Raw genomic sequence first — 72,089 nt, forward strand, 5'->3', positions numbered from 1 at the left:
GGCTTCTAACTCACAGTGTGAAAAGATCCATTATGATCAACATTTTTTAAAGGTATTCAGGCTTTAAGAAATCCAAACAGGCACCTTGTGATTTTTTAGAGATGTCCAAATATTAATATATTTTACCAAGCAATCATGGCTAGGCTTCGTGAACGAAGATCTGGGAACCAAGCAATAGGTGTTTTCAAATCCCCTATTGGTATTCTCAGATTTCTAAATGCCCTTGAGGAGCTAAGTATACTGTCCAAGGTCACAGAGAAAATCTATGTCAAAGCAAAGAATAGAACCTGCATCTTCAAAGAAAAGTATCCTAAATAGTGGACTGTATTCTCTGTACAGCATATCCTGCTGTCCCTTAGCCATTGTGCGAATATATAAAAGAAAGTTTTCCTTTCATCACTTTTGAACCAGTTTGTCACATTTAAAGTAGGATAGTGGTTTTAAAAATAATTAAGACCTAATCAGTTGTATGTAAATGTGGTTTTTTCCCCTGAAAATCAGTGGAGGATGACTTAGCATGGACAAAAAAGCAGGTAAAAGTCAATATTACATCTTTGTCTGATGCAGATAACTCATCAGCCAGAATATACCCATCTTTGCACAATGGAGGATGTTTCCTCTTGTAAGACATTGTGAGAAAAGTGAAGGGGTTTTTCAGAACAAAAGACAAATTCTTACAGAAGTAGACTTCGTTAAACAACTTCTGTAGGCAAGGCAAATGACAAGGATGGCCAGGATTGGCCTGAATTATCTGTTTATTTTGCTGAACTGATACTGGAATGCTGAAGAATGATGGAAACCGGAGGAATTTTCTACAAATTTTTGCAACATGTTTCACTATAACTCCACTGGCTCATTTCTTAGGGAAATCAGACCTATAGCAGTCATACTAGAAAGAAACAAAATCTACAGCATTACTAAGCCTGATAATTTAATCAGAATTTTAATAAGCTCAGAATAAATCGCTCTCTGTGACATGAATGACAAGAAAGCAAGACGGCTCTCTTACTTTCAATGTAAGACTCTTACTGGAATCTGCAATTATTCAGTAATGGGCAGCATATTCACATAAATACATGGCCTTTCACTGATTGCAATGAGCTTCCAGGGCAGTTCCCACTAATCTCTTTTAAGAAATGTTCCCATTTATATATTTCAAAGGAGAACTGAGCCTCAAATTACTCACACCAAATATTAATAGAAATCTTCACTGAAGTTTTTTTCCCCAAATATCCCACATACATATATAAAGAGACTTAACCATCATACAAAAAAGAGGAAACAAACTCAAAAAGATAGACAATTCCGGAGTAAGACAAATCCTGAAGTCATCTTCCTTGTTTCTTCTTTTTCCAGTTGTCTTAATCCTCTGCATGTTATTCAGCTCTTCAGATTTTCTGTGATATATGCACTTTAATGGCAAAAATTATAATATTGAACCTCTGTTATCCCAAGTCAGTACAGACTACTGGACTTGAATAACCCAAAAACTTTTACACAGATTATATAAGATCATGCCATCACATAAATGATATAGGTTTTATATAACCAAGAAATATTGGCAATCCTGGAAAACTAAGGAAAAGCCCGCAGATAAGCCTATTTATATCTAGTCTAGATTGCTTTTCCATCAAAATGACTACTGTGCCTGTGGGAACTTAGGACAGAAAGGCCAAAATGACAATTCATTTCTGAGAGTCAAGTCTGGAAAGATCATCATTGGGCAGCTTACTGCTGAAGAAGTTCAGCATCACCTCTATGTGTGTATCCTTATCAGGAAGATCCCAAGAAAGAGTTCAGAGTCAGAAACTTAATCAGGTTTTGAATCAGGTTCTCACAGGTTCACATATGAAACATGTACTGCAAGTAAGAGCTGTGAATAGAAGTCTATGGGACTTTGATGAGATGCATCCCAGAATCCTGAGGGAATTGCCTGGTGCAGTTCCCAAGCCACTCTCCATGATATTTGAAAACTCAAGTGAAGTCCCTGGTGACTGGAAAAAGGAAAACATCACTCCTATTTTTAAAAAGGGTGGAAAGTAGGACTCTGGGAACTACCGACCCATCAGCCTCACCTCTATGCCGGGGAAGACCATGGAACAGATCGTCCCAGAAGCTATGGTAAGGCACATGGAGAACAGGGAGGTGATTGGAGACAGGCAGCAGGGCTTCACCAAGGGCGGGTCCTGCCTGACCAACCTTCTACAATGCAGTAACTGCATCAGTGGTTGCCTCAGAAGATTTAGAGACAATCCCATAAACTGCCTTTGTTGGTAATTATACATTATAGTTTTTAGATCTGCATCAAGTAAGGGCATTAATTCACTGTGTGCCCTACTTTACTGTTTACCCTAAAGAATTTTGCTGTGGCAAAATTGGTTAAATGTGCAAGTGTTTTTACATAGAGTATCTTTTACACCATGTAAAATGTGGCAGGCACGAGCTTGGTCAAAGTTCACCTTAGCAAAGATCTTAATGAACAGCATTGCAAGAATAACAAAGAATATTCTGAATAAACTAGAGCCAAAATCTCTCAGCACTCCTACACATGGGAAAAGTTTTAGGAATGAGAAGCAAAAATTCACCTGCAGTTGTAATTACAATGAGCCAAACTCTGAGAAGAGTATAAACTACATTCTGCTGTGAACAGCCAGGCTTGTGTGGGGTTACAAGTCTGGGGTCAAAAAAATTAATTATCTAAATAGTTGTGGAAGTTCATCGGTGTGTAATTTGGTATCTGATCATAAGAGATACTTATGTTTCTCCCTGTACTCCTGGAATTCACACATTGCTGAGGCTGTCTTAATTTCTCAATGCTATTTTCTTTATAAATATTTTCTATTCTGAATACTGTGTTGCAGGGCCCTCTGGCTGAGAAATACAGAACTGGACAGGGTTCCCTTCAGAGCATTTCAAGATCATTCCTTAATTAGCTGGTAGATGCAATTTGATTTGAGAGACACAAAGTACTGGCTCTTTTTCAGGAGCCGTATGCCTTGTTCCTTTTCATAAGTCAAGATACCAAGCCCTGGCACCCCACCTGGCACTGATAAGTTTTATAGCTCAGGCACATGTCTGCATGTAAACACAATCTCTTACACAGAATCTCCTGGAAATTGTGATGGCTGTTTCACAAGGACTTAGGACACACTTGGGAAAGAACATGGGCCAACCAGCCAAAGGAGCAGTCTTATGACTGTAACAGGAACAGTAACAGTAACTGGTAACAATAACTTGAATCCTGAAAGATTCCTGAAGAGATTTGGAAAAAGAGAAAAGCACTTTTCTTCTATTAGTCTTGCCCAGTACCTGCAGGTACACAAATTCTGGGTATTTTCCCTCTCTTGCCTTTTAACCAATAAATTTATCTGTTGTATGTGCAAGATATTCAAAACTGAGCTTTCTTATGTAATATTTTTCTTTCAGTATGATTTTAAAAAAACAGTACCAGGTGGTTTAATTTAGCCATGCAATTTTTTTTTTAAGTCCACTTTTGAATCTGTTTGAGCTTAGGGCTGATGCTAATTCTCCACAACATTCAGTTGTTTATTCCCCAGCAAGTCATGCTGATAGAGATGCCAGCAGATGACTGAATTCCCAAGTTGAGCACATCACTGGAGTAAAACACGGCGTCGGGCTGCCCTCTGTGGGCCGGGATCGGGCTCTGGGAGGAGTTGTTTTGCAACAGCTCATGGAGACCGATTAATGTCAGTCCAAGATTTCTACATCTGAACATAGAATTTTGACTTATGCTATACATGCAATGGCAGTATCACAACTGGGGCTCTGCTGCGGAAGAGGAAGCAGGAAATGCAGACTGCTGCAGACTGCAGTGTCTGATGCAACAGTCAGGCACTCTGGGTACTAATCACAGCTCAATATACAGCACCTGGGAATTCCTGGGAGACCCAGACACTGGGGGTAACAGCTCCTGAACATAAAACCAGAGAAACTAAATCGCTAGAAATACTTCGCTTGGCACATGAGCTGCCAGGCAGGAATCAAGTACAGCATATTACAGCACTACTCCAAGATCTAATCAGGAACAGGTTCCATTATATTAGGCATATTACAAACACAGGTCTGCTTACTTCAGCATTGCACAACATGAGGACTTAGTGTCAAACTAGTCCAAATCAGCCTGAGGCAAAAGAACAGGGATGAGCAACAGAAATATTCCTGCATGACACTGGGTCTACTGCAGACCTCATTTTCTTTGCTCAGTCAGTAGTGCCTCCAGCTCAGTTCCTTAAAGGCTTTATCCAAGTACAGACGTTTGCTCCTATAGGGCTGATGACTCAGAAAAAATTACAAAGGATCAAGCTGCACATACTTTTTCTGGAAATGCAGTTTGGCTCAGAGTATACCTTCTGAACATGAAATTCTATGAGAAAGTGGAGAGGTAGAGGTGGCTCCCTCTACCCTCACCTGCAGATAAAATAATGCAATGGAGATGTACATGGTCACTCTCACCTCTGTGGAAACCACATGGGAATTCAATTAGTTGTCAAGAAGAGCCAGTCTCTGAATACAAGACTCTTCCTAAATTCATTGGGGTTTAGTTGTTGCAAAGGTGATGTAAAGATGCAAATATCATGTGGCATGAGACAGCCACAGGGGTACGTCAATGTCTTTATAAACTCAAATCAGTCCCGTAGCTTCAAATAACATAATTTGAGAACCAAGCAGGACAAGTGAACTGCTAATGATGGGCTGTCATGTGTAGCAAGCAAAGCTCTTACAAGCCAAGTAATACACAGCAGTTAAGCCCAGAGGCAATATTACTAGCTGACATACTAGTTCATTCTACACGGGATACACAGGGTTATTTTTTTCCCTAAAAACTTTCTATGAAGGAATCTCTCTAAATCCTGCTGCTTTGTGTCCCAGAGGTTAAGCCAGGTCAGCTGCGCTCTCTGCTGGTGAGAGCTGGAACTCTCGGGATTCAGTGGCCACCTTCCCGATAAACAACAGATGGAGAACATCGCTGGAATTTTGTCACTCAACTTTATGGGTAGTGAACGCTGGAGAGCGTTGTGACACTAGTATTTGGGCCCTTCTAGATAACTGTGCTATCAATAATTTAAAATTAATCATGAAGCCACTATCGAGTGCCTTGCAACATAAATATTTTAGACACTTGCTTCAAAATTAAGACATTTTACTATGCCAAAATTTCACGTAAGACTCCCTAAGAGATTTCAATTATGCCTCAGGACAGAGATATGTGAATTGAAACTCTAACAAAATCTTACTTTTAATTGTGGACTAATGAGAAAGAGAACTCTGATGAAAGCTTCTATACTTGCATGGTACTAGTGTGCCTGGATTAATTTGCATAACTCATACAGACTATCAAGATCAGCTTTTGCTTATGATTAAACAGATTATCTGATGACATTTTAGGGATCAACAGATTATAGCCCTTAATCTAAAGATGTAAGTAACAATGAAATCTTATTATGCATTAGAAAACAAACAATGCAGTCAGAGCTTATCTGAACATTAGTTGGAAATCTCTCAGTAGGGTCAAGGCTAAGCACCTGAATTCTCCCCAGAAACACAAACAGATTCTGGTTGCCAGACTTCTCTCTCTGCAAACTCTCAGATGAAATACTGAGGGAACCAATTTATAGCAGACAAACAGTCAATTATTTTGTTTCCAGTATTTCAGGGCAACATCCAGTTTTATGTCTATTTATAACATAGACTTTTGCAGTCATTAGTGTTGCAATACAGCATAAACTCAGTAGTCTATCTTTAATCTCTTTGCTTCAGCTTCCACTACCACAAGAACAAGTAAACTTGTGCTCCTGCTAACCTGCAGACTTCAGTGAAATTGGCTAAGGTCTAACTGGTCACATTCAAGTGTATTTTATTTGGTTTCAGTAATTTATTATACGCTACCATTTGCAGACACCCTGTTGCAGAACATTCATATATTTACTTATGGAGGAAAACCTGGATTATAATGCTTCCAGTGGAATAGAAACATTTCAGGAAAACATGATGTGTTTGGAAAATAAATGTCTCATTTCACTGATAACATGTACTTCTGACCTCCTCGTGGTCTCCTTTACAAGCCATTATATAAGATAAATCAGGGTACAGACAGTGTAACTGAAGCACAAACATAAGCAATAGCTACTGGGCAGGCAATATTTGCCTGGTGTTGAGTCTTCCACAGTATCGGTGAATGTTGGTGTCAGAAGACACTTGCAGATGTGACAGGTAAGCAGTAAGAAAAAAGATTAATCACTAAGAAGTTTGTAACCTATCAGAAGACAAATGAATATCTGCACATAAGGAGCAGATGTGCAGATGTGGAGCAGGATACACATGCCAGGAAATGCCTGAAAATGGGATTTATGAAATACTGCATGAGCTGATTACATGGTGCTGCCAGCAAATCAGCAAGGAGGGAGCCAATGCACACAGATGAGAGCACAGACAACCAGAAATTCATGGTAGAAAATGACCTGAGTTTCACTGCTTGCTCTTCAGTATGTAATGCACAACATGCTTGCTTTCTGTAATAAAGTCCAGAATCAGACAGGTATGAAGATGAAGTTAACAATCCCTTTAGCCCTCCTAAAAAGCAGAGATCATGCTGAGCCACTAAAACTTCATTCTTTATTTCATCCAAGTAGTCACTGAAAACATAGATGTCAATCTGATTATTATAAACACAATAAAATCCAGAATATCAACAGATACTGGGCACAGCTCTACTTGCAAGTTTTCATCCTAGGATACAAAAATGCACCTTCCAAATTTTCAGCTTCTCTGAAGTGAAAGTCCAGACTGCAGGAAGTTCTTCTGTAATGTAGACAAATGCATCCATTAGACACTGGCTTGATGCCATCAATCCAAATAGCAGAGAAATTTTCAGATAGAAAGGCTAGCCAATTATCTCACTCTCTCACTCCATCTAAATTGATTTAATCTAGACAATTTCATTAATTTGTAAGAAGGAGAAAAGTTCCCAAAAGCTCTATCAATTAGAATAGCCTCACTTTAACACTGTCTTCTCACATTGAAGCAAAACACTAACTCACTGCATGTATTGCCCCAAAAAAAGAACTACCTTGCCAAAAAAACCCCAACACCCTCAAACCATCAGAACTCTGCTCTCAAGGGTGCTAAAATAGGTAGTAATACTTGTGTTTATTTCAGTGGAAACATTATAAAGCATGAGCAGGTGAAGATGTATTGTTGCATGTGATATGACACTGGTAGCTCGTCCATAACTGCATCATCTCCAATTAAATCATCTCCAGTGAGAACAAGAAGTATCCAAACAAAATGTAACCTTTGCTAAGTTCTTCTGCACTGACACTGGTGAAATAATTTTTCCCTTAGTTTCCAGTGATTTGCATTATTACTGGTCTGTGAATATTTATCCAATATTCCCAGCAGTGAGAAATACATACATACACTTGAGAAACTAAGAGACTACTTTAAAAAACATTCAAAAAGTATATCTATAATTTGCAATAGATATAAGCACTACAGGCTGGATTCTGCATGTATGGCTACACATTCAAGCTCAATCTATTGGTAAATAAATGCAGGCTTATGTGCAGAGACTCAATTTGTTTAATAAGCTTAGGAATAATCATTTAACTGTGGTATTTTCTTTGTTTCCTCTACTGAAAGGCATTTCACATTGAGAAGTCCTAATAAGAAGTCACTTTTACAATCAAAATCTTAATTTCAACAGCTATGAAATGTTCTGTTTAAATAATAATGAATTTATATACATAAGGCTTTACCTCACCATCTGTAATTCTGTGACTTATGATTTTCTAAATTGTTAAGCACGCTTAGGAATACTCTCAGAGTTATAAAACTGTCTCTTTTTATATCTTCATGATATCTTACTGTTTCTTTATTCATTCTGCTGCTCAGAAATGGGAAGGCCCAGGCACATTCAAAAGACATTTTTTCAGAAACAAACAGATTGCAAAGAGCATCTTAAATTACCATGTTCTCTTAGACACCCTAATCAAGTACGTGTGCCTTATATCCACATTTTCTTCTGAAATGATGCAGGCTCCAAAACGGTATCTACGGTGAGAAAAGGGGAAGGTGCTCATTAACATGGTAAATGGCATCACACTGATGGGAGGAAAGCTGTACCACTACTGTGGTTGTGCTGACAAAATTTGCATTACAACTCATCTTTAACTTTTTAATGAAAGCAATTTTCAAATAAAAACCATACAAGCAGGCTGAAAGTAACACTTGAACTATACTTATATAAAAATAATAATATAAATAAAATAAATAGCTAAGTATTACATATTAAAATATACATAAACATTAATAATAATCTGGATTATTGCGAAACTATAGTCGATGACACTTAAATTCATCTGAAGACAGGTTTGTCTCCTAGAGTACACTTAAAAAGTCTAACAGAACTTTTAATGTTAAATGATAGAAGATAGGCACCTTCCAAATGCAGCATCTATCCAGTTAATAATTACCTAAACACAGAGATGGTACATGTGTTTCACCATGTGACTATCCACACAGAAAATTTACATTTCTATATGAACATCTATAGAATAGAACTTGACAAACCACGAGTAAGCAGATTTTAAAAACCCAAGAAGTAACACCTTTTAAATTCTTGTTATTTTATATATATGGATTTTGAGAAGGAAATAGCTAGCCCTGCAGCAGAGGTGTCCACATACAACTACTGTTTACTTCCATAGAGTACCTGGACTGTAGCTCTGTGCCTGCAAAGTGCAGAGGTAGTAACAGCAACCAGTACAGCAGAATCATGGTAAGACTTTATCACAGGGTCAACAGTCATAGTCTGACTTCCCAGGTGACACAATTTAAAGAACAGAAGTTAAAGAGTAGTTTTGTCATGTCTTTGGATTCATCTCTCTCTGCTTTCTCTTAGCATATGAGGAAGTTGGTGTTCATTCATCTTAAAAAATTAATGAGGCAGCTTTTCTTCATTTGGTACTACAGGTTCTCTTCCTTTTCCCCTACTAGTCTTTCACCTTCCCAACATTTCACTCTTTGCCGTGCCAAAGCAATCTTGTTCTCCTAGTGCCCAAATATTATCCCATGAATTGCAGCTGTTCCCAAAACATCACACCACTTGCTAGCTACATCCATTAACCTCTGCTCACCCCACCTTACCTCTGCTTTTTGCATGGCACTGGAAAATGGCAGGGATGATCTTTTTCTTTGAAGTATTTGGTTTGGAGGTGAAATAAACCCATCTTTGTCTCTTTCTCTCTGGAAAACAAATAAACAAACAAACAAAATAAACAAAAAACCCCCAGTGAAATGGGTAATGTGCTCATTGCCATAAGCCCTCTTAGATGTGGTTCTCTGCAAGCCCCAGGCTAACCACAGTCAGACAGGACCATGCCACCCATTCAACCTGCCTTTCACCCAGCAGCAAGATTGAATCATTAAGGTTGGAAAAGACCTCCAAGATCCTCAGGTCCAACGTTTGACCTCACACCACCATGACCACTAAATCATATGGCAAAGCGCCACATCCACTCATTTGGTGGTGACTCTACCACTTGTCACTGACTTTCTGAGCTTACCACCCTTGTGCTGCTTTGTGGACAGCTGGGCATGTCATCGTATCCTTGAGGATCTCACCGTCCCTGTGGACAGTGACAGACCCAAAATGTTCCAGTAGACGGCAATCTGGGCCTTTGGCCATCCATGCCAGGGCTGTTCCGCATCTGTACCATGCTGGTAGGCGGGTGGAGGTGGCGGTCTCCCCACTCCCATGATTGCGAGAGGCACATGTAGCCCCAGAGACCTTTGTGGGAGCCTGATGGCAGCGTCTGGGCACAGGGACAGCAGAGATGGGTGCCCCTTCCCCTCACCTGAGCCAGTGTATACCCAGGCGGCCAAGAAGACAATGGCATCCTGGCTGGGATCAGGAATAGCGTGGCCAGCAGGACCAGGGAAAGGCTTATCTCTCTGTACTTGGCACTGGGGAGGGCACACCTCAAGTGCTGTATCCCTGGGCCCCTCAATTCAGGAAGGCCATTGAGGTACTGGAGTTTGTCCAGAGAAAGCAATGGAGCTGAGGAAGGGTCTCGAGCGCAAGTCCTATGAGGAGTGGCTTAGGCAGCTGGGAGTATTGAGTCTGAAGAAAAGGAGGCTCAGGGGTGACTTTATCACTCTCTACAACTACCTGAAAGGAGGTTGTGGTGGGTTGGGTATCATTCTCTTCTCCCAAGCAATGAGCAACAGGACAAGAGAATATAGTCTTAAGCTGTGTGAGGGGAGGTTTAGGTTGAACATTAGGAAGAACTTCTTCACAGAAAGGAGTATTAGATATTGAAATGGGCTGCCCAGGGAAGCAGTGGAGTCACCTTCCCTGGAGGTTTCAAGGAAAGAGTGGACGTGGCACGTGGTGCCATGGTCTGGTTGACCTGGTGGTGTTCGGTCATAGGCTGGACTCGATGATCTCAGAGGTCTTTTCCAATCTAATCGATTCTGTGATTCACCTCCCTGCCCGGGAATTGCCCGCAGAGGCGGGGGCTGGCTCGGGGCTCCCGGGGCTCGGTGCCCGCTGCCAATCTGGGACAGGCGGCCCGGGCGGAACGCGGCTGCTCCGGGCGGAGCGGATGCGGGCGGGCAAAGGCACGGCAGGGCCGGGCGGCGTGCGGGGTGTGGCGGCCCCTGCAGGCACCCGGAGCCTCGGCAGCCGCCGCCGCCGCGCCGCGGTGTCCAAGTGCCACGGTTGTCCCGCCGGGGAGCGAAAGCAGCGCCCGGGCCGCCCGCCCGCCCGTATCCCTCGCGGCGAAGGCCCCGCACGCAGCCCCTCCACCGCTGGAATGCGGCGGCGGCGGCCGCAATCGAGGAGCTCTTCGCGGTCTCCCGGCAAGCGGCTGCTGCTAGTCGCGGGACAGGATGTTCTCCAAAGTTCACCTCTCATCCTGCAGCACGCCGTGGTAAGGCCGGTAAGGCCGCCGGCGGGCCCCGGCCACGACGCGCCGGGGCTGCGAGCCGGGCCTACCGCCCGAGAAGCGGGGCAGCGGGAATCGGAACGGGCCCGGAGCCCCTTCACCGCCCGCCCCCCGGGCTGGCCGCCGGCCGGGACACGCGGGGCGCGGTTCCGACCCGCTTCGCCCTGCCGCGTGGGCCCGGGGAAGGTGGAGGCCGAGGGGAAGGCTCCTGCGGGGAGCGCGGGAGGAAGCGATCGCCCAGCGCACGGCCCACTGCAGAGCCGGGGGTGCCGGGGGAGGACGGAGCGGCGCGCTGCCCGGTGCGGCCCCGGCTGCCAGCTTTCCGCTGTCAACCGCCGGGCGAACTGCCTGGGCCCCTGAGGGCAGCCCCGGTGCCCGCCCTACACCGGCCGTGCCTTTCGGCGAGACAAACAATAATAACGGAGGTGAAATCAGGAAGCTCCTCAGAGGATCTTTCCATATTGTAGCGGCCAGCAGACAATAGCCGCCGTCTCCGGTGCTTCTGCGGGACTGTGTCACTTTCCCAGTGACGTTTTTCACCTCCGGTTTATTGTCCCGCTGGCCGGGGGCACCCGGGGCTGTGTTTGTGCCCCGAGCTGTGCTGGGCCTGTTTGTGAGCTGCCATTGCTGCAGGCCGCGTTCGGCTCTGCCTGTCCATACCGCTTATTTTTGTTTGCTTTTTGCTGAGGCGGGGTCCTGGTGGTGATTCCCTGCCTTTCAGCACCTCTCCCAGTAAGCCAACACACCTCCGAGACTTGAATGTGAAGAGATGCTAAAAGCTGGCGGTGAAATATTGCTGGGAGTGAAGGTGGAAAGTGTTGGAGGAAAATTGTTGAAATGGTTGCAAAAAGAGCTTGCAGGCTAAATCCTGATGGTTGTAAGAAGAGCCTGCATGCCAAATGCTGCCTCATGTGAGGGGCAGCCTTTGTGCATTAATGTATGCTTTGTGCATTAATGTATGCTTCGATACTGCACTGGAGCACATCCTTGGCTTTATGTGTGCCTGTGGATCTGTAGGAGTATTCAGTTTTAAAAGTTAGGCATGTATTAATTAATTGCAGTTTGCTCTTTTAGTGGTGAAGTGGCATTTGGAAAGAAATGTTTTAAATAATGACAAAATATCTTATTTGAAAACACTCTGACCACATGAGAATGCCCTCAATAGACAGTGCTTTCTTTGGAGGGGAAACAGAAATTAGTGCCTGCCTGACTAAAGAAAGCTTGTTATGGTGAGCTGTGCCACATATTGAGTGAGACCGGATGACTGAGAGATGCAGGAGTGAAGGAGAATTTACTGTTTCAGGCCTACCAATTCAAGAGATCTAATAGAAGTTATTCCTAGAGGAATGTTTACATTATTGATGTGTGCAAAAATTAACAAAAAAACCTGCATTTATTTGAGATCCATAAAAAGAAAAATAGGAAAAACGAATGAGCTAAATGGAAAAGGAGAAAAGTAGAAATAGTAGGGACTAGACAATCTTTTGATAAAAAAAGAAAAACAAAATACAGAAACAGATTGATACTATCATTTTGCAAGTTAGTGCAGTCGAACAACATGCTATTTGTCCTTACTCGACTCTGGTGTCCCTTTTGGAATTGCCTCATTCTGCTACCACCAACGTGATGGATCTCCTGATAACAAATACTGCACTAAATTGCATTTACAGAGTTGTGACAAATACTGAGCACCACACACTGGGAATGAGACATGGACTCACAAAAGCAAGAGGATATTAAGAATGTTTCTTACTGGATCTAGAAAGTTTAACTCACCAATTCAAGACTGAACTGAGAAATAGAAATTTTTCACCAGTTTGGGGGCTGTATGTGACTTAAAGTGGTTTCATTCTGTCTGTAATGAAAGTATGTGGGCTGCTTGGCTTTGCTATGCTGAAAATGAAAACTAGTGAATCCCAAATATTAGATAAGTCCACTTTGATGCTGCCTGCTGTTTTCAGAACCTAGAGAATTGCTGTTATTACTGTGGAGCAAATGTAGCTTGTGCAGCCCCAAGTGGACTCTGAACCCTGAATATCAGCAGTGGAACTCGTTACTAAGATATCAATTCTCGAAGGTTTTGGGTACCTGCCTCCCATAGGAATTCAGTTGCAGCTGAACAATTTTCAGCTGAGCTGGACACTTCAATACACTTGAAGAGCCTGGGCTTAGATGTCATGGGTGGGACTACTTTAAATCAAAATGGTTGGTGAAGCCCTTCTCCCCTGTCCTTTCTCCTGCACATCACTTACATAATGCTCCTGCCCTGCCTCAGGGCCCACAGGCCTACAGACTTTAGAGAGATGCATTTAAACAGTGCATTACTATGCTGTTAGATAATCATTGCTGTCTTACCCTCAGTGTACCATCCCTCTGAACTCTTGACAAGGAGTTCCAAAGGTTGACATTCTGATAGACATGGCAGTATTTGCCTTTTACTTGTTGTGAATGTATCACTCTTCAGCTGACTACCTTTGTGACAGGACTGTGCTGAGGCAAACATAAGGGATCAGCTGCTTTTTATTAAGACCTTTTCATACCAGGACTTTTTCCCGGAATGGTTATGGTGGTGTTCAAGGCCAGGCTGGATGGGGCTTTAAACAACCTGGTGTAGTGGAAGGTTCCCTGCCCATGGCAGGGGGATATGAACTAGATGGTCTTTAAGGTCCCTTCCTACCCAAACCAGTCTATGATTCTATGATTCTACATTGAATAACCCAAAACTTTCATTTTTTTTCTACCTAAGTTGCCCAAGTGTTTGAAATCATATTCACGATTTTCATTACAATTGAATTCTAGTTTTTGTCACCTCTTCTGTCAACCCTGCCAGTATTTTAGGTATTTTTTCACTTTCTGGATTTCTCTGCAGCATCCAGATGAGCAAGCGCTACTGTGTTACTGTGCTGACAGAGCACCCTTAAATTGGGTTGGGTGAGTTGGTAAGAATGGTGGACAGGACTGCAATCCTTGTTCTGTTACCTTACTTCAGGGCAAAACAGAAATGCTGTTGCTTCATGGGGTTAATATTATTGAATCTATGACAGTTTATGTATGGCTTGTCCTCGAGATGTTTTCTGTTTGCTGTGCATTTCTGATATGCTTTTATCCCAAAGGGCTATCCATGAGCGCTACATTCTCAGTAACAACAGAATGTAGTGTACAGTAACAAAGCAGCAAGTTAGACTTCTTTTTCTCTTATCTTGTGCTCTTCACTCATCTTTCCCTGGACAAAATATTTTGTCTGTAAAGTGGCCAGTCACTGTTCAAAGGGTTTTTGTTTGTATTTGATTTTGGCTTTAGATGTTTCATCTTAATAGTCAACTCAAAGGGAGGTTTTTGAGCTGTGTACCTTGAGCAGGAAAAATATTATTTTGGTTGTTTTGAATTTTGCAGTTTGCTGTCAGACAAATATATTTGCATCTCTCTGTTGGTACCAGGGAGTGAATTAAGACTTTGGTGTCTGCTGCACATTCTTGAGACCCCCTTTCTACCAGCCTGTTATTTCACTATATCTCTTACACTGGGAGCTTAACATAATTTTATGTAGCTTCTTTTCATATTTTTGAGGTGGAACTAAGGTTTGAAAGAAACCGAGTCACTTGGTGTAGGCATTGCTCCAAAATCATGAGCTGCATAACTGATCAGAACAAAATTTATTCTTCTTGAACCCACTTTATTTAATGTAATGACCTCACATTACTCAATGTTTTAATGTTGTGTTGCTTTAACAAATTATGATGACAAAATTTAATGCATGGCTTGTAAGCATCTGCAGCCTTAATTTTATATGTGAAAGCAGTGGCCATTAGAAACTCTGTGCATCCATCAGTTGAAGATCAAATAAACCTTCAAACATTAGTCCTTTTACACATTTTCTGTCAGCCCAGACATTCACACTAGTGCAGTGGTAAGACTGAAGAAAAACATCAAGTGACTGCTGTAGTTTTCCTTGTTTCACTCAGGGCAGTGTGTACACTTCCCCTTCCTTTCTCTTTGACCCAGTTTCTGCTTTCTTTTTTACTGTGACATCTGACCAGAAAGTACCTGTTATTTTTTTATACAGTGTTCTCTTTAGTTTTTGTCCAAAAGATACTGATACTGAGCTTGTCCAAAAGATATCACTAGCTTCTGATGTTTCTGTTCTTTTCAGTATTGAATTGCACTTCTGAAAAGCTTACATGAAAAATACATACACAAAAGAATTTCTGTTAAATACTGAATATTTCAAAATGTCTTTGCCCTTGATGTTACTTTTTTCCTGCCTAAACACAAATTTTATATACTTTTAAAAACTACGTGGAATTGTATTTTGGACAGGTTTTGTAATGAGCAGACTGTAGTTCTGGTCAAAGATCTCTAGTTCTCCTGAGAATAACACTTTTCCTGGAAGGAGTGGGGTTTGATCTTTGTTTACATATTGTCACCAGAATGATAAGGCAGCATGTGGTAAGTTTAGCTAGCTCACTCCTAGGAAGCCAAACTGCTGGAGTTGGGCACCAGATGGAAGAGCTAATCAGTATCTGCTCCAATGGGCTGGTTTTTAGTGGTGTTCACTGAGTTTTGGCTATTTGATATACCAACACCTGCACTGCAGTCTTGAAGATGTTGGGTTTTTTCCCCAAAGGAAGAGAACTTCAGTTTGAGAGTAGGAATCAATAGCTCAAAATTAGTAAGAACATAGGTAATAACATTAAGATTAATAAAATGATGAGAAATAACTGTACTTCTAAGGTAATTCCTTCAAATTAGACAAATAGCAGGAATTAATGGCCTTCACAATGAATTTTGGTTTGCTACAGAATCTGTAGACAAGTCTGAGTACTTATACAATAGAGTGGTTATTCATGATGACGACTGTGACATGTATTTCATCTCAGCTGCTAGCTAATAATTCATCCTAAAATAGAAACTACAACTTCATCCTAGAATTACCTGTCCCGGTAGGGTATGTCAACCAAGTGTTTAGGAGCTGACATTTTTCTAATGCCTTCCAGTGCTTGGCTTTGTTTACATGTAAGGTGGTATCTTGGTCTTGGTCTTTACCTTGATTTTGTGTCTGTGGGGGTTTTTGGGTGTGTCCTTTGGTGTTTTTTTTTTCAATTGGTGGAACACTTATTTCAGAATAATGCTGCTGGAGTTACATCTCAGTTGATGGCAAGGCTGATCATGTGTTCCCAATAGGATACCTGTACACATCTACAGGTGCACACACCTGCTAATGGTATCTCTATGTGGTATGTCTGGCTTGCAGTCCTCAGTTAGAGGAGACTGTGGAATCACTGAGTGTTTTAATTTAAAAGGGCAGGACCTGTCCCTGAATTACTTTTTCACCTCTGAGAAGAATCCCTGGAGGCATTTGTTGGGAGGGAGAGTGTCTGTATCCCCTGTTCTCTCCCATAGTAGATAAATTATTGACAGTGCTGAGAAGTGAAATCCTTTTCCTGGCACTGCTCAGAAGCACTTAATTCATCTTAAGGCAGATGAGGCTAGAAGAAGTGGAGAGGAAAATCACATCAGCCAAGGATAAATCTTTAACATTATCTATCATGTGTTACTTTGGAAATAGAGTGGTCTGAAAGGCCTTTATTCCTCAAAAGTTGTCTCTGCTATTTGTCAGCCAGCGTTGAGGTTTTGGTATATTTTTTTTACAGAAAGATGCTAAATGATCATTACATTGCTTGAAATACACATTTACAGCAGCAAGTGCGACATGTGAAGTATGATACAAAATAATCACATGCTCAGTCTTCAGTTTGCTCAGTTATTCTTCTGAATTTCAATAACCTCATAAACATCGTAGTAAAATAAACTAGTTTTGTCCAGTGTGTGCTGCCCTGATATTTCTTCTGTGGTAGATGGTGTGCTAAAGTGCTGCTCCCAGTGCCCAGCCATGGAAATGTGGAAGACTTTGTGGGTGCACACTGTCAGGGAGAGGATAAGCACTGTCAGTTTGATTTCCTAGTTGCCATTTTCGAGGGCACATTTCCACCCAGGATGCAGGCAGAGATAGTTGCCCAGCCCCACTACTTTTTCAGAGTCTTGCATGTCAAAGTCCTGTGTGCAAAGGGCCATTAACAATTAGCATTCCACTTACCTCACATGGCATGCTGTTCATATACTGGGCTCTACAGCCTTACTAAGATAATTTTAAGTGTCATTAAATTCAAGGCAAAGAAGAGACTGACGTGGAAAATGTCCAGAGCTTTTGCAAAGAGACCAGCACTACCTAGGGAAGACTATACAGACACCCGGGCCCTGTGCATGTGTTTGCCCAAGAACAGGGACAACTCAGCACTTTTTAGACCCTACAAGGAGTCACCAGAAGAATTCAGAGTTACTAGTCTCAAATGTGGTATCTGTAGTTTTTTCGGGGAGAAAACTTTCCCACTGTGAGGTTGACTGAACCCTGGCACAGATTCCTGGAGAAGTTGTGGAATCTCCATTCTTTGATATATTCAAAAGGCGTCTGGACATAGTCCTGGGCAGTTGGCTCTAGGTGACCATGCTGGAGCAGGGGGACTCCAGAGATATCTCCAGAGACCCCTTCCAATCTCAGCCCTTCTGAGATTCTGTAAAGTGGTGGGGGTTTTCCCTATAGAATTGCTGATTTTACCAGCTCAGAACATTTTATATTGTGGTCACAAATTCAGTGTTTGCCTCAACTCTTTCTTTGGAGAACAGAGAGGGGAAATGGTTGTGGTCCTTTTCACATGCTGCCTATGGTGTAATGGGCTACAGGGTGCCAGGTCTCCAGCTGAGTTGGGAAGGAGCAGTGCTGATGGTGACTAAGTGGGAGGCTGTGTTTTATTCTTGCAGCATGTTATTCCTGGATGCTGGTCACACCCAACCAGCCATCCCAGATTCCTCCAAAAAAGAAGAAACTTTCTTTTCTCTCAGAAATGAAATAAAAAATGTGCTTGTTTAAAAAAACAAACAAACAAACAAACAAACTGCCAAGTTCTGGGGATGGGCCTGCTGTGGGGGAAAAAAAAAACAAAACAAAAAACACAAAACCAAAAACCATCACCAAAAACTGAACAAAGATTTTTTGAAAGAACTTGTGGTTAACAGGAAAAAATGCACAGTAAAGACTGTATGAAGCAACTAATTGGTATTTTTAAGGGAATAGAGGAGGAGAGGAGAACAGAGTGTACAAAAAAGGAAAATGGCATCAAGAGCAGATGTAAAAGAACATGATTTTTTCTACAGGACAAAACTGTGATCTAAACTAGAAACATAGGTTCCTAGTGTTGCTTTGCTGTATGAGCAATTGCTTTTGTTGCTTCAAATAGATTGTCTGGTCATAGAGACATCACAGAGATTATTACTGATATTCACAAGCCAGGCAGCATGACATGGGGCTCAGCCATGAATAATGTATGTAGGCCTTGTTAAAGGTAAAAGACCAGAGACTTAATTGTAGCACTAGTCTGAAGCAGTTCAGTTCCAAGTATAAGATAAAATTCAGTGTAATCTCTGAGGAAACATGTTAATTTCATTTGTAAATGGTTTTTGTTTGTTGTTTTTTTTTCCCCATAGCTTGCACCTTCTCTTCCATTACAAGAAGATTTTGTTTACCACTGGAAAGCCATCACCCATTACTACATAGAGACCTCAGGTAAAAGAAAAAAACACTTTGGGTTTGTCTCTTTTGTGAAAACTAAAATTATCAATTTCAGTGTTTTTAAAAAGAAAAGATTAAGAAATACTAAAATTAGTCATGTCTTTTACCAAAATGCCAAGAATAATAGTTAGTAATCAAAAGTATTGTGTACCTCCACCCCTTAAAAAGTAGGCATGAAAAAGGATTGAAGGAGAGTTCCTAAGTACCACATATAGAACTGTACCTTTTCATGTCTGACCTAATTTCTGTCTTTGCATATTTTGTTTAATCTAAACAGACAGCTACAGAAATTTAGTCCCTGCTGCTTACATTTTATTGGTTTGCATCAGGGATTTTTTTTTCTTACCAAGATTTTAATAGAAGTTATTTTGTGGTCATAGATTTTATTAGACATATATGAATTCCATGTGCTCTGTATTAGTTTTTTTTGCTTTAGTGTCTTGTGTCAGTGAAAGGTATTTTGATAAAATAGCTCTGAAAAGTGAATTTGTGAGCAGATTAGAACACGTTTTGTTAAACCTTTTCCAGGTGTTATTTTGCTCTTCTAAAAAATGCATATTCTGATGAAATATGACTGTAGTTGCTTTTTCTTAAACTTTTTCATGGGTTTTCCTTTTTTTTTTTTTTGCAAATTATGCAACTTGTAAATTTTTTATTTTGTTATTAAACTACTGTGTTTTAAAAATGGATGTTGCCATGCTTTCCTCAAGTGTATTAATTGTGCATTTCTGCTGGAAGAGCTGTTGAATCTGTGTTTGTGTCTGGACTGATGATCTTGTTTATATCAACATTTACTCATACAAGCTACAACTTGACCCTCGGTTCTAAATACCCGTCTTTTGGAACACTATGTGATGTTTCCTAAGGTGGAAAGGACAGGGTGGTGGGGGAAAAGTGATACCTGCAATGACGTGGTGCAGAATAAAAGCTGACCTCTCTCCCAGACTGTCACAAGTCATTTGAAAAACAAGTTTCCACTGAGTGAATATATTTCTGTCCTCTGCAGTAGGAGCAGAATTATGCCTAGGAAATTCAAGCAAAACACTCCAGGCTACTGGAGGTTGTGGCAGAGACCAAAATCACTCTGACATGGCAGTTTTCCTGTGTGGTCTCATTGCCATGTGCATGCAAGTGACAGTTATTTTTAGGTTATTGCATAAGAAGTAGTAGCCATTTCCCTAGCTAGTGGGATAGCTGTTCAAGTAGAATTTTGCTGAAAAAAATAAAAGAGGAAAATCTTCATGTTGTGGATATGCTCTACAACATGTTAATACCAACTCCCACTGCCAGTGGCATAAATCCTTTCCTTCATAAAGTTTGACATAATTCTATCTCAATGCAGAAAGCATAAAAGAGAAATTTAAACACTTGTGAAGAATAAACAGCATGGAGTTTGGGTTTTCTTTGTTGTTATCATTAGAAAAAAAACAGTTTTCAAATTTGTAAAAGAACTGATCAGGTGCAAATTAAACTGATGTTAAAGGCCATTTCGAGCTTTGAGAACACTACGTGGAGAGTTAAAGAGAAAGTTATCAAGACAGAGTGGATACTAACCAGCAGATTGAGAGCTGAACCTTTCCCTCCCAAAACTTGGTTTCTGGCTGTAAAATTTTTCCTTTTTGACCATGTTTTGAATTTTGGCATTTTCCTTTTCCCCATTGCAAGGTTAAATATCTGCCCAATGCATAATCCAGTTTACATTTCCAGATATGGTTCTGAAAATTTGATTTAGGACATAGTAAAAACTTACTGTATATAAGATTCTTGAAATGAGTGGTCATGTTTTTAAATCTTAAATTTGGAACTGAACTTAAGAAAAGTGAGGACAATATTTTAATAATTCTTAATTGCCCATCTCTTCTGCTCAGATGACAAAGCTCCCGTGACTGATACCAACATTCCTTCTCACCTGGAACAGATGTTGGATATTCTAGTCCAAGAAGAAAATGAGAGGGAATCAGGTGAAACAGGACCATGTATGGAATATTTGCTACATCACAAGATTTTGGAGACTCTCTACACACTAGGAAAAGCTGACGTATGTACTTCTCAGCAGAGCAGATTATCTTTTGTGTGAGCTCCTAATTGTAATAGGAACTATTATTAATAGAAAAGTTCTACAGTAGGTGGTAGTGTGGGACACTGAACTCCAGCAAAAAGCTGTTTGCTTATGCTTCCAACATATTACAAATAACAGTCTTTTACAAGTGTGATCAAAGTGAGAAAACCAGAGAGATGCTAAGACAGAACCCTGAGATTTGTTACTCACCACTCTGATAATATGGACTGTGAAACTAAGAGAAACATTTTTGTTCAGTCTAGAGTTTTTCTGGCTTCTACAAGACAATATTATCCCTCTCTGTCCTTTGTTGGGAGATTCTTGGATGAAAAGTGCTGTATTAGATACAAATTTTTGATAAATTTTTCTGAGTGTGGTGCGTTATTGCTCAGAAAGACTTCCATGTCAGAAAGCATCAGTTTAGTCTGATCTCCAGACAGTTTTCACATCTGAGTCTTTGGTATGAATGTAGTCCCTGGCACACGTGTGGCACACATGAAGTTCCCTTCATGGTCTTGGTGCATTCTTGTTTCTGTCTTTCTTGACAGACTTCTGAGGTAAAGTGTGTGGGGTTGGATGGGTCATGGGGTGAATTAGCTTGGCAGTCCTTGTGCTGGAACTTTCTGTATCACGGTGCGGATGCAGTTAGGGAAGCGTGGTGTATCTTATACCAAGGACAAATGGAGCTCTCCAGGGTTTCATTCTCAGTCTTTTACACATTGTCATGAGTTTTTAATCCACTTGATTTTTTTTATAAATAGACAACGCAGGATATGAGCAGTCTGAGCCTGGAATGTTCTGTGTTCTGAAAGGACCAGAGATCTGCAATTCCTGTTACTATACCACCTGTCCTACAATCAGGCTAAGATACCTGCTGTATTGAAAATACTTGCTCAGAAATACAGCTCATTCAGTAAACTATAAACTTTGTTAAGAAACCAAGATGAAGTGGTGACATACGTGAAGTCGGTAATTAGTGGTGTATTTCTAAGAGTTGAGAGAAGTCATTTTGTACTCATGCAAATACTCCTGTACAAGCAATTCTTGTAAAGCCTGTCTTTACACTTTGCCACTTGTGAGTTGATATATTTGAAGTAAACACTCAGTTCAGTGCTTGCAAGATGTTGCAAAGATCTAGTGCAAAAAGAATAATTTCATTTCACAGCAGTCAGTTAGACTTACTACATTACTGTATAGATGTGTCCTGATGGTAGATATTTTGCCATTCTATTCAACATGGATTAAAAATCTAGGAGTAGTTACTTTGAGAGGAGAGTCAGGTTGGGCAGTTGTCATTCCTGGCTGTTGCTACCCCTGCTCCATTCAGCTGTGCAGTGAACCAGAGGAGGGAAATTATGTGGGTTAAAATTACTTATGGAGTAACAGCATATATTAACGTGGTAGAACGCATGAGTTTTGGGGGATTTAGCAAGAAACAAAGGTACATAAAGGACCACAAGCCGTCAGATCTCATGGAGGTAGGAAAGTACTTTCATGTGATGAGGTGCATGGGGGACAGTAGAACGATATCTGTTCCACAGATATTTGTGATTTATTTTATTTGCTTGTGATTTATATTCTGCTCAGGAAAAACAACAGCTTTCTCTTGTCCTGGAACATCTGTGCATTTATAAATGCCTTATCCGTGTAAGGTTAATTGCTTGTGATTTTAAAAAACCTTTTGTAAATATTAAAATGTTTATAGTTTATAATTCTTTATTTGTATGTACTGACTCAGTGAGTGGCTGGATTTTGTGGTACAGTACCCTAAAAGAGAGCTGACCTGTAGCAAAATAATTCCAAGTTAATTTCCCCTTATTACTGTAATGATCTGGAATGTTGATTGGTAGAAGTCTACCCTAGAGCAATTAACTGAAAGTATAAATAATTTGAAAAGGAAAAAAACAGTGAGATGCAACATTTTTTGTTGATCTCTGTTATTATCAATAAAGTAATGTGTTAACAGATGATGATTTTTAAAATACTTTTGGATATATTATTGCTGTTTAATTAGCCATTCTGAGTGAGAAATTTGCATCTCTGTTTTTCTCCACATATGTTATATTTTTGTTATTGTTCATCTGGTTTTGTTTCAGTGTCCTCCAGGAATGAAACAGCAAGTTCTGGCTTTTTACACAAAGCTTCTTGGAAGAATAAGGCAACCTCTTCTCCCCCACATAAATGTGCACAGACCAGTGCAGGTACTGTTCAGATCTGAAGTAAACTATATTTTTGCATGACAAGTTTCTTTTATTCTGCTGTACCTATTGGTATCTTTAATTCTTCCATTGTCAAGTGAATTAAAGAAACTGCTCGAGTGCAGTATTGCTTTTAATGTATTGATGATTAGAGCCATGAACTGCCACTGCAATATGTCATAAATAATAAAGAAAACTTGTTTATGGCAATCTAAATCTAGAGCAAATGTTCAAGCCAATAATCATACATAATTGTAGTATGTGTATAGAAAAATAATTCAATCCACTATTCCTAGGAAAACCTATAGCTTACTCTCTGTCTTCATTGTTTGCTTTATGTGACAGAAATTAATCCGGTTGTGTGGTGAAGTTCTGGCAACACCAACAGAAAATGAAGAAATTCAGTTTCTCTGTATAGTATGTGCAAAGCTGAAACAAGATCCATACCTGGTCAACTTCTTCCTTGAGGTGAGTAAATTTATTCAGAATTTCTTGAGACATTGTTAGTGTTCTTCCTCAAAATAGCAGGATTCCAATATTAAAAAACAGACATGGAAATCCAGATGATTCCAAATTTAAAGGGATCTGTAATTGCAAACAATGCTGGCTGTGGAGTTCAGGCAAGCTGATGAACATTACTTGTAGCTCCTGTTTCCTTCACAGCATTATTGTAAATGTTGTAGCCTAAGGCATTTGTCTTCACAACTTGGGATGGTTGTTTCCCCATGAGGTACATGTGGTGCAGAATTGTCCTTTAATAGGAAAGAATATTCTTGTTGTTCACATCTAGGCCTCTTAGAGGTGCTGTTGTTGTGACTTGGTCACTGTTTCTGACCTTCAGGTGCATGAAAGGGTAAATTTACACAATTTTTTGTGGCATTTCTTTCTCAAATCTCCAACACTTATAAACTGAAATGCAGATGGATCTCACCAAATCATCCTGTGCTTATCTGTTAGTTTTGCTTCCTTCTTTGACTGTTCCTGACCAGTTTCTTCAGGATTTTATGGGCATAAAAGAACTGAGTATGTACAAACTCAGGATTTCCTTTGTATGATTCCATATCAAATAGAGTGTTGATAGAATGCTGATGATTTTTTAGTAAAATGTTTCACCTGTACTGCTTAACCAGTAAAGCTACATGGCATAACTGTCTCTTGGGCAAGTTATATCTCTTGTGGAAATAAGAACTGGAAGAACTTCATTCTGCTTACTTAAAGCTTTAAAAACCCTATACTAATTTTATTTTGGTATTATTGGGCTCTTTTCTTTAGACCGAGTTTTTGTAGCTCTTCTGTAGAGGTAAAGAATATACATTGTAATGTTTGGCTTGTTAGCTCTACCTCGGTCATATTTTATGCTAAACTTGCCCCATCTCATCCCATCTTAGGTGAAATACTCCTTGTAACTGATTGTTCCATACAAAGGGACACTTGATTCTCTGTGTTTCAGCTTCTGCTCTTGAGACCTTAAAAAAGTTCTAATATAGTGTCTGCTAGAAAGTTGTACCTTCATTTTATAAAATGAACAATAGTTTCACTATTCACTTCTATTTTCAATACTACAAATTATCAGCTTTACATTTCTCACCACAAATCAAGTAGAGATTCTCATCAGCTGTGATATCAGTTGATTTTTTCACAGAATTATTTTTAAATCTGTCTGAACTTAGACATGGCATCATCCACCACAGATTTTGAAACTCTGACGGTTACAGATCACGAAAATATAAAAGTATATTTTTATATTGTCAACTCTCTGTTGATGCTGAATTCATGAGTACTTTGTATAGAAAGCACTGAATATGTGTTTTATGTAACCTTTTCTATTAGGTCATTCAGGATCCTGTTTTGCACCTTTGCAGGAGGCAGGTGAGCAGCTGAGCTGCAGAATTGCATGATTAGGCAATAGGAAGCTTAAATACACACAAAAATTCTGTCTGTGTGTTATTCAATGTACAAACTGCTTTGTGTTGCCTGCCAATATAAGAGGAATGAGCTATGGACACATTTCTAGGGGCATTCATACATTTATATATGTTAGGTCTTCTCATCAGTGCCTCAGCTAAATAAACAATGGCTTTTCAAATGGCAGAAGAGTCCAGACATGAAGTAATAAGATCAAATATTTGTAATATTTTACAAAATATTACCCAGTTTTTGAGAAAAGTAACTTTTCCCTTTGACAGCCCTGCCTGCTACCTGAGTGGTAACAGTGTGTAACAGCAACAGTGTGTAATCCAGGAATGAAAGGCTGTTCCAGCCTTTAGTTCTGCTTTATGTGCAAGGGTCATTGTTGTGATCAGATACTTCTGCGTGTTGATAAAATAGATGAGATGATACTGGAAGACTCCAGCAACTTTAGGGATAGATAAACAAGGTTCAGACAGACACATTTTTGCTGCTTTGCCACCTTATGCTTTTACAGTGTCGAAAAAAAAATATACATATGTTGAAGGACTGATTTTTCTACTGTAGTAAAAAATTGTACTTATTTTATAGCATGCAGTTTGCTGCTTTTACCACTGTTTGCCTCTCCAGGGAATTGGTTCTATGAGTGTATCACAATGCTCACTGCAAATTCCCCACAATGAATGCACAGTGATCAAGCAAACGTTCACAGCAGTTCTGGTTTGCTGCCTGAGACTGTCATGTAGTCAGTCCCTGCTGGCTTGTATGTTCTAAATGCATTAACCCCAAATGGTTAGTCTTTTAAATAATTAATGCTTGAGATATATTTGTAATAATTTTGGTGTTATCATAGAGAAGGGATGCATTTGGATTAATAACTTCACTATTGTACTCACTTGGAAAAACATGCCTTGTGCTGCAGTCTAATTTATGATTCCAATAAAGTATTATTCACCTGCACATATGCCAGAAGAACACTGGTTTTTTGCCTTGCTCTGAGTTTCTTCTTGATATCACAAAGCACAAATTTAAATATCTTTTTATGTGCTGGAGACAGATTTATGGGAAGACAGATGAGTTGCTTTTTTTCAGGCTAAGTAGAGATGCTGTGGAGCTTGGGAGAAGGTTCTCTGTCACCTGTTACAGTATCCAGTGCCCAATGCTAACTTCTGGTATCTTTTGTCCCTTCAATCTACTCAGCTTTTATCTTCATGAGAAAACACAATTTGAGAGTACCCTGCTGTCATAAAAGGTGGTTTTTCCTCTTTCCTGTGGAAGATAAAATCTCAAGAAACTTAGAATTATTTTACTTGTGTGGCTCCAACTGGAAACAGTGTTTCAGATGTTGGATGAATTTGAGGCCTTGGCCTAGAAAGGGTGTTTTATGGTATGTGCTATGGTCTAAAGGTGCACCAATAGGGTAAATGAAAAACTTCTATCAAATTGTGGGCAGTCAAGTGAATATGTGCCTTCAGTAGTGAACGAAAATGTTGCCATCTCTTTGTAAATGACATATTCAACCTTGAAGCAAAATGGTGCAGGGCTTAAGAGAACTTTAAGCAGATTTAAAAATGGCCTAGGTTTAAACCTTCTATGTGGTTACTGTATCCAGCCTTGACTACTTCAAATGCTGATGTAAAAAAAATTACTTTTAGTAAATTTCTGCTTCAGGATGAACAGTGATTTCAACTGTGTAATTCCAAAAAATGCTTTGCAGAATAAGTTAAAAGCAATGGCTTCCAAAGAATCAGCAAGTGTAATCACAGAAGAAATGATAAAAGACCAAGACTCTGTGACAACAGACACAGGACAAGCTGAAGAAATGCCCAGTGCAGCCGGAGTGGAGCACATGGAGAGGGAGGATGAGCTCCCACAACCGGCGGATGATCTCTCCTTCAGTCTGGATGAACTAAATGTCACGTCATCACCCGAGTCCTCCACTGTTTGTCCAAATCAAGACTATAATTTAGTGAATTCTCTACTAAACCTCACTAAAAGTCCCGTGAGTTGTTTTTTGGTTTTGGGTTTTTTTCGGTTTAATGTAATAAAATGAAATAGTTGGATGCTGTGTGAAATGGAGAGAGGGAGTGAATATACCCAGATATACACACTGTATTTTAGCTATAAAAGCTAAAATGAGGGTTGTTTTGCAGGCAACTTTTGTAAATTGACAATTTTTTTGTCAATTAAGATTAAAAATATTATTTTAGAAAATTAATACTAAGTTTATTGCTGGTAATGTAAGTGGGGTGTTTAAATAAATATATATAGGATGCTGTATGTTTCACAGACAAACTACATAGGATAATCAGAAGGTTAAATATATCACGAGAGAATATTTTTAAACCTGCTTTTAATTGTTCTGACTTAACCAAACACATTCTCTTTGTGAGGGCACTGGGCTATCTCTAGAAGTCTGTGTTCTTTAGAAAAACCTGCTGTATGTCTTAACTGGCTCCATCCTCAAATACAGACCCTTTCAGAAAATGTAGAGGGTTGGGTAAGCCTGTAATTGGTACAGCAGTGTTGGGAGCAGAAAACTGACTCTACCACTGCACTTCGTCATTGTTACATGATTAGTTTACAGGATATAATATCTTGATCTCAGGGTGACCTACAGCACTAGTTCTGTCAGCCTGAAGGTTGCAGTTGCATTCTTAGTATTTGACAGGTGAGATTCCTTACATCCTAATTCATTAATGACTGAAAAGTCAACAAAAATGAATGCATTCACTCACTGTGGGAAAATGGAGAGGTTTTATTTGGGAGATGTTTGCTTCTTGATTTCAAGTGAGCTTCATTCACCCTCTGATTAATTCTTCCATGCCCTTCTGCCAGGACGGCCGGATAGCAGTGAAGGCCTGTGAAGGCCTCATGCTTTTGGTGAGTTTGCCAGAACCAGCAGCTGCCAAGTGCCTGACCCAAAGCACTTGTTTATGTGAATTGTTGACAGACAGGCTGGCCACCCTCTACAAAGCCCTGCCTCAGTCACTGGATCCCTTAGACATTGAAACAGTGGAGGCAATTAACTGGGGGTAAGAATTTTATTTTTGTATTTAATACCCAAAGCGACTTTACATCCCTCCCTGAAACTAATTTTATAGGTAGATAAGGTATATAAAATATTCACTCCCCCATGCTAAAGCCTCAGAGCTGACCCACAGCTACAGCAGAGCAGTACACTTGGTTGTTCAGTGTACACATGATTTCTGACATGGGGCCAGGTTTGCCTGCCGATCCTCTGCTGATATTCCTCAGGGGGCACATTTTTCCACCGACTTATGTTAGCAGTTTGTAGTGGTGTCATTGGAGTATCAGGTATGGATTATGTTCTCATGCAGATGTCCAGGATTTAGGAAACACAAACTTTTCACTGTACACAGCGGGCACTGTCAGCTGCTGCGGGGGGCAGGAAGGGTGCGTTTGATAACAGCCTGCTGTTGCAAAATTTTTGCAGTGAAAAAGAAGAAGGAAAGAGATATTGCTTGATTCATCAGCATGAAGCAGAAGATACATGCCTGTCATCCTAACTGCTTGCATGTTAGATTCCCAAAAGGTTTCTCTTCCCCATTCACCTTACTATGAATTACTCATGACCTGTTAGTACTGAGACAAATAGTAGATATTTGCAAAATGTCTACCAAAATTTGTGGTGGTTGAAGTTTGAAATTAGAAGGGGAAAAACTACAACTTTGAATTGTGGGATAAATAACTGTTGGAGTGCTTTACCAAAGAAAATGGTGTATATGTTATTCTTAGAGCCCTTAAATTGAAATAACATGCTTTTTTTGTGAAAGATACAATCTAGTTTCAGGTATACACTGCGTGGTTTTGCTGGACTTGAGTTTGCTTACTGAGGTTGCTTACTGAGTAGAGAAGAACAATTGCCTTCATTTTATGGTTCTGTGACTACAGGAGTAATTGATTCAGTTTCTGTGGTCTGTGTTTCCTGGGAGACCAGACTTGGTGATCAGTTTTCCCTTCTGACTGCAAAAATACTTAACCAGAGTTCCTCTGCTGTACATATTGTGCATCCTTCAGCATGTCTCTGAACACCTGTGTAATGATGGCACTGCCAGATTAGTATAGATTGGCAGAGAAGCCTTTCTAATGTTCCCTTCGCTACAAGTAGGTAATTGATTATTCTGTTAGGTTCAATAAGAATGAAGTCCAAGATTCTTCACTTACTTGTAGACTAAATAAATATTTTTCTCTGTGTTCTCTAGTTTGGATTCCTATAGCCACAAAGAAGATGCATCTGCTTTTCCAGGGAAAAGAGCGTTGATTTCGTTTCTTTCTTGGTTTGACTACTGTGATCAGCTCATCAAAGAAGCACAAAAGGTTTGAACTATGTTCAAATGATACAAATATATTCAGCAAATAAATAGTTCCAGTTGTTTCTTAGCTTTTGAGTTTGAGACACACCATTTTGTACTTCTGTTTCAGATGACTGCTGTTGCTATGGCAAAAGCTGTGCGGGAACGATTTTTCATTGATGTTATGGAACCTCAGCTGATGCAAACGTGAGTAGCATCCTACGAGACACAGAACAGAATCTGAATCAAGCTGATTTTTTTCAGCTGAAATCCATTACGTGTCTGATATGAAATACTTTGTTCAGTTCAGAGATCGGGATCCTCACATCAACTGCACTATTGCACCGCATCGTTCGTCAGGTCACTTCAGATGTCCTGCTGCAGGAGCTTGTGTATTTTATACTTGGAGAACACAGAGACCCGGAAACCTTGGCAGACATCAACAGGCATCCATTGAGACACAGGTTAATCGAGCACTGTGATCATATTTCTGACGAGGTGAGAAGTGATACACAGTAATGTCTGCTGGCCAGTCCTGGCTTGTGGAGAGTCTGCAAAGACACCATTGTGAGGACTTTTCATAACTTTTTTTGCCAAGAAAAAGAGTTCTGACTGCCGGCCTCACAAATTCCCTTTAGAAAATGAAAGTCAAGCTGTTTTCTCCACCTAGCATATTGTAACCTTTACTAAAGATTCTTTTCTAAATTTGCTTGCCCACTGTGCATATCTAGTTAGATTTGCTCACCTGTAAGACAGGGCAAACTCAGCATCTGTAATTGCATTTTAATTTGTGCTTTGTTAAATGTTGTGTCACTGTTATTTTCCATGGTGTGTCAATTCTGTGTTGTTATCATATAAGATATAGATTTGGGGTTTAGATGAAGTGTGATCAGAGAATATACACAATACCAATTAAATGATATAATAACTTCAAACTCTTTACACGCTATAAACATTTTTAAAATAATTTACTTCAGTAAAATCCCTCCTCAGGAGCTGCTTGTTTCATTTTCTCCGTGAAACAACCTCCACTCTGTTTTTTCAAATAAAAACCAAGCTTGCCTGAAATACAGACCTATGCCTTCCCATATCAATTTTTCAGTATGCCTACCTGCTCACCCTGTCAGAATGAGTTATCTGTATAAATTAGTTGATCTTGGCAAAGCTAAGCACTCTAAAGCTGTCTTTTAAAATTATCTCTGTATTGCTTAAAGTCAGTCTCCTTTTAAAAGCCTACATCTCCATGTAAAAATCATAGCCTATAGTTCTAGTCACAATATCCCAGTATTACTTTGTTTTATTCTGGGTATTTGTTACTAACTTTTAAGTCCTGTTCTGTGTGTCATTTGCACAATGATAACCATCTTCGAGCATGGATCTGATTGTAATATGGAAAGCTAAATTGTGAGTTCTCTGTATGTTCTTTGTATTATGTATATGTTATTTTGACAGATTTCAGAACAGTTTTTGTTTTACAGAAAAAAAATACATTCCCATATTGATTTTCAGATGTGTGTGAACTCTTCATCCATGTTTATACCACATTCAGCGTCACAATTGCCTAATTTTTCATATGATTTTTGCTTCCTTCTCTAATGTCAATAAGTAATTGCAATGTTCTAGGATTTACAAGCCAGATATAAGACCAAAACCATAGGGCAGCAGTGCATCAGTTTATTGAAGTCAACTTTTTATGTTGCAGATCAGCATAATGACTTTACGAATGTTTGAGCACCTATTGCAAAAACCCAATGAGCACATTCTTTATAATTTGGTTCTGAGAAATTTGGAAGAAAGAAACTATATGGAATACAAGCCCCTCTGTCAAGAAGATAAAGATGTGGTAGAGAATGGACAGATTGCTGGAGCAGTGTAAGTTTCATTGTTAAAGGAAGTTTTCACAACAGCTAACTTGGATCCTTATTTTTAGAACAAAACGGGGGGGTTTTCAGTAATTGAAAGAAAAGTGAGCCTGGATAGCACTTGAGTGCTCTTGTGTATTAATCCATATCCGTAAAGTGATGCAGAAATTATTACATCAGCAACTTATGTAAATTCTTAGAACAGGAGTAGAAAAGCTAAAATTACCACAAGCCTTTGTGCAGAGCAATAGGCATTCAGAGGTCTTTGTGTATCAATTTACTTATGCATCTGCCCAGGTTAAGTCTATGCATATTTGTATTGTAATCAGTGAGATTATTCTTGAAGTCAGCCACTTAGGTGCCTTGTTTATATTTATGTTCTTGAATCATTTCTTGGTGGAACAACTTTTCTAGGACCCTACATAAAATCCTTTAAAATATCCTATGTAACTCTTCTAACTAATTTTTTTACCAATGGAAGGGTAAGGACTTACCACACCAGCTATTTTAGTCATCTAAAATAATTGAAATATTTCCTGAGTATAACACTTTCTCATGTGAAAACTGTGGCTACAGAGTTTAAGTGACTTAATGCAGTGATTTTGTATGAGTCAAAAATGTCTCCTCTGTTGTTCAGAATGTTGGGTATTATACAGGTTGGTGTTTCTGTGTATTAACTAGGTAATAAGATGGATATGGTAGTGTTCTGGAAAACATCCTAGTTGTTCAGAGAAGAAAAACACAGAGCATGCCTTGTGACACAGAGATATTCCTGCCTTCCATAATGTCCTGTCAATAATTATGTTTTTGTCTGATATAATCTCACAGAGACCTGGAGGAAGATCCATTATTTACTGATCTGTCTCCAGATAACACATTGTCAGCACAGGAGTGGCTCAGTGCTTCTCCACCTGTCAGTCCAGAACATCCAAAAAATGATGGGAAGACTGAAGTTCATAAAATTGTAAATAGGTAAGTTGAAACAAACACTTAAAGAAATGTCTGAATGTGTGGGTGTCTGCACACACTGTGCAAATTAAATGTACTCTGTAATGGATGTTATTCTGTGCCAGCTGGGAAAATGACTCTGCAGAAGGAAATTATGTGGCAGTTTATCAGAAAACTACTTCTGAAAGATTAGAGCTTGCATAAGTAAAAATAATTCAACATAAATGAGAAAAATCGAAGAACTTTGCAGCTAATGGTCTAGTTGAATAGCTGGAATTCACTGTGAAAGCCTTGTTGATTATAAAACTTGCTTTTCGCAGAAATAATTACTGTTCCAGGACTTCACCTTCCTGGACAAGCATGGGGAGTCTTACCATAAACATTTTAGGGAAAAAACCAAAACTCAAAACTTCCTAAAGTTCCTTAAGCACATACATAAAAGTAAATAATTGCCATGCTGGAGATAACCTTCTGTTCCCTGAAAATTAGGGGGCACCTCTGTCACCTGTAACACACCTCAGTGCCTATCAGTCATATGCAAATTGGATATCACAAGGAGGGCAAGCTCTGCTCTAAGCAACTTAGGGATGGTAATTCTCTTAGGAACTAATATTAGGACAAAGGCTGTTTGCTCTGTTAATACATGGTAGCATGTACTGGTGTATCACAGCTGACCTGTCTGCTTACCCAGAAATAATCAGAGGTGTTGGCCAAAGGAAACAAACAGCCCGGGGACAGTCAGGACACAAAGACATTGTCACTTCTTGCCCTCTTTCCCCCAGTACTGCTATATATAGTTTATGGTGGACATGGTTTGGAGCAAAGACACAAAGAACATTCTCCTAAATTCATCTCGTTTAATCTCCATCAGTGAATACAATTTTTTTCAGGATTTGCACTGTTTTGCAAATTTATATTTTTTTGGATAAGACGAACTCCACATGAAACGTCAGCTACTACATATTTCTGCATAAAAATCTTCCAGGAGCATCCAGGAGTTCTTGGGGTGTGGAGAAAGCTGAAATTTGGAATCAGGGTCCAAAGACTGAGGGTTTTTTGTTTTCCAGAAATTTCAGTGGTTCTAATTTTTATTCTTTTTTTCAAGACATTTACTAATATGATTCAAAATTTAATGATGCGTTTTAGGTCAGATATTGGTGAAGTAATAAGGACATACAGTATTTACACTACATATCTGGTAAAGGCAATTCAGTTATATTTGTAACTGGGGCATTTATATGCAAATACTCCTGTGTGTCTTAGATGTTAATTTTTTACCACAGCAAACTATGGTAAATAAAGCTACCTATGAAGTAGGTTTAGAAAAATTTTACCTGTAATTCTCATTCTCTTTTGGCTTGTTTATTCCCAAGTATATTTTTTTTACTTCTAATAAGATGGAGTCTGGCCTTTAGCAAGTGCTTGACTGGTTATGAATATTCCTTTTCATCTCCATTCTATCTGCTGATTCTGAGAAAATGCTTCCGCTGAGGATTTTACCTCCAGTGTTAGATACAAAAGTTCTGAAGTATATGTCTTGTTATTACAAACAGTAGTTGGAATAGACATGCTTAAATAGATTTTGTAGTCTCTATTCCTAACATAGAGTTATGGTAGAGTCTGTGGATTAATTGGCCAGACAATTCAGCATTGTGTACACTGGTACAGATGATGAAAAAGTATTGATCAATGCTCTGTGGAATATAGATACTCATTAATGTACTTTTTTTCTCTTTAGTTTTCTCTGTCTTGTACCTGATGAAGCAAAGTCGTCATACCATGTGGAGGGTACAGGTTATGATACTTACCTCAGAGATGCCCACAGACAAGTAAGTCGGTGAAGTCTTCCTTGGTCCTTGAAATTTGAAATGCTTATGAGAATATACAAATGGTTCTCTAAATAGTCCTAATAAATGCATCTTTTGGTAATGAAAGATGGGAAAATTCAATTTTCATTTTCTAATGAAAACTTACCTTTGGAGATCTTTTGATGATGAATTCACCTTGTATAGCTCTAGGGGGAATAAGGGATGACATTAAATGCATTAATATTCATATAACAAATACAGTGAGAGAAAATCTGAACCTTGGATGGATTCTTAATTTGCTTTTGCATTTATCTGCATTCTCTTGGAGAATTGCCTGCCAAGCTGTTTGAAAGAACTAAAGAGAAATTAAAATGCTGCATAGGAGTTATGCAATCTGGGACTTTGAAAATAAAAGCTCATCACGGGAAATGCACAGCCTAAGGCATTCAGGTTGGAAGTTGGGAGGTTGGGGAGCTAGGGAAAGCTTTATGATACACTGCTTTGAAATAAATGCAAGTTTTGTTTTTACAAATATAATATAAAGTTTCCTTGGTCAGAGGACAATGCCTGTTTGCAGCTTTCATGTTGAAGTCCTGTGAATCTTCTAAAGTAGAAAAATTTATGCAAAGGAGCACAGTAATTGAGAGCTATATTTGATAGGTAATTCAAAGATTCCATAACCTTGGAATTATGTTATCAGCAGTTTAAGATGGGAAGCTTGGATTTCTCTATTTATTATATTGCTTTATCTCCTGAAGTAGTCTCTCCTGAAAAGAAAGGGAATAGAAAATAGAGAATAAGAAAACAAGGGTTGATGTAAAATTCCCCTATCTTCTATTCTTGGATGCCAGAAACCACTTATCATCTTTGTCTTTCTTTCATGCCTTGGGAAAAAGAGTATTCTGGGAGTTATTAGAGAGCAGAATTGGTTTCTGTCACTTCCTGACAATGATATGGCTACTGTTAAAATATATCCCCCCTAAGAATAGCCCTGCCTATTGCTGTTATTACATCCAAATAGCTGTTCTGCTTCCATATTTCTATTCCTGGAAGGCTGCACAGGTAGGTAAGCTACATGCAGTGCAGAATTTCTGAGTCTGTTTTCTCTCTCTTTTGCTTCTGTTTATTCCTGTGTTCCTTATTTTTTTCTGCAATAAGTTGTGCTCCTTTCAAGGTATAACTCCTTGGAAGTGAGACATCAGGCAGCCCAGAGCAAATGAGGGACAGAGGTTGAGAAAGACTGTTAGGAGTGATAGGAAACAAAAAGAGGCAAGAGGAAACCCTGGAATTCTTTTCATTTGTGGGAAAATATATATATATATATATATTTGCATATACACAGGCCTTTCCTGTCCTGGGAATTAGAGAGCAACACAGTTTGAATAGCAAAACAAGCTACACATCCTATAGTGGAAATGTGGTAATGTATTGACAGGAAGAATGTGTAAGAATGCAATTCCTACTTTAGAAGAACCCTGATCAGGATGTGTATTGTTGGCTTTGCTTTGTACTTTGGCCCCAGCTGCTTTTTGGGAGCTCTGTTCTCCACTGGTTGTTTCTCAAGCTACCCTAGTAGCAGGAATGTCAAGAAGAAAATGAGGTGCCTGCTGATAGTGTTTACTTTACAAGGACTGTTCTTTTTGAGCTTAGAGTTGTCATTTAGCTACAGATTATAATTTTAAGGTGTATGTACTATTCAAAAGAAATTAAATTGTTTCCATGGAGATTTAAGTCTGTTTTCCTAACTACTTTTTTCTAGTTCCGGGATTATTGTGTCATTTGCTTACGGTGGGAGTGGCCTGGATCTCCCAGATCTTTGGAAAAGTGCAATTTAGAAGCGTCATTTTTTGAAGGACACTTCTTGAAAGTCCTCTTTGAAAGAATGGGAAGGATTCTTGATCAGGTAAGAAAAAACAGGTTGGGAATTCCATTTCTGATACTTTCATCACTGCTAAAGGGCTGATAAGGTCCCATGGATTCCCATCAGTCAGTTTTCTATTATAGTTTCGTATTATTGTGTAATGTCCCATGTCCTTGGTGCAGGTCCCTGTAGATTGCAGGATGTTGCAGTGATCAATGTTATCAGTTTCACAAAAGTAAGAACAAAAACTCTCTTATCTTTGTTAGCCACCTTTTTGTGTACCGAATGTTTTATTGACCAGAAATATCATTTAAATTGAGTAAGGAAAGTATATCCTTAAGATAAAAGATGAAGATAAGATAGTATCTTAAGAATTCCTAAGATAGTATGTTAGGAATCCTTCAGTCTTAGCATTTTTCTTTTCTGTTTTCATTTTACAGCATTTACACTTAAAAAGCATGTACATATTCCAGTAAAAAAAATAGGGTACATCATCTTTCTGCCACATTTCAGTGAACTTCAATCTGATGTCTTGTTCAGGAAACAGTTTATGTCACTGTGTAAGGTGAAAAGAACTTACTGTTAATACTTTCCCCATTTTTTCAGTTTTTAAAAAACTTTCCAGTGAAAGTTTCTATATGGTATTCTTTTCTACCAGTAATGTGAAGTACATTTTTTCCTGTTTGATTATCTTCAAATAATAAAAATATATCTGCTAAAGGCAAACAAATGAGGTAAAACCTGACGGGCTCCTTGTTCTGAAAAGGTGGTGTGACACGTCAGATCCAGATTAGTACAAAAGAATTAAAAGAAAGTGACTTTTTCTGATGCCCGTTTGTTTCTGTGTTCAGCCAGTTCGCAGAACCTCGACTTTCTGGGGAGAAGGTGAGGGGTCAGGGAGGTGAGAAGGAGTTTCCCTTTGTGGAAACTTAGTGTTTCTTTGCCTTCTCTAAACTCTAGGCTTATGTTCCTCAAGTCAATATTACTGCTTTAGATCAAGAAGATAATTTTTCTTTCCAGTGAAAATGAGCCCTGGAAATCTTGATTACCTTCCCTGTAATACCAGCTGGAGTGGCTACAAATGTGGTTGTACCAGTTTCAGAAGCTTGTACAATTCTTTCCTGTTTTGCATATGGAGCTATCTACAGAATAAACCATTAGCTGCGGTAGTGCCAGATTTCCTGGTCATAAGCAGAGAAGAGCCATTTGAACCTATAAATGCACAGGGAACATGTCAGGAAGCCAGTAGCAGCCTTTAGGTCAGCTCTGTGAGCGTTCAGGGGAACACTCTGATGTGATTATGATACTAGAAAACTTTGCAGAGGTGGCAGGTACCACTAACATAGTTTCTGTCAAAAGATAGCTGAGGCACAACAAGTGAAGTAAATTGTTTCAAGTACCTCATCTACTAGACACTACCTTCTTCCTCCTGATAATACTATAAATTTCTATGGAACTGACTGTTTGCTAAGAATTTTTTTTAACCTTCCTGAACTTCAAATTTTGCTGCATTTAATCTTTTCAGTTACAGGGAAAGTTTTTAGGATGTTATCTGAAATGGGGCCCTCTTAGTTAGTCTGCTGACATATGGACAGAAATAAAAGCTCTGTGTGAAGAAGCAGCTTTCCTTAATGCTCTCAATTAGTTGAAATCACAACAGCAATCTGTCTGAACAATGCAGCGCGTGTTACTACTTTGTTTCCTTCTCTTCTTGTGAACATCAGATAATGCTCATTGCTTCAAAGCTTCCTAATGAATTGGCTGATTCAGACAGCTCTAAAGACCTTCTACAGATCAACTAGGTAGGCAGTGAATGGATTTATGGAAGGAATTTGTGTCTCTCTCTGCAGAGTAGCTCTGCCATAATAACTCAAAGTGTAGTGATCTCTTCTACCTATAACATCTCTGGTCCAGGGTCTTAAAGCTTCATTTGTTAGGAGATTGGGATGAATTTATTGCTGGAGTATCACGTACCAAAATAACTGTCACTGGCCAAAAGAAATATGTGCTTTCACTTCAGAAGATCTGTAAGCCAACTTTGCTATGCAACAGTGTGTGGTAACAAATTCAAGAATAAGGTACCTAAATATTTGTTAGGTATCCATGTCTAGTCAGTGGAAATTTTGTGAAAACAGCCCTGGTAGCTCTTATGCTGAAAAGCAGGTCTCTTTTAGTGTAAAGTGGATCACCATCTCAGCTTCTGCAACTGTATGGACTGAAAGCTGCTCTCAGGTGCCTGAACTTAGGTATCTGTTGCCCAAGATATTCCTACAAGCTTGTGGTTACAACAGAGATCTTGCAGGATTCACCATCTGTGGAACCATCAAGAGACCAGCAGATACTCTGGAGCATCTAAGATGGCAGGAGATGTTTGTGTGTTGTCAAGTGTGTCAAGTGTCAGATCTCTGCTGAGTAGGCTAATGCAAGCTTAGACATGTAGACATAGCTAATGTCTTAATAGCTAACTGTCTTAGTCTGAGGGCAAATTCTTCCAAATCTGAAAGAGGCAAGAATCTGTTCTCTGATTGTTCAGTGGGATGTTAACTTGAGAGCATAGAGATGATAATTGGAGGTCATTAAATCACCCTATTCTAGATGTGATTATGCCAGTAAGGATGTTACTACCAATATGCAGATATAAGGATGGAATGAGGGCCCTGTAATCCACTTAAATCGACAAGGTTGATTGACAGAGTTGTGTGCACCAAAGGAATGTTTGTCCATCTCTTGTCAATGTAGTCTGTTCTACCATTGAATAGATAGAAGGAAACTCCATTAGTTTGCAAATTTGGGGCTGAATTAAAGTGTCAGCTTGTTTTCGCTGTGATGAGAAAATCAAAGATGGGAAAAAAGTGTTTGGAACATTTAGAAGCTGTGGTGAAAATACTTGCTTTTATGGAAATGAGTTTCTTACTGGGATGGTAAAATCCTTTATACTAGGCCCTAACTTTTTCCTAGAAAATTAGGTATTATTTTTTTCCTTATGACTTATGAGCATCTTCCAGCATCTGACAGTGTTGCATCTCCCATTTGGTTGATTTGCAGAAAGGAGGTAGAGAAGCAGCTCAGAATTTCATGCTGCTTTCCCAGCCCAGGACTATCTCATCTCCCATAGCATGCTGCCACAAGATGACCAGGCCTTCTGCAATGCTTCTTACCCAGAAAAAATGAAGTAGAAGAGAAATAACATATTAGCCCTAAACATGGATTTGTCTCTGCCAATTTCCTTAGCTCATATGCTTCACAGTTTCCCATCAGAAGCAAGCAGATGTTTAATCTAAGCTGATTCTATGCTATTTGTTTAGCTGAAGAAATGTTTTATGGGAAGAGGACTTACCCTACAATAAACAAGTGTGCAAAAGCTTCAAGTGGTTGTAGCAGTTATACAGATAATAATATCTAATACTCATCTGTCATATTCACATCACTGCTGTTGTGAAAAGCAGAGATTGGGCCTGTCTTCTAATCTAACTTTTAATCTTTCTTTATTCATAACCATGTATATAAGGTTCTGGTAGTTAAATAAACACAAGCTGGATGAAGAGAAGCCAGCATGAAAATAACTGAGCACTGTGTTTTCCATTTTTTGCAGCCCTATGATGTAAATTTACAAGTTACGTCAGTGTTGTCCAAACTGTCCCTGTTTCCCCATCCTCATATACATGAATACCTTTTGGATCCCTATGTAAACCTTGCCTGTGGCTGCAAGTCTCTCTTCTCTGTGATTGTCAGGGTGAGTAAACACACAGGTAATACATATGGCTATACAGAAGAAATATATTTAATAACTTTGTAGTTAGTGGTACTAGTTGCTGGGTAGTTGAAGTTGGCAAATGGTTTCTCTCTGAAAGCAGATACTTACAGTCTTGATTTGAGTCAAGATTTTGGATTTTCTACCAAAAATACTGAAAATTTATTTCATGTCTTCAGAATTTTTTGTTGTTTAGTTTCATTGTGTAGATACAAGATATCCCCTCTGGCAATGCTGGTGCTTTAAACTGGACTAGGTCACATTTCTGTCACTTGCAGGCAAAGTCAGGTAGTGCCATGGGAACAGGCCAGGTTTGCACTTGGATGGGAGAGATGGTTTTGATACACACACAAGAGCACTCCTTAATGCCCAGTGCCTGGCTGAGTGTCTCTGCTCAGGCTCCTTTTTTTTCTGATTAAGGCTGTTGTTGATGATATAGTCCTGGATTTATCTAAAGTCCCCTTCTCCCCCTCTCTGATTCCATCTCTTCCTGCCAGACCTGCATCCTAGAAGTGCTGGCTGGGTGCCTGTCACACTGCAATCTTCCTAGTCAGAATCCCTCACTTACCCCACGCACCAGCTGTTATTAAGCTGGTCAGCAGCTTGTTAATGCTGCTTGCCCAGTACTGACAGAGGGCTTGGCTCCCTTCTTCCCAGCAGCCCTCCCCATTCCAAAATACAAATCTTCACTCTCTCCCCTTGTGCTTTCCCTAAACCCATAAATTTACTGGTCAATTGCCTGCGTCAACATTTACTAAGACAAATTAATCATCCACATAATTAAAACAAGTAATGCTATTTGTGACAACAGCAAGTAAGGCATTTGTATCTCTTTACTTCCTGCTCCTCTTTTGGGGCAGAGCAGCTACTGCACATGTTGTTCTGTGACCCTGTGAGGAGGCTGAAGTGGGTCTGTGTCCTGGGCACTGAAGCTGTCATTAACCTTGCTGCCAGGCGCTCTGCACAGGTGATAACCTTGTGTGTCCATGGCTTTACAGGTCGTCGGGGACCTCATGGTAAGAATCCAACGCATCCCAGATTTCACTCCCAAACTTCTGCTGGTCAGAAAACGCCTACTGGGCTTGGAGCCTGAAGGGCCCATGTGAGTAAATAACGCTGCACGTTGTCCAAGACCCATGGCTGGTTTTGTGTATGCCAGTCCTGACTCCCTGCAATTTTCTCTCTGTCCCAGCATTGACCACATGACGTTACTAGAGGGCGTGATTGTGCTGGAAGAGTTCTGCAAAGAGCTGGCAGCGATCGCCTTTGTGAAGTACCACACCTCGGCCACGCCGTGAGCAGCCCTGGGGGCTCAGGCTGGGAAGCCACCAGGCTCCCTTCAGCCACAAGTCCATAGACAACACCCAAAGAGAAGAGGTGGTGCCTCCTGGAAAAATGTAAGGGGATGTTTGGCAGAACTGGAAAACAACTTCCTTTCACCAGATGTTCAGATTGCGAGAGAGGAGGATTCAAGTGGACCTCAAGTGAAGGCATTTTGGGAGAAACCAATACATAGCATTTCTAGCCACTGTGTGAAGAGCTGCAAAAGCTGCATGAAGAACCACAGACATCAGACCTTGGTTATTCTAATGACAGTGTTTAGAGAGTTTGGTCTTATGTTCTGGGGCTCACATGTACTTTGTGACCATATTAGTTTTAAAAAGCAAATTAATTTTATAACATTTTTATGTCTTAATTCTTCTTCTTTTCTGTTGGAGATATGAAAGGAAATCATAGTTGCAATGTATGTTATTAAAAACAATGAGGTTCAAAAAGTCCACCAATCCATATACAGTAGGATATGTTAATGAGGGGTCATTTTTGTTTTGGTGGATCTTAAAGACAACTCTGAGCTTGATTCCTCAATGGATTACTTCAAGAGATATGTCAGTATAAAATCAATACTGATGAAATTAATCCTGATTCGGCATCACATCCATATCAAATATATCTGAAGTGTACATGTTTGTAGCACGCTTGTCTCTGTCATTCCAAGCTATTAATCTCAGGTCATCTGCATAACTAGATTTGCTTTAGGTTTTTTCATGAGAATTGTAGATGTTTGACCCATGTCACCTTTACAGAGAGGTTAATTCTAGGTCATTAGTAGTTGTTGCTGAAACAGTATTTTTAATTTCTTTTAAATTGGTATATAGCCTGAATTGCTTTAAGAATCTTCTGTGCCTTGAAAATTGGCAGCATTCTGTTATTTTTTGAGATGTTTCTGTTGCTTACCTAGCCATCACAGTGATGCCAACTCAGTTAAAACATTGATAACTTACACAGGACCAAAATTTGCACCTGCTTTTCATAATGCTGGGATGCAGGAATGCCTTTCAGTGAATCCTTTTCAGTATGAATGCCATCAGCCAGGGCAGCTGTTGGCACTGTAAGTGGAGGCCACGTCAGTGTGCTTTGCTTCTGTTGGTGGTAGCCTGCACTTGGCAGAGTTCTTACTGAGCACTGGCAGGTGTGGGGGGCTGTGCTTGAACCTTCCAGTCACACTGGATGTCTGGGGTGAGAGACCTGTCCTGACCTCACACACATGTGCAGGACCCCTCCTATGAACGTACCATGGGCAGGCAATGTAGAGCTTCACTCCTGTTTACATTGTGTTTCTTCATTTGTCTTTCCTCCTGCCCTGTTTGCACAGTTAAAGCCCATTTCAGATCTCACTGCTCACATACAATGATGGACTAATTTACTCAGTCACTAGATTTTTTCTGGATTTACATGCCTGTAGCAGAGAATCAGATTTTGCTCTGAATCCATGCCTTCGAGGTCTTGTTTTTTAATATTTATGGAGCCTGGATGTTGAGAGGCCTTTTAAGTTAGCAGGTTAATTAGAGCAGTGTCACAGTTAATGGGCTAAATTTATTGTTGTCAGCAGTGAAGAGGGTCCTGCTGTAAAAGCTTCCAGTACAGGTTCAGCTGGAGAAAGTAGCTATGGAACCGGGGAAACATTTTGTCAAGTGAAACCTGTATGCAATGGCTTCCTGTACTGGGACACTTTTAAAAAGTGTGGCATTTCTCTGGCAAACAAAAGCGTGTTTTACTTCCTCATCTGTTTGTGTGAGGATTTTTTTTCTTATGAATTTAGCCCAAAATTGTTTTCATGTCCAAGTAGCACGGTAGGATATAGTTAATAAAATGTCACTTTTTTCATTTTTGTTCTTTAGAAACATACCTTGAAAGCAGCAAATCATTTTTAGTGATCTGTATTGCAGTTGGTCTGCATTAGAAGCTTCATTGATACCTGACACATAGTTTAGAACACGTTGATGTCTTTGCAGAGAGATGTTTAATACATATATTTGTTATAAATAAGGTCCCAATTCAGCAAAACAGTTAAACATAAGCTTAATTTCAAGAATTTTGTCCTTAAATTGCAATTTTTTACATAAACAAAGTTGAGCTATGGAGCACAAATAGTGATGCTTTACTGAATTTGGGTCTTTTTTGATTTTGCTTGAGCTTAATTACTTTTTCCTCAAATTTTCTATTTTCATTATTTTTTTTTAAGTGTATGCTCCAGAGTACTTCTGATGTCCCAGTTTCAGTGGAAACTGGAAGCAGTAATGCTACTATAAATGAAAATGAGAGAAATGTTAAAACTTCCAAGAGCATTCCAAGTAGTATAAGAATTTATAATGCCATTCAAGAGATGCCTGATCTCAAATGAAAGCATTAACATCAACCTCTTTTGTTGTCATTGCTGTTTTCACTGATACCTGAGCTCATTACACTGCAATGCCTCTGTGGCATTTTAATGCAAAACAGTTTGCCAAGCTGCAAACACAGTTCCTTAAGCTTGTCCATGAAAAAAATAAGTAGATATAACTATATATCAGTCTGAAATTCAGGCTATAATTGTGCAGTCTCCAGTGACATTGGTGATGTTCTTGCAAATCAAATGTTATTTAGTTCATAAATTTATAAGACATGGATCCATCCTGATAGAAGTGAAGCAATCCTTAAAGTTGCTTTAGCCTAAACTGTTCTTGTGAGTGCTGCCTCCAAACCCTTAATTACTATACCTGATGACAATGACCTTTATTTTTGTAAAAGTGATTTAATCTTCCATAAGAGATAGAACTCATTTAATTATTTTTGTGGTGATATTTTTCATGCACTTTTTTTTTTAACAAAAGGTTAGAAGTTAGTTGAGGTCCATGTTTTCACCTTTTCGATCTATGCATGTCATTGAGGTGCCCATTTTGTTTGTGTGTGTGTGTGTCTGTATGTGGTTATTTATTACCCAGAGAGGGCCACCTGAGAAAATATAAGGCCTGAAGAGTTCATGGCATATGCAGATCCTTCAGATGTCAGTGGGAAATGTGAGTGCTTACCCCTTAGAAAATAGGACCACTAGTATTAGATTGGAATACTTGAGAGGTAATACTAGAATAATTTTTTATTTCAAAAGGCAGACCCCACCCACTTTTTAATCCTGATGCACATGTGTGTAAATAGAAGCATTTTTTACATTTTTTCTCATTTATAGTATGTATTTGATTTAGAGTCTGATTTAGAAAATTTTGTAATAAGCCATGTGCTAGCTCTGGTAGAACAAGTTTGTCCTTAGTTTCTCATATGACTGTAATATTCCTGGTATTCAGATTCTGTCTGTGTAATGTTCTTACTATATATTGTCCGTGCAATATAAAAGCTGTGACTTGATACACAGCTTGAGTCTGGCTGTATATTACCTATGTATATATATATATATACATATATATATAAAAGGACCAGAATCCCGAGCTTGCTTACACTATGATTAGTGTAAAGATTGCCACACTTGATTTTACAGGGCACAAGTAATCATGGAATGGCTTTGTAATGCGTGGTAATTTCTACCATAACCTGCTGTGTAATCTCACAGATGACATTCTCTTAGTGCTCTTTGTCTTGCTAAAAGAAATACTAACCCAAAGTGCTTGGTAAAATTGAAGGGTCCTGTAGTAGACCTGGGGTTACATGGAAAATCCATACCTGATATTGCATATCATACAGGGTTTTCAAAACATGTTCTTCATGCTTACTGTGCCCTGTAAAATAATGTAACTATATAAAATATATACTCCTTGTTTTGCCTCCTGCCTTGTTTACATTAAACAGAGGATATTCAGTAAAAATTTTCTATTAAACTTTGTGTAGGTCACTTACTAACAGTGTTGCCAAGGTTTCACAGGTGTGGGATTTCCAGTGAGGAATTGTTGAAACAGCCACATTACCAGACATACAATATTAAGTTTTATGAAGGAGGTTGTGGTAAATTCAACTTTTTGTGCTAAAAAATGCATGGAGGATTAAAAGGGATATTCTCAAAATAAATTAATTTCAACGAAGCGACTGCTTCTGTTATTACAGAACCCATAATACTTCTTGTATGGATGACCTTGAGACAGAAAATGTTTAAGAATTTTACATCATACCTTTGATCCTGAAGTTCTCATTTATTTTGAGTCTGTCACTGCAATGTCTTCTGGGATAAACCTGTACTATCCTGTGCCGGGCTCGGAGTGAATCAGCATGCTCTTGCCCATGAAAATTGGAAGCTGAGGGAAATGGCCAGGTTGGAGCCATCTTGAGCACAGATTAACATCTGCTCTTTCCTGAGAGCCCTGATATCTTTCCAGAAAGGCAGCAGCTGGTCAAGACCTTGGTTTTCTATTGCATTTGAGTGCAGAGTGCGTCAGTTACAACATTAGTTTATTGAATTGGGGACAAATGTCTGTCAGATATATGAATAAGCATAATTTCTTCCTTTGGGGCCTTCAAGGAAGGCTTTTATACATAGGGGGTTATATATGTTTTTATATATTTTTAAATCGCATTTATCGTGAGGGTTTTTTTTTCAGTTTTGGTGTTCTTCAAGTTTTCATCAGCCTTTGAAAAATCTTGTCTCTCAGTAGGATCCCCTCTGAGGGCTACACTTGGATGTTAAGCTGTTTCTCCTCAGTATTTAACAGCTGCAAGTGCTCTTGCATCTTTACAAGAACAGTGCTACAGCAAGATGATGCACTTGACAGCTTTTTTTATAGCTCTCTGCATCTTTCCTCCATCCTCTTGGGTTTTGGAGATTGTCATCTACCCCAGATTGTTTATTTGCTGTGCCTGCATGAGGCATTTAGAGATTTAGGAACACTTTGCTTTCCCAATTGGTGAGGAAGTTGTAATAGATTTGAACATTTGGCATCTTCTTGTATTTTTCTCTCACTTTGATATCCTTGAAATGACTGAGTTATTGAAGCATGATAAGCTCATGGCACTTGCGTTCTGATAGAAGATTTTGGGGCTCTACATCCTGTTGGAGAAAAAAATGAAAAACAAACCTAAGAGAGTGTTATCAGTGTGTGGTCTCTACTTCATATTCATTAACTTATTTTACAAATTCTCAGCTGAAGTTCTCAAATAGATACAAATAGCACAGGATCTACTGACTTTGTTAACCTTTAAATATTAACAGAACTGATGCTGTGAAAGCCTCAAGGATTTTGCTAGTTTGGTATGTGATCCAATTGGATTAAAGTGGATTAATGCTCAGTGAAGTGAATCTGTCACAACTTGTATGAGCCCTTTCAGCCTCAACCCATGTGTTCCTGGTGCATCCTTTATCAGCCAAGGTTCCCTTTGAACAGTGAGAAAAAGAACTGAAGAGCAATTTAGGTATCAAGTGAAGCATATGGTGGATTAAAGTTTTCAGGTGTCATAAGCTTCTTGGGAATGCAAAAAAAGAGAATGTGAAACATTACATTTTACACATTAGGACTGGTTGCTGGTACTGCCTTTTGGAGTCACATCTGTGAGGATGAAAAGATGCATCTTGGAATGTGGTACCTCACTAGGCCACTTAAATTGCCCTTGCTAGGATGGTATATATATTCTGAACTATGTTTCATTAAACTGGTGGTGTAGAATAAATGCTGCTGGTGGTATAGAATCTGCTAGAACAGTGCTGTGGAATGACAACTTTGTATGCATCTTGTAACTTTGACAAAGCAGATGCATCTTGCTGGCTTTGCCTCTCTCTCCACGGCATCATGTAAAACATGGTGGTAAAAACGTATTACATACTGAAAAATAAGGAAATGTGAAGGGAAGAACCCCATTTCTCTACTAGGAACATATTCTCCTAATCACCCTAATTTTCAAAAAGGTGAAACTCATTATATTCTAAGGTGAACAATTTTCTGAAATAACTTCTGAAACGAGGGAGGGTGTCCACAGGGAGCCCTGGATGGTGAGTGTAAACCTGCTTTAGTAATTTGCACTGAGGTTGGCAGAAACGAGACATTGGTGTTACATATTTCAAGGTGTATAGTATCCTGTTTCCAGTCTGGAGAGATGAAGCAGACAAGAACATAAGTGTTTGTGCTGAGTAATACATATAACAAGAGACAGGAAGTTCTGCAGAAAACAGCAAAAGATATTAAACTGATTTTAGAGAGGAGCGCAACAGAGGTAACTAAATTTAGCATAGTTAAATTATGGCTTAGGGTTAGAGGAACATTACTTCCCAATAAAAAGACCTGGAAGACTTAAGCACCAAGACTGAAAGAATTATGAAGCCTTAATTTATTGGAATGCAATTAAGAATGAAGTAATGTCACTGAGGAAAACTGATACTCATTGTCAGTGAGAACTCCCCAACTGTGAATGCTGCTGAACCAGAAGAGGAAGGAGCCTGCTTTTAAAACCAGACTGGACAAAACATTGGATGTTTCCAGAGGGAACCAGCCTGTATCATTGAGGAGATGAAGTAAACACACATTTACATCCTCAGACTCCCATCTAATGAATGGTTCCAGAATGACTTGGATTTGTTCTGCTGGGAAGAAGGGAGATGGACTGATCCACTTCTCCTGTGGAGCATCTCCTGTAAATGAAGGAAGTTGCTGCAATCTGAGAAAAGCAATTTTCAGCTTTCTAAAATGCAACTCCCTTACATAACAACCTCTCAGCAGAAGCAGCACCCATTACACCCAGCGGGCGGCACGGCTTGATTAGCAGGGCCAGGATCCCTCCTCCCTCCCCCCCGTGCTGAGCTCCTTGGAGAGGAGAAACAAATTACCTGTTCTCTGAATCGTCATTATCCTTTACTTGAGGAACCCACTTCTGCTTCCCTCATCTCCACATCCACAGGAAGCACCTGTCAAGTTCATATTTCTTAATTTGGGTCATGAATTTTTCTTTCCTAAGGCTTTCAGAGACTCCCGTTTTCGCTGTTAGCAGGCTGTCCATCAACGCTGCACATTTACAGACAATTTTCCTTTCAGTCTCCTGAAGGGGGAAAAAAATCCTTGTATTGTTTATCCTGGCTTTTAGACTCACATTCTCCTGCCTTGTTAATTCCATCCTTTCAAATCCCTGAAAATGTTTTTTGTCTTGTCCTTCACCTGGAGGATTCAGCAGTCAGCAGTTTGTGCAGCTCAGCATACACAGACAACAGAGATAAAATCAGAGCTGCTTCTGCCCACCCAGGTCCAACTGCAGGATCTGTAGGGGAAATCCCATCTGCATAGCAAACGTGGTGGGCTGGTCAGAAGGAAAACCTGAACACACTGAAATCTATGGAAATTTTGCTGTCAGTTGAAATGCATAGTCTCTACTCTCTGCTTCCCAAACTCAGTATGTCCACTAATATTTTTTTTAGAAGGAAAAACAGGAATGAAAAAAGTGGATTACTGAAGAAAACTGGATAGCTTGGTTGTGTTTAAAAGAAAGACATCTGAGCAGATGTCTTCTGCTAATTTAAAGAGCATGTAAGCACAACTACTGACCCAGCAACAGTTTCAGGCTTGCCAACAGCCGTGTCTGATACCAGCTCATCACAGGGACAGAGGACGTGGCTTGGCTCAGGCATGTGTGGGACAACTGTTGGCTCAGACCAAAGGAAATGCAACAGTTTGTAACCCTCAGAGGGGATTTTACAGCATTACCACAGAAGTAAAGTATTAATGAATGAGAGGAGAAGCTTATTTCATATATATTTATATATGTCATATATGTGAAATATATATTTCATATCTTTTATATTCCTGATAGCTCAAAAGTTTATTATTTTGGTGCTGTTTCTTTGTTCAAATAATCAAATGCAAAATACTAAAGAACCTAAGCCTGAAGAGTTTGGGATCAAAATGTAGTCACCTGAATGTCATGGCCTTGCTTACATTGGCAAAAAATTGTCAGGATCATATAAGATACATATTTAAGCCAGTGATAACTGAAGTATTACCCTTCAGAGGATACACCAGAAGGCTGCTTCTCTGTTGGTAAATAAGACCTTACATTAACAGCTTAGAATTCTGCTGTTCCCTGATTTTTTGCTGAAATTTGGGAGAAGTAATAATAATACTGGCTAAATCATGCATCAAAATTGTGCAAGGACTTTCATGCTATATATATTAAATGTCTGCTTCTCTGGATCTCAGCTCGGATCATTAAATAAGGAATTGGTTTATTATAAGCCAACAAATCAAAATAAATCTTGATGTTTCCAGGATGGCAAATATGCTTATCAGACCTTATTTTTACATTCTAAAAGATCAAGAGTGAGCACAAACCCTTTTTCCCCTCTTTTATAATTAATTCCAAATGTCAGTTGGATCTGCTAATATAATTCTAATTGCCAAATTTCTAAAATAGTGTTGCCTTTTTGTTTCTAAATATCAACCAAACGGAATAATGAAAAAATAGATGCCTTAATATGATTAAATATTATCTGATCAACCAGTGGGACAGGCCCACAGCTTCCAAACCTCTCTCTCTAGTTTATGTCTCAAGTGAGATGCTGACAAGGAGCATTTTGGCTGGTTTTGTCTAAGAGGGGAAAGGTGCAATATGAAAAGTTTCTACCTTTTACTTCTGGGGTAGAAGGTAGAAGTACATTATGATGTGTACTTTTGGATTATGGCATATAAACTTATCCTGGAAACCATTATTTTATTTTATTTTATTTCAGAAAGAAGCAAAGGTGTGGGAACTGTAAATAATGCTATGCTAGTAATTCCAGCCAGCATATGCAGCAGTTGTTGCCATTTCAAGGCAAATACTAGTTTTTACCCCTGATCACTATGTCTTGTTCTGCCAATTGTTTAGTTATTTTTAAGCAGTTTGCTTGCTCACCACGCACTGAGGTGATGCTGAGTAATCTGAGCAGTTTTGTTGGGTTTTTGGTTGAGTGGCAAATATGTTTTTTTTCTTCCTGTGACAGATGGATGACTTAGTCTGTAAATAGAGGAAGCTGTCACAGAGGAATTACACATATAGACCTAATTTACATTTTTAAAGTACAAGCTATATAGGTGCAATTTATCTTTTCAGCTCTTGGAAGGGGCTTGACTTCTTAGTCTTGACTCAGTTTTTTGCAGAAACTTTTTATGCTCAGCAGCTAAATGAACAATTATCAGAAGCCCCTAAGAAATTGCTCCAGCATTGACCCCATTGTTTATTACTTTACTGGAAAAGTGTGGACTGCAAGAGCAAGCTGATCCAAGATGCCAGATAAAGATCATCTCCAGGTTGAAACTAAAATTTGATAACAAAAACTTGCACCATCATGAGCCAAGGTCAGTATAATTGTGTTACTCTACTGTTTTACCAGCTGAAGATTCCACCTGATTAACCTATTTATAGCTTTGTATTAATTCAGTAGCACTTATTCCAGCAGCTCCATGGAATTTCATAAACACAGCCAAGGAGACACCAATCCCAAGTGCATTATGGAATGAGTTGGCTTTCATTAACTCCTGATATTGGGCTGATCTGTGTACCTGCAGCTCCCTACCTTGGGCAATGTATTAGCAGAGTCTGAGTTGGATGGGAAACAAATGGGAAACTTCAGAATAGCACAGCAATGCAGCCATGTAACCCTTTTGTGTTGTATTGCCATTGCTACTAACAGGCCACAGATTTTGCAGTGAATTTGCAAGGCCTCAGGGCTGAGCTGTGACAGCCCTGCTTGGTCTGAACTTTGACCTGCCTGCAGCTTTGTTTTAATTTGAATTATCTGCAACAGCATTTTTTCTTCTGACCAGGTGGTTAGGGCTAAATACTTTTACTTTGCTTGTCATTGTAATGGTGCTGCTGTAGTTCTACAGTTTAATGACACATCTGGGGCTGGTAGGATGGCTGAGGGCTGGAGAGCATCACAGCAGAGGAATACTGGCATGGGGAAAAGAGATGGGGCACAGGCTTCACACCCACGGTGAGTTCAAGAAACACAGACCTGGAGGTGGACAAAGCTGGGCTTAGGGGTAACAAAGAAATAGTATCTAACAGATTTAAAAGGTGCTGTACATAGAAAATGCAGATAGGATGTGGAGGTGCAGAACAATGAAGGAAGAGGAAAGGTATAAATGTGTTAGCAACCATATTAAAATGAGTAAGACAAAACTATCAACATGAACAACCATAATCTTCCTGGGGAAAGACTCCAGAAACCAATGACCTGCTGCATCACAACCACCACCACCAGAATGATGGCATGGACTACAGACCCTGAGGAGTAGGGGAAGGGACCATCAGGAAACAGAGCAGGACATAGGAAGAGCACTTTTAACAGGTTTATTATTAGCATTGAATGTTTTTGTGCCTAGACAAAGCTGCTTTCTGTAATAATTACATCTGAGCTGATGGTGACTGTTGGAACAGACTGCAAGTATAGGAAGTAAGAGGATCAAACACACCAGAAGTTCAGTCTCCTGCTGCCAGGGAGAAGACTCTGACAAAGCAGGGACAGATACTTCTATATTCTGATGGAAAATGTCATCTGTTGTGCTGTTGATTTTGATCCTGATGCCCTCCATGCTGTGGAAAAGCTGCTTGTGGGCTTTTCCTGTATGAGAACAGTGACATTTGATCTGAAATCTGTCTGGAACCGAGACTGGGGATATGCATAAGGCTGTTGGTAAATACCATTCTTCAACATTTAAATGGTGCTGTAGCTCCAATTTGGAGACTTTAGCCGAGTGCAGCCACACCACCCCTATTAAAGAAACAAGGGAACACCTGAGTCCTGCCTCCAACCAAGCATCTTATAACAAAAGCTCTTTTTCTTTCGTTTGAATCTGGACATACCTACTCAAGTCATATTCAACTCTGCTACTGCCTCCAGGTTTAACCAGAATAAAAAATGACTACTGTGACAGTCAGTATGACCAGACTGCTAAAATAGAAACACAGAATTTCATTCGGATGCTCATCATTATTTAATCCAGCAAATATTAAAATTTCATTTTACCAGAACATATTTTGCTTTGGATTGGGTCCCAAATAATTTCATTCTCTGGTTATTGCATTGTTTCAGTGACAACATAACTACAATTATTCTTAGGGGGATCAATGTGCATATGGGAAACAAAGCACTCATCAGTGGGTACCATTCTTAGTATCCATTTGTCTCTTGGTTCCCTGAATCACTGTTATGAAGCATTTCCAGGGACCTGATACTTATGTTTTAAACCATTATGTTTTCTACCATCTATAAGCATGTCTGAGCCAGAAATCATTCCGTGGCTGTTGCTGCTGCATCCTTCAGGGACAAAATGTTCTAAAGAGCTAATGTTGCTCTTTCATTAAGAAACCTATTCGGAACCACAGAGAGTGATTTTGACAGTGCAATTGGTAGTTGCTCTAGGGCAGGAGCTTGACAGGAGTCCTATTTTAAGCTAAATGAATGTATTCTGTTTATTTAAAGAAGCAGAGTCAGTTATAGATTTTGGTGTGCATGCACAAATATATACCTGTGTATCTTGTGCACTCTGCCTCTCCAGATTGCACAAAATAATTCTGCCTTGATACATAAAAAAAAATAAATTGTTGTTTCTGGACAGCCCTGGCATGGAGAGTAAGAAAGAAATAGGAAAGGAAAAAGGAAAAGAAAATGGAAAAGAGAAAGATGGAAAGAGAAGAGGAGAAAAAGATAAAAATAGAAATTAAAAAGAAAATAAAAGATTCCTACAAACCTCAGATCAGTCATTTTACTCTGTCTTGTGCTTTTCTAGCATAAACATATTTTGCTTTTTCATACAGAATCATAGAATCATTTAGGTTGCAAAGTACCTCTAAGATCATTGAGTCCAACCATTAACCCAAGCCCATCACTAAACCATGTCCCCAAGTCCCACATCTCCATGTCTTTTAAATCCCTTCAGGGATGGTGACTCCAGCACTACCCTGGGCAACCTGTTTCAATGCCAGACCACCCTCTTGGTGAGGAAATTTTTCCTAATATCCAATCTTGAGGCTGTTTCCTCTTGTCACCTGGGAGACGTGACCAACCCCCACCCATATATTTTGTTGGGTTTAAGTGTGGGTGCAGGCAGAAGGACATTTAGTGAATAAGGGAAGTTAAAGTGACTGACGTTAAGGTTCAAAGTGACAGAAGAGATTAACTGCTTGCAAAAATGAACAAGGCTATAGTTTCACGTCAGGGTTCTTCTGGTGGCAGAGCTGGTTTCAAAAAATTCCTATCAGCTGCTGGGCATTGTGTTATATAAACAACATTATACTGATCATTGCACCACAGCCCAAAAAGTTCAACCAGCACAGCCAAAGGTTATAAACTGCTGCATGAAAGTGGAAACATGAACTGGGGGGGAACGAGCAGCACATTTCTATTTGTCTTCTTGAAGCAGAACTGGAAAGAGCAGCAGTCTCTGAGAAGGAAGGATGCTTGTGTGTCTGAACTGAGGTCTGGGGAGCTGGTGTCTGTTCCTGACCTCTGTCACTATAGCATGGGAGGAAATATTACTGGAAGTATTTTCAGAAGGATGTAATCCTGTCTCATTAATGCAAGTGTAATGGAAGATGGCATAAAAACACAGCATTGTTATCAGTCCCTCTCATCTTTATAAGTGTCACTGCACAGGTAATTGCAGCCTTTCAAAATTTGATCTCCTGGTAGTGCTACCACACACTTACACTTGTGTCTTAGCAAAATGTTCTTTGCAAGGGCTTTGGAGATCAAAGAAAGTCAGTACTTGATTGGAAACCAATTATCTACTGCTCTGTGGACCTTTGAAAAATAACAGGATTTTTATTTCCTTTATCTTTTGATCCCCAAAATGAGCAATATAAAGATAAGGAAAATCAGAACAAAAGAACAGGTGTACCAAGCAAAGAGTGGAAAGGGAAAGCAAGAATGTGTGTATAGGTTAGTTGAATAAATTTAAGAAAAATTTTTAAAAATCAGGTTTCTGGATTAGAAAACCCCAACAAGCTACAGGCATAAGTAATATATCTTTCAACTCAGTATCTTTGTAACTCAGAAAAACATCTAAACACGGAGCTGCAGTATGGATTACCCATGGATATCCATAGGAAAGACATTTTTTTGCTCCATATGCAAATTACAGAATTACTTGTGCAGTTGGTGCTACTCAAAGTACCATTTCTCCAGCAGTACATTGATGTACCTTGGATCTTGTTGCCTAATTTCTTTAGCCTTTCTCCTACTCTTTTCCTTGTTTGGCTTCATTTTCCAGGAAGAATCTAATGCCTAGAAGTGTTTATTACCACTCCCTCTCTACCTTGTCATTTGCAGTGCTGTCTGCAGCCTGTGGGCCAAGGAAAGCAGATGCAGATCCATCCGATCCTGTAGCATTTCACCCACTTCTGTGGCCCTGTTACTTTAATTTTAGTTTTGCTGTCTGGGGTCAGTCCTTGTACAGAGACAATTAACACTGAGCATCTGAAATCTGATAGGGATTTAAAGCAGTGGGTGAGTGGTTGCCACCTGGTGAGCGGAGGAGGAAGGAGGGGGAGGATGAATGAGCTGGCCCTTTTCCTTTCCCATCCGGCGCACATTAGTGGATCAATGACTGAAATGGATGAGGGTGCTGCTGAAGTGTCACGGCACTGTAATGATGTAGCTGCTATTAATGGCTAGAGCTCCAGCCCGGAAATTATAGATGAAGAAATGGAAAAAAATATTTCTGTGGGCTCTGAATTGGTGATTTGAGGACTGTAATTTAGTGCTTGCTATCATATTTCATAAAATGGCTAGTGTGCACATTTTCAGAAGTTCACTTGTTAGTTAAGGAAGGAATAAAGTCAATAAAGTGTGTTTGATCACAATTCTTCCATTTCCCATCTAAGATACAACACACAATCAGCAATGGTGTCTTTCCTTTAAATCAAGGTTCATGCTTTTCAGCTGATCTGTTTGCAGTGGGGCAATGTACCTTCAGCCCTCTGGCTGTCTGGATTTAGAGCAGATATGCAAAATATGGTAGTTTATATAGCCTGTGAACTCAGCATATTTCAAGGTCAAATTCCTATTTCACTAAAATCACTGGCAAACCCATGGTTATCTTCAGGCAGCCTGGATCTAGACATAGTAAAAAACCCCACAACTGATCAAAGCAACCCAAAAATCCCACAGCATAAGCACCTCGTCTTGCAAAATTGTTGAAAAGGACAAATCTGCTATTCTCAGCTAAGTCTGTGACCCAAGGGAAGCTGTACCCTTCTACCAGCAGTTTGACCAATACCAGGATCCAAAAGGGTTTTATCCATATTGACTTTCTTTGGGCTGCCCTTCTTCTACAGCAATTAGACAGGTCAGAGGGGAGAGAGCATGAAGGGAGGGAGTTCAGCTCCCTCTTCACTGGAAATGATGCAAAGAAACGTCCTCTGCTTCTGAGCCACTAAAAAGTGAATATACAGAATTCTATAAGAAAGATGTTTGTAAGAGCACTCTTTCCACCCACATCTTTCAGGCTAACCTACTTTCTGCTGCTTGCTCTGAGGCTTTTCACTTTGTCCCTGCTGCGGGTGGCTGCTGTAGTTGCTACTGAGGCTGTGGCTGCCCTTTCTGCAAGCAGGGAAGGGGAAAGCATCCAGCATGGATTGGGTGAAACAACTGACCAGATCACTTAGTGGTTAATAGCTGGGACTGAAAAACAGTTCCTACCTAAAATCCACAGCAGTCAGACCTGCTGAGATGGGGGGAACTCTGCCCTTCACATGCTGAGGCACCCTCTGGTCCCCACTCCCAGCCCTTTCTGCCTGACAATTAATTCTCCACAGCTCTCTTAGTGGAAGCTTCAATGTGTGTCAAAAAGGTTTTTCTCTAATTTCAGCCTCCTAACTTTTAATCTGTGCTTCCTAAATAGCTAAGGCTGTCTGACAAGGCAGCCTGGGTTGAGCAAGGAGAGGAGGCCATGAGATAAACAACAACGGGTGATTGGGCATAAATATTTCAGAAAAATGTGTCATCGTAAAAGGCATGGCTGCAGCTATTCCTCCTCGGGGATCAGGTTGCAAAAGCCTGTTCGTCACTCCCCCAGCATCTGCCTCCCTGGCTCCGAGGTGTGGACACATCCAAGTGCGTAATAAATTTCCAGGATGGGCAAAGCAGGAAAGCAAGTATTTACTTTGCGCTGGTAAAACAGTGATTATAATTCTGCCTTGTGGCTGGCTAATTAAAGCTCACACAGCCAGTTCATCTCCAGTCAAAGGCTGCGAGCCCTGATCATCACCGGGCCGTTCTGCCCCCGCCAGACCCATCCCGATGTGTACCCGAGTGTTTCACTGTAACCGAGCCGCTCTGTGTGCGCCGCGTCGCGCTCGGCTGCGCCGGCACCCAGCCCTGGGTGAGAATGGGAATTGGCACATCAGCGTTTGACCCTTTTCTCACAGACTGTTTAATAGAAAACGCTTCGCTGCAACTGGTATTTATCTCAAAATGCGCATTACAGAAGAAAATCTGTAGCACCCTCCCCGAAGGATCCGACACACAGATTCAGTGCACCCTGGGGGTTTCTGCTGCGCTGCTTCAGAAGGCTGCTCTCCCCCCACTGCCCACGGCTTATCTGTCCCCAGAGCAGGGGCAGCAGAAGGGCATGATGCATCTGCTCCTGACCTCCCCTGCTTCCCAGGCCAGCTACTGCCCTAAATACATCTGGTATATCCTGGAGAACTGTAGCACAGCTGTGTTGCGCTGCAGGACAGCCAACCTCAGCTTTCAGCTTTGCTGAGAAGATGGGAACATCTTTCCTCTGCTTCATTTTGGTGGGAGCTGGAATCCGAGTCCTCTTATGCAGCCTGTTAGTGCAAAATATCATATATTAAAGACTGATGAAGAACTGGGGAAATTCCTAAAGGCTGTGGGCTGTACCATGCAGTATGTACACCCTGAAAGTCACACTGGGCCCAAATATTATGTCCACAGAAGCGTCTTTAAAAAACTCAAGTTGTGCGAATTAGAGTACATGTCAGCTTGAGAACTCCTTATGGATGGATTCAAGCAGTGGGACTGCTCTGTAAATAAGAAGGTTGTTCACTGTCCAACTTCATCTAACATTTATGTTTTCTTTCCTAGAGGAAAGGAAATGCAGCAACCTCTCGAGTTCTGGGTTCATCTGAGGGCTCACAGGTTCCTCTTGAGCCCTTCAGAGCTCAGCCAGCCTCGGTGCATTGTAGCCCTGCAGCCACAAGGCAAAACATCCTCGCTGTGCTCCCGGAAGGAAAAATGCTGCCAGAGACTTGAGGTTCAAAGGCCTTGCTGGTGGAGTATAGGGCATTTTAGAAAAGCTAGGCGGTAGTCCACTACTACTAATTGGTAGTAGTGTAAGACTTTGGAGATCAGGAAACATCCAGCGGGTGCTGTGACCAAAATTTGAGTCAATATACAATCAACTCAGCAAACTACTGCCCTTCTCTTAAAGAGCTTGGGTTCATTGATTGACCAGCGTCTCCGAGACAGGTCTGATATTGAACACTACTAAGCCCTGTCTCGGGTTACACCATTTTTTTAACCACTGGAAAGCGCTGGTTAGATTGCCTTGCTCATTGATAATTTTTCCTCTGGTTCTCATTATGGAGAATGATACTGCTAAACAGGACATTAGAAAGTCAATCAAATATTGCAAAAGATACAATAAAGGCCTATTATAAAAATATTTCTTTATTTCTAATTTTTTCCTCTGTCTATCTCTGTAAACTCACCTGACTATATTTACGTTCAAGATAGATAATCAACATAATTTTAATCTCCTTTGTGGGAGGGAGATAGTTACTTTATGAACTAGATGTATTTTGAGAAAATACAGCCAGAATGTGGATTTTCCTTGTCAAACCAACTACTTGGAGATAAATGATTCATCTTTGTTTTAACATGTAATTTATTAATTTTTAATTAATAGTACAGACAACACTGGACAATTATTGTTACTTCTTTTGGCCTTTTCCAGTTATCACGGAAACCAGAAAAATAAAGCTTAGCATATTCAAAAAGATTCAACAAAATGTTAGTTCTGACCCTGTGTAACTCTCAGGGTCATTTCACGTAGAAAATAAAGTAAATCTAATATGTATTATTTGAAAGTGTAAGGGCAGAAGCACAGAACCAACACAGTGGTCCCAGCTTCTTGTCCTCTAAAGGTCAGCTGTGAGGATGTGACACTGTTAAATTACCAGGGCAAAAGAAGCTGAAATGCAAAAGTATAGAAATACAAAAGAAAGAAAAAGAAGACTTAAATAATTCCAGGTCACTCTATTGTGGTCCTCAGAGCATCCAACTGCTCTGTAAATGCTGCTTAATTAATTGAGTTTAGATTGACAGCAATATTTAATTCCAATTGCATTAGAACAGAGTCCCTACCTGATGATGATGATGATGATGATGATGATGATGATGATTATTATTAACTAATTCCAAATACTGCAGCAGAAGCAAACTAGGGGTAGATCTGAATTTACGTCCTGATCAAGAATTTATGGTGCAGGTCCAAAAGCATCAAGTCAAAGGACAATATTAATTTGTTACAAGGTCATACAGACCTCCACCTCCTTGATTCATGTTCTCTGCTCCCAGCTTTACAGAAGACCTGTGTAAAGGTCAGCTGCTTAGTCTGAATGTCTTGAAGAAGAATGAAGCAAATATGGTCATGCCTTCGAGTTTTAGCTTCCTAGAGAAAATCTGGTAGTAAATCAAACAGATATTTATCTTGGATGCATGGGGAGTGCATGCATTTTGGTGCATGGGGCAATGGCTGAATGGGAAACCTGACATGACTACAAAAAATGGACTTATGATCTGTAGCAAATGAAGGTCTGTCAGTCAGACAAAATGTGAGACTCTGCTAAACCAAATGGGCTTGTTTATCACTGTAATTATATAGCCTTACAATGATAAGGTATTACATCTACATGTCTTACTCTGTGCCAGGAACTGTTCTGCAGCAACCCAGTAAATTTAATTACTAGAGGTAGAAAAAAATTCCTTTATTTCATGATCTATCCACCTCTGCAATGATTACTCTAGGGAAATTCTCAGTGAAGCCAAGCAGATGGTTCCTACCTTGTTGTACACCCAGCTTATTTTCTTTTAAGCTATGAAGTGGTTTACAATGCCATTTTTCTCTGGAGCTGCCTTGCATTTGGCAGAGTTCTGACTGTGGATGAATTCCTTTTTATTGTATATGTGAATAAATTGCTTGGTTTCTTTTTTAACCCAGATAACAAATCCCATTTTGGATTTATATAAATAAGGACATGAATCAGACAAGTATCTAGTCCAAACACACTTTAAACAAGATGACTCCCACTGACTTTGTTACAAGGGAGTCAGATTTAATGTCACTGTCTCTGGTGCATTTCCACAAACATCCGAATTGAGCTCTTAAACACTTGTCTGTGGACCAATCTTGTGTATTTCTGCTTCTGACCAATCCCTTGTTCCCATTTTACACAGATATGTACATTTGCAGCAAACCTGAACAGATGTTGGTTTGGTGAGGGAGCTGCCTGCTTTCCTTGTGCTGCTGGTAACCAACATTGATCCTAAGGGCTGGATGAAATATGCCTGATCCTAAGGGCTGGATGAAATATGCCTGTGATACTCTCCAAGGTAAACTTTGTCCTTTTGTCAGAAGTCAGCTCAAGCCCTACACACTGTTCAAGGGATTTACCAAGGACAGAGGTGTGGTATTGAATTGTTCTCAGCAGAAAGGTAAAATTCTGCTATTTCTCCTTTCTTCTTATAACCATTTCAGGCTAGCAGGGCTCTCAGAAGAAATATCATACAGGTTTTGGAAAAGTGATGAACACTGATGATATATCTCAGGAAACTTTTCTTTAAGTCAAATCTTTGTAAAACTAGAACTGCCCAGATTAAAGGCTAAACCCAAATTGGCAGGTGCCTGATTGAGGAATAGTATATACTTTATCTGATTTGAGACTATGTAGCTCCAAGGAATTCTTTAAAGAGAGATAAATCATTAATCCCCACAATCAGTTCAGAGCAGCCAGAATAGAAGATAAAGTTCCCATGTCTTTGTGCCACATATACCTCCAGGCATCTTCTAACAGATTTCTCTGCGGTTTGAATTCAGCTCTCTACTTCAGAGTCGGAGACACAGAGGGAAACTATGTTTGAAAGCAAAGAAAATAGCTGAAAACTCTCAAGAGATATAATTTAAAATGGATGGGGAGGGGGGGAAATTTATTTGCAAGCATTATGGCATATTTTTCTCTGATACCCATTAAGGGCATACACAATACCTGGATGACTTAACCTGTGACCATTATTTATTGTAACCTACTTTTTCCCCCGAGTGAATGCCTGACTTCGAATCTTCCATTAATCGCTAAGTGCACTTCTGGGAAGGGTAAATACAACAGCAAAGGCCTGGATCCTCAGGCAAGAAGCACACAGCAATCAAAACCAGAAAGTAGAAAAGTGGTTTTAAGTGTCCTCTTTGCTCCCTGAGCCTGGACAGGCTGTATAAGGCTGGCCCCAATGGAAATGAGAAGACCCTGCAGCTCGCTCATTCTTCTGAGAGTTTGCTTCAATCCTTCCCTTTTTACTGTGGAATAAAGAACCTATTTTCAGGCTTAGGGGAGAAAAACATCCACCCAGGAATGGCTCCAGCACAGTGATTTGTGTGGAGCAGTGATTTGCCACACAGTATCTTTGATGCAGAATTACTGTGATGATCAAAGCAAGTTTAATCAGCTCAGTGGTTTGTAAGTGTTTGCAGCCCCTTCTGCCTGCCTGCAAGTGGCCAGGATGTCTCCTTCACTTTGGACAGCAATGATGCAGGGAAAACCAGTAATAGCTCCGTGGCAAGCCTTCCCTCAGGCATGTTTTCACCCTCATCCTTCAATGGGAGGACAGATGGAAATATGAATTACGAGTGGGAGACATTGCCAACTCTACCCATTGAGGGAACAGCTTCTGAGGGAAAGTCATCCTTTCTATCTGTTCCCTGCCCCATGAAACCTCTCAAACAAGCTCAGAAGGTTTTCAGAAACGTTTGGAAGCGTGTGCCTATGAACTGAAGCTTGGCCTTCCAGCATCATATAAGGCTGTTGTTTCAGCTGTTGACCCCAAGCACAAAGCACAGCTAATTTTGGAGACATGATAGTGATTCTCTGACACACAAACACCTTCCTGGAGCATCTCATCTGGCTTCTCTGTCGTTTTTATGCTGGTCAGACAACATGGAGCTTCCTGGGGAAAAAGCAACTGTACTGTGTTGCTGAATCTCACAAACCCCTTGGTTTTCAGTGTTGAAACAGTTGGACTTTGAAGCTAAATCCGGATGAATGCTTCAGAAGAGGAAAGCAGATCCTTTTAGTGTCTGAACCATTAAGCTGTACTTAAAAGAATGAGGAAAAGGTCTCACAAGTCTTGTGTAATACAAACTGCTATTCTAGGCTTCATTCCTCCCCCAGCTGGTATTTCCTGCTCTGCAAGACATAGGGGAAGGCTAAGGCATTATTTAATGGGATTTCTCTGAAAGAGAAATCTTTAAACTCTGCTATGGCACAAGAAACACAGGTGGCTGGGGGAGCTGCATGGCTGGTACCTGCCCAGGAGCGTGTGCTGTGCAGACAGTCCTGGTGAGTGAAGGGCAGAGAGGCTGCTATTCCACAGATCTGCCTCTGCAATGTCCAAGACAAATCTAATATAAGCTTTATTTTTGAGGATTTAAGTGGGGAAAAGCCTTGTCCTTCTTTCCTGCACAAGAGGTAAGCTCCCAGCAGCTGGAGCTGCTGGCCATGGAGCAGCTACAACAACTGTTCCACTGTTGCTGAAAAGTAACTTATTAATTTGACTGTCAAATCACAGATTTCTTTGAGTCCCTCTCTTCCATTGCCAGTACTGAATGGGCAGGTTCCCATATTAACTTTTTGAGTTGCTGTCATTTGCAGCAATTCATCTATTCCAACTGTTTCCCCCTTAAGCTCTTTTGGACTGGAACAACTGTAAGCTCTTTGCAGTTCATTCATGGGGGCTCTCACTTTGGCAGAGTATCAGACTGAGCCAGGACAGCCACGGCCATGGGATTTTTTTAAGGACATTTAGTTCCTGCCATCTGTCTGTTGGCTCAACTCTAAGAAATTTAGATTCCGCTGCCTTCCCAACGTTTTTTTTCCCCCTTGGCCTGCTGTCAGGATATGCAATCTGTCTCTGTGAGTCTTCCAGTGAGACAGCACTTGAGATGCAATAAAATTCCTCCAACTCTTACATGTGTTACTGTATTTCTTAAGAACAGGTGACGATAAAGACACAGTACCACACACATCACTTGAAAGGCAAAAAGAACAAAGAGGTTCCAAACTTTTAATGTGGACTTCCTGTATTTTAGGAACAGTGTAACAACGCTTTCTCTGCTATTTCCTCATTTTGGCCTTTTAGAGCAGGTTGTTTGGTCAAGCTGAGGTGTGAGATGAGTGACTAGTTTTTGTGCTGCCACTAATCCAGTCTGGAGGCAGCCACAGTGGGGCCATTTCATGCAGCAGTGCAGGCATTGAGGAAAAAGTGGGGCTAGTGCACTGCTCCAGGGATCCTCCTGCTTGTACATAACATAGTTACACCCCACCTTATTTTTCATGTCTATTTTCCTCTGAGATGTTTTGAAGGAGGTGGTATTTCACTGATGCTCTGGTACCCCTCCCCTTGAGCCTGGGTTTGCCCATGATGTCTGACAGCCCACTAGACCATAATAGCACTGAGAGACCTCAGAGCCAGTGCCCTGAGCACCTGATCCATTTTGATGCTGGGCTTATGTACATAATGCATTGAAGGTTTAAACTTTGAAGTGGTTTATGAATGATTCCCATGAGAACAGAAAGTCTCTAGTAGAAGATGGGATCGGAGGACACAAGTCTCCTTAAGTGAGCTGTTCTGCTTTTGTGAAAGTTGGGATACATATTTTGCAATCGGGTTTTCATATATGACTTCTAAGAATGGGACATTCCCAGTGATAAATCTGAAGGTGTGACAGATTCTGTCTGTTTTGGTAAATATCTTATGAGCCCATCAACATTTACATTATAATTTTAGACTCTGCTTGAGGGACCAGCTAGGCTTAGATTAGACCTCTTACCTTACAAGGTTTATTTATTTTAAAGACACTAAAAATATTACATTGATAGTATGTTTCCGGATCTAACCCATACAAAAGAGACAATTTATAGAATGAAACAATAAAATTCTAAAAATGTGGGAGTGCAGCTGGTTAATATGTGTGTTCTTGTCTAATTGACAGTTTTTAAAAAATACTGTCTTAGCTAGAAAATAAAATCACTGCTTTTAACAAAACACATCTTCACAATCTTACTTGATTGCTGGGCTCACATTTTATATATATAGCTGAGGTCCAACTAAATGATCTTTGTTTTTAGCTGAGTGCAGTGCTTCTGCAGAGACTGATGATAAATCTTCAAGTGACAAAAACTGGATGTTTTCAGTTTCAATAAAAATTAGTTATTTTTTTAAAGCGAGAATAACAACAAAGAGGCACAAATTAGACAATGTAGGATTTAGATAAATTTAGGGTTATGACAGCTCGCTTGCCCTCAGCCAGTATAATGAATAATTTAGAGCCAAATTTAGGGGCACTCCAGGACTAAAGTATTACATTATCTAATTTCTGTTGTTACTCTGAAGTGTAAGCAGCAAGCTTATTAAATATGAATGGAGTAATCAGACAAATTCTACGACTCTGTGTGTGAGCTTCTCATTAATGATTCACAGTGAGACATCATGAAAGACTAAACAGACTGCACTGGATTTAAAGGTAATAAACGTACTGCAGAAACAAAGTAATTTAATGACCTTGCTATGAACGACAGGGCTTAAAGCAAAAGGATACTCAAGCACAGTATCCTTATTGAAGCACTAACTCAAGTAGATCATCTTAGATCATCTGTGGCACATCTCTGGTCACCTCTTGAATATCAGCCTTGCCATGGTACGCCTCTTTAAAGCCTCTTTCCACGCTACGTTTATAGCCTGGTAGTCTCAGCCACCACAGCACCAGGATTCCATCACTGCACGGAATGATTACTGGAAACTGGATTCTTAGTAGGACACAGCACGTACCTTCAAGCCAAGTTAGCAATTAAGGCATGATTTTGAGCATCCTTTACCTCTCACTGACTCCAACAGATAGCACTCCTGGGATCAAGCTCTTCAGCTGTGTAAGTGAATACTGCTTCAAAGGGAAATTTTGAGCTAAAAGAAAAAAATACTTCGGCCTTTTTTCAGCTTTCCAGGAAGCAGTTTTCAATATCTAACAGAGAAAAAGATTCCTTAGTTTATTTTTTATGTTTAAGATTGGGTGCACTGATGTTTCTTTCAGCAGTGGAATGTGAATCAGGATATTGAATATGAACAGCAATTCTTTCCCTCATCAAACAGTTGAAACAGAGATTCAAATTAAACAAAAACAGTTTAAATTTACTTTCTAGGTGTTATCAGATTCATAGTTCTAGCTAATAGGTGTTTTTATCCAAGCAAAAATATTTTAAATAAACTTCTCATTACTATTTCCCCATAGTGATTACTACTAAACCCAAATGTTCTCTTTGTCCAGCTGTCTAGACAATATCCTTACAAATCCTGCAAGATAAAATAGCCATTGAAGGAATGATAAAAATACATGAAAACCTGGAAGAGATGTCAAAAAACTGACAAATACTCAACTCCATTTTACTTTCTCATTTCAAAGAAAAGTACAGGTCTTCAGACATGACAGGAAAAATACAGTCTCAGGGTCACTTGTTGTCCATGATCAAGATATGAGATGAGTGGAATATTGATCTAGGTATATGTGTTGGCCAAAATATTTATTACTTTGTTCACACAGACGTGGTAAATATAGAATGTAATTTTAATGATTGCAACTCAGAATAAAAAATCAGAACTCATCAACTTTTTGATCTCCTTGTTTTTAACAAGGTACCTCTAAAATCAGTCTTTTTTGTCTCTGCAATGTTAAGTCCATCTTCATGAAAATAAAAAGCAGGCATTATTAGTTTAATCTTACAACTGGCAAATAGCATCTTTACAGACTCCAAAGACTAAACAATTAAAAGTTGAATAATTTATGGCAAATGGAACAATTCCTGTCAACAGTATTATAACACGCATTTGAAACATACTTTTCTGCCTGGAGCTGCCTGATGATTGATTCTGGAGTGCTCATTAGTGATGCAGCTGGAGCCCCCGCCCGTGGGCAACGGCTACTTTTGTTTATCTGCACTTCTGAATTAATTGGAACTAATTCACGGTTAGTTGAGCTCATTGAGAGTGAGAATGTGCCAATGAAAGAGGGTGGAGGAAGTGTGCTACGGTTGTCTTCATGCCAGCAGGTCCTGTTCCAGCCAAAACATGCCAGAATGGCCACTGACTCCTCCAGCCAGGGAACACAGCAGACGCTGCCTCAGCTCCAATTTCTTTCTAGGGACAATGGACAGCAAGTTCACAGCTTTGACTTTCTTATCATAGGTAGGTGATGGTGATGTTTACAAGCCTCTCACAGCAAAACAGGTGTTTAGCTGGACAGATATTAGAGAGCAGCTACAAGGGGTGAATGATCAGGTAGAGGAATATGGGGACTGTCTTTCTTTGAAACAGTTAAGAGCCAAAAGGATTGAATATTTCTAGGGAATAAAAGCACCAACAAGGTGGCTTGGAGAAAACTGCCAGGTTAAAATGAGGTTGAGAAAGGCCAGTTTCTGCCAACACGTGGGGGATGTCTCCACTTAGAGGAGAGATTTGTTGATTGAGGTCAGGTCTGGGGAGTAGTCATTTACTTAACGATCCTGCTCTTGGTAGGAAGAATCTGAGATGCTTAACCATTGCCCTTTGTGGGGTTTCTGGACAGATCTTCCCCTTCAGTGTGAGGAGAGATATTTCTTTCTTCTTATGAGCATATGGCAAACCAGAGCTTTTAGGCAATTTTTACATTTTGAGCTGTAACTCCATGACCCTCATGTGGAGTGAACCTTCATCTCTAAGCTTCTTCTAACTGCCTTTTGCAGAAGTGCTTTTCAGCTGGCTCTTCACTTTCCTGTGAGTCACCCAGGGCAGGCCATTCTTGGGAAGGGTGTGAAGGCTTGTCAGACTGGGAGGAAAGACATAAGCAAATAATGACATGTGCTATCCTATGTCTGCAGAGAATTATTCTTTCCCCCAATAACTGGTGTGTTTGTCCCTCTAAAAGCATCCATGCAATGGAAGATGGAGGATGCAGGGAGAAAGAGAACAGCTCTCAGGAGCGAGGCAGCTTCCCTTGCAACACATGAAGTGTCAGTTAGGGAGTGTGGTGAGGGCCTGGGACACCTGCTACCATCTATCCCCTGCTCTGTTAATGATGCTACATAATCTCACAGGTGCAGAAAGAGGCTCTACAGCTGCGCCCAGAAGGTCAAGCTTTGCACCTCATAAAGAGGTCAAAAAAATAAATTGGGTGTTAAGAAGTTTAGGAAGGAACATAAAGCATAACAGAAGGTCTTGTCATGCCGTGCTGTAAAACCAGAGCATGGCCAGATTTTAACTGCTTAGTAAAATACTGGTGATCCCATACCAAGAAGGATGTTGTAAAATCCAAAAATAGATGGAGAGAATAGAATCATAATGATGATTATAAGCCAACAAATAGCCTCTGTCAAAGGAGCTACAAAATAGAGAGCTTCAGAAAGAATTAATAGGATTCTTCACACTGAGAAGAGACAAATAGAGAAGAGCAAGATATGATTTAAGGCCTTTCAAATCATGAGAGAAATGCAGGAAGTAAATGTGTGAATTCTTCATTTTTCATTGTACGGGAATTGAGAAGTACTTAGTGCAAGTCAAGGTAGCTGGGAGTAAAGGACAAAATAAAAAGGACTCCTTCATATAGCCTCCAACTAACTTGAGAAAATCACTGCCACAGATTAAAAGCTGAATGTACATATCGTTTCAAACAATTAGGCAGATTAGACAACAGCCAGAAGATCCATGGATAAGGGGTAAATATAATAGTCTACTTTCCAGCTTTGGCTAAAAATACCTCCAATTGCTGACCACGAGAAGCCGAGAAGAAGGAAACTCCTTGGAGTTTTTATTCTTATGCTTTCCCCAAGGATTTGCTCAGGCTCCCATCAGTGGCCTTGAGACCTGGGCTTTTGGGTTGTTCGTGCAGTTACAGCACATTAAATCTGGAAGTGCAAAAGTGTTTCAGAAGTGTTTCAGCTCACATAAGAAAATTACACAACATTTATTTAACTTTGATATGAGTTTAATGGTAGATGTTGAAGGCAGCTTTTTTCTAGAGGTACAGTCTCTTCCTTCACTTGAATGAACAGCTGAGGAAAAGAGGTCATCTGAGGAGCTCAGGTATGCGCTTTTCTGCACATTCATCATAAACCATTAATCAGTCTATATGTGCGCTCACAAGATGAGAAAGAGTTGCCAAAGGACAGATAATTAACCTGTTTATTTATCTGAGTGCTGAAATTGTACAAAGCCAATTGAGAAAACAGGTATAAATTTGAACTACTAGTGAAGATACAGCTCTATGTATTTCCTTGTCTCCCACTATCTCCAAATCAAGACTGAATGTTTTCCAAGAAACACTCCAGGTCAATCATTGCTGAATTTATTTTCTAGCTGTGGTATTTAGCAGCTTCTCAGATTTAATTGTGTTTAGGTCCTTTTGACCTTATACTCTGAATCTAGAGAGGGGCAGGTAGGACTTAAATTGTCCATATAAACAATCCTTTATGTGATGCTTTCTTCCACATATACATCTAGTGAGTTCTTCATCATTCCTAATTACAATAAAGGTAGTTGGAAAATTACTTCTTTGAAAGAAACTGTAATAAGAAACTGTGTAAATTTAAACAAAACCTGAGAATCCCACTGACATTTTCTTAGCAACAAAATCAAAGATTTTCAAAATGTATTTTCTTTTTTTTTTCTCTCAGCATCACTGAATCTTCTGACTGCATACTATGCTTAGTCCTCTGTCATTATAGACAGACCTGGGCATGTATCAGAGATTAAAAGTTTTTCCAGATCTGTCATCACTAATGCAGTATGTTTATAAAGGGTCCATAAGGAGGAATTGAAATCACATCTGTATCATATTTTTCTGTAGCTCTGCATCTACCAGTGGTGAGGAAAAATTGCTGTGTTCTTGTTTATCTAGCTGCCAAAACTGCATTTCACAGGAAGATGGAATAGCTAAAAACATTTGGATTCTACTGTAGTCTGTCCAACTCAAATTGACACTATAAATGTGCATTAAATCAGCTCACCAAAACCTCACCTTATCTCAACTATTCGCAATTAAAAAGAATCCCTCTAATATCAAAGAACCCAGAATAAAAATCTAAAGAAAATATTCCTATAAATAAATAAGTCTAGACTTAAAATCCAGATTGGTGTAAACGTTAACTACTGATCCTCTTCTGACCAAAATGCAAAAAATCTGCTCATGAAATACTTGCAGTTTAGACATCTTTTTTCACAGGGAGAATGACTAACAATATTTGCCAAACCTAGATGAGTGTATGCCGTGGGTAGTTCTATCTTTCCCTTGCATGAAGTAACTGATATTCCTTTTTTTCAAAACTGCTGCAGTTCAACAAGATACTGAAGAATTTACCTTTGTTCAGAAGAACCACGCACATGATGAGCTATGTGCTTCATGCCTCTTTGAACGGGACCAAATGAACTAACAAGTTGATGTTATTTATCTACACCTTATTATCCAAACAGATGGAACAATTAGAGGGGAAAAAAAATCTACGTATTTCAGACTTTGATAGTTCCTACTACAGACAAAATCCCTCTTGCTGACAAGGGAGCTGTTTACATGACTGTGACCTGAACTTTCAAACAGCTGCAACTCTTCGTTTTACAGGAAGACCATGAGCTGTGATTGACCTCCTTGCCATTGTTTGCTCTGATTTTGCTACAGATGATAAAGCTGGAATATGAAGTGAGCACAAATACAGGAATGGCCTGTTGCTGCTGAATCTACTTCAAAAGCTGTACTGCAGCACCATTTTCCTCTGCATTGTGGTCTGTGAACATTACCTCATACAAAGCCAGGCTGAAAGCACTCAGAGCAGTGAGCATTTGCTGGAGGAGGTAGAAGAAAGTGTTGCATCTGTTCTGCACAAGCAAGTCAGGGATTTCTCCTCCTCTGCAATAGCACTCATCTGCTGTTTGCATGTACAACAGCTACTATCCATTATCTCTTCTGTATAAAGCGTAATTGCACCAGATCCTTGAGGCATTACTCTCTGTAATTCCAGATACATAAGTGGAGGATTTGGCCTGCCTCTAGTAGACCTGTCATGTTCCATGCATAAAGCAACATTGTCCTTTCAGCCATTTACTGAGCCCCTTTATTAAGGCTGCAAATAAAGTCAGTAATTCTAATCATACTTCTGGTTGTTGTGAATCCTGGCTTGGCTAGGAATCGTTGGAGATAAACATCTCATTTCAAATCAGCCACTGAGCAGATGGTAATGACTTCTAATCACAAGCAACACAAGGAAAATCTGAAATAAAGCCCTTGAGATGAACACTTTTGTGCATCATTCCCACCATTTTGAATGCTGAATAACCTTGTCCCACAAAGAGAGCCATGTGTGATTTATGTACATATACACTTCCAGCTAACTAAAACACTGACAGTCATTAATTGTTTTTCACAATTCTAACTTTGGGCCCTTGTCCAATGCCCACTGAAGTCAAAGCAAACATCTTTCTAAGCCTTCAAAGACTCCATCTGCTGCAAAAACAAAGTGTTGTGTTTTAATTGCGGATGCAGAAGTTTGGGGGACCTACAAGAACTTCTTGCTCAATACTAAAAATGAGATTGGGGGCAGTTTCTTTAGACACCTTTCACCTCCCCCCCCAAAAAAAAAGAAAAGCAAAGCTTTTTGCCATTTGTGGAAACAGTGCTGGGGGTCAGACACTACCTTTCAGCTCATGGTCTGTGCCTGTGTCAGGTTAATGACGTAATTTTAGACTATTCTTAGCTTAGGTCAGTCCTGAGAAGGCAGTACAGGGAGCTTTTTCACAGAACCTGTCTGCCACTGCATTATTTGAAAGTTGAGGTGCTTTTTGTATTAAGGATGATTTTATGCCAAGAGTGAAGCTCTCATTTCTGTATAATCTCCCTCCAATCCTTTGTGATGTGTTCAGAACAGTCTACTAACCCAATGATATTGCTGGTCATGACAGAGTGACAGGTTTGCATTTCAGTCCTTGGGCTGCAATCTTCCTGCTTGGAAGCTCACTAACACTATTTCTTAATAGTCACGTTTGAATAGTTTTGCTTGTTCCCACATACAGAGCAATCTGTGCTTAAGCTCTTTTTAGCAGGGAATTGGTGAGAATAGTTTTCAAACAACCTGATTAAACCATGTCTGCAACAAAAATTCCATCACACTTTACAACATGCCTTCCACAACTCTGCTTAAATTCTAACTTCATGTAAATCAGCGGTAATTTTCCTGCTGACCTTTCACCCGAGTGTGGCTTAGCTGTTTTGTCTTCTGGAGAAGGACTCTGACACCTCACTTCATGTCCTGCAATGACAGCCACATGTACCACTCATCACCACCCTCGCAGTTTATGGTAATAGCCAGATTACAGCCCTGTAGATGAGATCTAAGCAAATAAAGTGCCTAGTTAATAATACACACAAGAAGTGTGCAGGGGAGGCTGCTCAGCTTTGCTGGGGGCAGGAAGCCATTTCCCGTCTCATGGATGCAGTGGTGGCAGCTCCAGCTGGAAGCTCCGTGCCCCGTGCAGCTGCTGGGGAAGGTGTGAGCAGGCATGGAGTGAGCCACTGACTCCAGCATGGGCTGAAAACCCACACAGGGACCTTGATCCTGCTCTGCACAGAGATAGCCATTGACTTCAGCAGGAAGATTTGCTTCTCTCAAGCTCTGGGAAGGTCTGGGAATACGCAGAGCCCTTAGCTAGCCATGTATTTTTTCACTGTAACAGTGTCTCTTCACGATTTCATCTGCAGGCTCTTACAAATGAATAAATGAAATCCATGAATGAAACATCTAAGCTCTCAGTGCCTTGCTGGAGCATAGCTTGCTCAAATGCCTTGGGAATGTTGTCAGAGAAATGAGTCTGTACAAATCAGTCCTGAAGAGGAAATCCCACACACTCTACTTATGTATGGAAGTGAGAGATCCAGAAGAAGCCTTCCCAGCATTCTCTTACATGACACATAAGAAGGCAGGAAGATTAATGGACACAGCAACTAGTCAGCAGATTATCACAGAATCAGCTGTGTTGGAAAAGACCTCTGAGATCATTGAGTCCAACCTATGACCCAGCACCACCATGTCAAGCAGACCATGGCACTAAGTTTCACATCCAGTCTTTCCGAAAACACCTCCAGGGATGGTCACTTCACAACCTCCCTGGGCAGCCCGTTCCAATGTCTAAACACTCTTTCTGTGAAGAAATTCTTCCTAATGTCTAACCTGAACCTCTCCTGGTGCAGACTGAGGCTACCTCCTCTTATCCTCTCTAATATAATTCTTTCAAGTTGGGCAATGAATGTACCACGACACACTGGTCAGTGGACTCTCCCCAGCAATACCTGCAATACCCTCTGTGTCTGGTGGAGCCACAGTGGGAAGCATCCCATAGCAGACAGCCCACCAGCCAGCCGCTCTCTCCGGCTGCTGGGCTGTGTTGGGGGAGCTCTCCCTGCCACCCAGCAGATCCCTGTGGTGGTGCCTCTTTCCAACCCCAACATCTCTCCCCAAAGGCCACACTGTGATCTCAGAAATGCTTATTAGGTCTCAGCCTTGACAAACAGCACCTGGGCTAAGCTTCTCTTGAGCTTATCAGAAACGTGGTCTGTTCCCAGGAACTTGTACTGTCTAACGAGCTCCTGCTTTTAATGAACAGCCTTGGAAACTTATTTTTCTTGCCTGAATAACAAGCTAAGTAGAATGATATTTTTGTTATCAAACTTTCAAAGAAAGTTACTGAGCTGAATTGCAGCCAGGATGGAAAATCACTACGACTAAAGCCCAGTCTTTTGTAACCCTATAAACAGCAGTACTAAGAGAGACCCTTTGAGCTCTCCTGGACCACACTGGGCTGTGACCAGCACCTCCCTCTGAGTGGGGCCTCTCAGAACTCCCATGTGAGTCAGTGAATTCTCACGTTTGCTGTACTTTGAGGACCATCACCAAATGCTGATGGAGCCCGGGCTGATACCCCCATTCCTCGAGGCTCAATCCTTCATCTGTTGAGAAGATGCAAAGGCATCTGACATGAGCACTTTCACAGGTAGAATACCTTGTAGAGACTCCTTTAGGAGTCTGTATGTGCAAGTGTGAATATGCTATAGCCAATGTACCATGAATGCTGCTCTCTTAGATTCTTAAGTACTTTAGATTTGTAAGTTATGCCTGTGAGTTAATGTAGAGCTTATAATAAATTCTATATGAATCCTTTGTTAAATTGTTTAACTTAAGCTATTGATTACAAGTGCTTTAAGAGCA

At 40.0% G+C, this 72,089-nt stretch overlaps 2 protein-coding genes and 1 long non-coding RNA gene across 5 annotated transcripts in view; 2 read left to right on the forward strand and 1 right to left on the reverse strand.

Annotated features, from left to right (window-relative positions):
* Window positions 1-6,611: 6,611 nt before the first annotated feature.
* LOC115307271 lies at window positions 6,612-9,265 on the reverse strand. 2 transcript variants are annotated; one of them, XR_003915640.1, is made up of 3 exons: window positions 9,166-9,265; window positions 7,987-8,070; window positions 6,612-6,819 (listed from the first exon to the last, which is right to left on the reverse strand). It is a non-coding gene; the product is annotated as an uncharacterized LOC115307271 (long non-coding RNA). The 2 variants fall into 2 exon arrangements; XR_003915641.1 differs by lacking the exon at window positions 9,166-9,265 and adding an exon at window positions 8,732-8,777.
* Window positions 9,266-18,478: 9,213 nt separating this feature from the next.
* On the forward strand, window positions 18,479-44,650 carry FAM160B1 (family with sequence similarity 160 member B1). Of its 2 annotated transcripts, XM_018069357.3 has the most exons (17): window positions 18,479-18,585; window positions 20,460-20,629; window positions 22,747-22,851; window positions 23,194-23,316; window positions 24,679-24,717; window positions 26,474-26,758; window positions 27,595-27,791; window positions 28,983-29,097; window positions 29,203-29,279; window positions 29,378-29,570; window positions 30,775-30,944; window positions 31,763-31,906; window positions 33,621-33,711; window positions 35,450-35,593; window positions 39,144-39,284; window positions 40,301-40,404; window positions 40,495-44,650. In XM_018069357.3, the coding sequence occupies exons 2-17, from the start codon at window positions 20,510-20,512 to the stop codon at window positions 40,598-40,600; spliced, it is 2,154 nt and encodes a 717-aa protein (XP_017924846.3). In that variant the 5' UTR covers window positions 18,479-18,585; window positions 20,460-20,509; the 3' UTR covers window positions 40,601-44,650. The 2 variants fall into 2 exon arrangements, with proteins under 2 accessions (XP_017924846.3, XP_017924847.3); XM_018069358.3 differs by lacking the exon at window positions 24,679-24,717.
* A 27,035-nt stretch (window positions 44,651-71,685) lies between these two features.
* The window catches only part of TRUB1 (TruB pseudouridine synthase family member 1), a 29,757-nt gene continuing 29,353 nt past the window's right edge, over window positions 71,686-72,089 (forward strand). Inside the window, 1 exon segment of the mRNA XM_018068922.2 lies at window positions 71,686-71,874. Coding sequence (XP_017924411.1) covers window positions 71,859-71,874 — 16 coding nt within the window. The 5' untranslated portion in view covers window positions 71,686-71,858.

Source organism: Manacus vitellinus, unplaced genomic scaffold, assembly GCF_001715985.3.
Source record: "Manacus vitellinus isolate BGI_N305 unplaced genomic scaffold, ASM171598v3 scaffold_15_pilon, whole genome shotgun sequence".
Classification (NCBI taxonomy): domain Eukaryota; kingdom Metazoa; phylum Chordata; class Aves; order Passeriformes; family Pipridae; genus Manacus; species Manacus vitellinus.

What these genes read in the sequence shown, in the direction of transcription:
- FAM160B1 (XM_018069357.3), top strand. Translation starts at nt 20,510, where the DNA reads ATGTTGGATATTCTAGTCCAAGAAGAAAATGAGAGGGAATCAGGTGAA. An exon ending in GGACAGATTGCTGGAGCAGT is followed by an intron (nt 30,945 to 31,762) that starts GTAAGTTTCATT and finishes ATAATCTCACAG; the next exon opens with AGACCTGGAGGAAGATCCAT. An exon ending in TGGGAAGGATTCTTGATCAG is followed by an intron (nt 35,594 to 39,143) that starts GTAAGAAAAAAC and finishes CATTTTTTGCAG; the next exon opens with CCCTATGATGTAAATTTACA.